The sequence below is a fragment of the Sceloporus occidentalis genome, unplaced genomic scaffold, assembly GCF_023333645.1.
Source record: "Sceloporus occidentalis isolate IW3139 unplaced genomic scaffold, rSceOcc1.0.p SCAF_24, whole genome shotgun sequence".
NCBI classification, from domain to species: Eukaryota; Metazoa; Chordata; class Lepidosauria; order Squamata; family Phrynosomatidae; genus Sceloporus; species Sceloporus occidentalis.
In genome coordinates this window covers 11,490,458-11,562,546 of record NW_028317004.1, presented here as the reverse complement: position 1 = coordinate 11,562,546, position 72,089 = coordinate 11,490,458, and the positions used below count along the sequence as shown (strand labels likewise).

Below are 72,089 nucleotides of genomic sequence, written 5' to 3'. Positions count from 1 at the left end.
TAGTATTTAAACCTGCTCACAACAATGAATAAATTGAGAAGTGACTGAGAACGAACACCTTGTGTGTGTCTGAATTATTTACTTCTCCCAGATCTGCTCTTGCCACTCTGAAGGTTCTGCAGATTTACTCAAGAGCTCCCGGGAGGCTTTCGGCTCAAGAGAGGTGTCCCCGATAAGAGGAGGGGCGAAACGGATTGATCATGGATCCTGTAAATTCACGCAACGACTTAACACTAGCATCACGAATAATATGACATAATTGAAGCGTAGAGACATTTGGCGGTAAAAAGGGTGCAAGACAACCAGTAGAACTGCCTGGAGTGAAATCAGTGTAATGGGTTCACCAAGAGAGCTGTAGTAACTCCCAGAGATCACCCAGTACCCTCCTGTTGTCCCCGGAATAACTTCCAGCACCAGCCAGCATGCACACCTTGGAACCTTGCTATGTGTACCCAATAAGTAGACGCAACTACCTTGAATTGAGTACAGCAGGAATGAACTGGGGCGAAGTTTAAAGTGCCGCCCCCCCATTATCTACCCTTCCTCTGCCGTCCCCCCATTATCTACCCTTCCTCTGCCGCCCCCCTATTATCTACCCTTCCTCTCCCTCCCTCCCTATTATCTACCCTTCCTCTCCCTTCCTATTATCTACCCTATACCCCCCCCCTTTGTACTTACCTTGTGCAGCAGTCCTGCAGCGAGTCTCCCTGCTCGGTCTCGGTGCCGGCTTGTAATGATGAGCGCCGGAAATGATGTCATCTTCCGGCGCTCAGCATTACAAGCCGGCACCGAGATGGAGCTAGAGGGCTCGCAGAGGAGAGAGAGGGAAAACCACTCAGCGCCCTTCTCTCCTCCGCTTTAAAAAAAAAAAGGTCTTGGGGCGGCAGAGTGCCTTCAAAAGTGCCGCCTGGAGCAATTGCCCCACTCTGCTCCATGGTAGAGCCGGCCCTGCTCATATATCCACAGAACTTCATTAACAAAAATTAACATTGATAAACAGGTACATGTAGACAACCCAACCTTGTCCTCTTAATGGGATTAGTTTACACAATGGAGTTCCTGCCTGTGCAATCTTTGTTGGCAGCCAGGCTGGAGCCATCTTTGACTACCTTGGGGCCTTGTATGACAGGTTATTCTGTCACATATCTCCACTTTAAAAAGAAGACTGAACTGAGGCCAGACCCCAACCGGGTCTGCAACCAGTTCAGTCGGGGAGCACGGTTTGGGTCCCAGACGAGGACAAAAGTTCCACTCGCCAGGGCAGGGAGACAGGGTCTATAATCTGTGGGTAGCAGGCTTGCTTTCAGTCCTCTCCAGGGCCCCATTGATGGACAGTTCCGTCACACACTCCATCACATATCTCCTTTTTCTGGGGGAGACTGACGTCTGATAAGACCCCAGACAGTTTGACTCCGAAGTCAGTTTGTAGATCTGGACCACCACTGCCAGCCACAAATTGGTACTCCCCAAAACAATTTTTTAACAAAAGAGCATTACTCACCCAGTGGCACTCTGCTTCTCCCAAATAACGTAACTGCCGCTGGGAAGAAAGGCCAAATGTGCCTTCTCCCTGGACTCCTTTCAGCCGCTGGGGAGAAGACAGAGAGGCTGGGGTCCCTTCCATATGGGGTTCTGGGCTGACTGTCCGGCTCTTCTGGGGACTGCAGGTGGCGACCGTAGTCTAATCCGCCTGCATGGTACAAATGTTTGTATGATCCACTGCGAGGGGAGGGAAGCCACATGCATCCCCTCCTGTATACTCCATCTGCTGGGGAGAGATGTTGACCTGCCTCTCTCCAATTGCCAACACGTCTGCTGGGCTTACAGGATCCATAGAAATCACCACCTCTGGGTAACATTGCAGGGGTAAAGCCAATGGAGCTGGGGTAAAGCCAATGGAGCTGGGGTAAAGCCAATGGAGAGGGGAGCGGGCAGAGGCCAGCGGCACTCTGTCCCAAGGGCAGTGCTTCAGCTGCATTTGTAAAATCCAGGGGTACCACCAGCTCTAGGGCTGCCTGACTGGACACTCCTTGGTTTCTGTGGTCAAGCTTGGGAACAAGCATTTCAGCTGGGGGATCTGGCTGGGAAATGCAGGGGCGGGTCTCGGTCAGTATCTGTGCCATAATGCAGGCAAAGATGAGGGAAGGGAGTAGGGCTGCAACTAACGATTATTTTCATAATCGATTAGTTGGCCGATTATTTTTTCGATTAATCGATTAATCGGATAAAAAAATGAATGTAAATTTTTCATTTATTTAAAATAATTTAATAAACAAATTGTTAAATACAAACATCAGAATAAAAAAAAACTTTGATAAAATACATTTCTTGTCTTTATTTCCCAACCAGCCCCCCCCAATTTATGCACGTTTGAGCCCAGGCTTGCCACGCTGCCTCCCACATATGCCACGCCACGCTGCCTCCCACATATGCCACTCCACGCTGCCTCCCACATATGCCACTCCACGCTGCCTCCCACATATTCCACTCCACGCTGCCCCCCACATATACCACTCCACGCTGCCTCCCACATATACCACTCCACGCTGCCTCCCACATATGCCACGCCACGCTGCCTCCCACATATGCCACTCCACGCTGCCTCCCACATATGCCATGCTGCCTCCCACATATGCCACGCTGCCTCCCACATGTGCCACTCCACGCTGCCTCCCACATATACCACTCCACTCTGCCTCCCACATATGCTACGCTGCCTCCCACATATACCATTCCACGCTGCCTCCCACATATACCATTCCACGCTGCCTCCCGCATATGCCACTCCACACTGCCTCCCACATATGCCATTCCACGCTGCATCCCACATATGCCACTGCACGCTGCCTCCCACATATGCCACTCCACCCCCACATATGCCACTGTGCCTGATACGCCTTATACCCCCTGATACACCACTCCATCCTCCCCAGACATGCCACACTACCTCCCAGACATGCCACGCTGCCCTCCCCACATATGCCACTCCAGTCTACCCCCAGATATGCCACTGTGGCCCCAGATATGCCTTATACACCCTGATACACCACTCCGTCCTCCCCAGACATGCCACACTGCCCTCCCCACATATGCCTTATATACCGTATATGCCTTATACCCCCGGATATGTCTCTCCGTCCTCCCCTGATATGCCTTATACCCCCCAGATATCTCATGGTGCCCTCATAGAGTCACAGACCCGTTCACATCACACTGACATCATACTTTTTTAAATAAGTACTGGGTTAATCTTCACTGCCCCAGGATTTAGATTCCCCTTAGTTTGGCCCCCCTTTATCTCTAACTGCACCTTAAGTTAACTTTATTAAATTAATCAAATTAACCCTCAGTCCTCATCATTAAATTAACCCTAAACACCCCATTAACCATAACTACCCCTAAATTAACTCTAAATACCCCATCAAAACAACTACCCTAAATTAACCCTAAACACCCCATTAACCATAACTGCCCCTAAATTAACCCTAAACACCCCATTAACCATAACTGCCCCTAAATTAACCCTAAACACCCCATTAACCACAGCATCCCCTAAATTAACCCTAAAGACCCTGTCAACCACAACAGCCCCTAAATTAACCTTAAACATACCATTAACCACAACTGCCTCAAATTAACCCCAAACACCCCATTAACCACAGCTGCTCCTAAATTAACCCTAAACACCCCATTAACCATAGCTGCCCCTAAACACCCCATTAACCATAACTTCCCCTAAATTAACCCTAAACACCCCATTAACCATAACTGCCCCTAAATTAACTCCCACTTACCCTAACTTTCAGCAGCCCAAATATTAATTTTATACTTACAGTTAGATGAGTGTCACAGCCATGTGGTTCTGGCCTTCTGGGAGAAGGAAGGGGGCGGGGCAAGTTGTCACAGTGATTACAGGGAGGGGCTGGTAAGTAGGAGCTGCTGCTGTGAGTCAGACTAAACGGATTATATAATGAGGGGTATTTTTCAGAGCGTTTGCTCTGAAAAAACCCTCATTTTATAATCGATAATAATCGATTCAACTAATCGATAATGAAATTCGTCGGCAACGAATTTCATTATCGATTATTATCGATTTTATCGATTAGTTGTTGCAGCCCTAGAAGGGAGTAGGCAGAGGCCTACTGTGCTCTGCCCTGCTGTTTGTGCTTCTGATGGGGGCATAATACTCACAGGATCCACCTCCTCTGGGGCACACTGCTGAGCACACTCCTCCAGATACTCCGCACCGATACTTCCATGGGCTCCCAAATTCTCGGTACTCCTGTAGGCTTTCCATTATCAATCCTGGGCCACCAAAGTCATCGCCCTCTGGCAGGAAGTCGTCCCTCCACTGAGTTTGGACCGTGTCAAATACTTCACCGAGCGGGGGCGTGGCCAACTGCCGACCAAGATTGACACATGATCCTAGAGCTCTCTCGACCCTCTACCGATTTCACTCACAGTACGGGTGAACACGCATCATGGGCAAGTCAAACAAGGCAGCTGCAACACCATGAACACAGGAGGCGAGGGAAAAGACATCTCTTACGTCGGTCCGAGCATTCTTCCGGGGCACAGCGGACCAGGACTCTCTTTCTTAGTCCAAGCAGCGCTCTTTCAGAAGACACGTGCTCAGGGCTTCACTTGGATCTCTCATACTGCTCGCACGCTGAATGGCAGGATATCCTGAAACAATTGCCTACAAAACAGGACATATCCGAAATTATTGAGGCGGCGACACGGAATATTCAATCTGACCTCTCGGAAATCAAATCGGACGTTCGCTCGAGAACGCCAACTCAGAGATCTGCAAGATGGTAGATTTACTGAACTCCCACCTAGTTGACCAGAAGAACACGATAGTACAATTATCCAGACGCCTGAAGGACCTGGATAATTGAGGTCGAAGAAATAACCTTAGGGTCCGTGGTGTTCCTGAAACGGTGGGCCATGCAGACATCCCTGCTACTCTACGGGAAATTTTCAACGCTATCCTACAACTCCCATTGGGAACTGTAATTCAATTTGATAGATCTCATCGGGCCCTTAGATCTCGACGTACCAATGATCAACCTCCGAGGGATATAATCTGCAGAATACATGATTATCCGACAAAGGAGGCCATTTTACGAGGCTGTAGATCCAGGGACGCTATTATCTGGCAATCGCACACTGTGCATATATTTCCAGATTTGTCTCCCTCCACCCTGAACACGCGATGACTATTAAAGTTGCTCTGAGGGCGGCGAACATCCCATACCAATGGACCTTCCCTTTCGCGTTGATTACCCATAAGGATGCCGACACTTATGTGGTACGTCAAGCCTCGGACATACCTAAGTTCTTAGAAAATATCGGGCTCCCACTGATCGACATCCCGGATTGGGAGCTAACCTATGCTGCTCCAGACCGTCTGTATGATCAGACCTCATCATTTTCACCTAAGCAACAGAGATGTAAGCGCCAGAAAATACCTGGACCTTCTTCCTCCTAAATGTTTTGGAATCGATGCTTGACACCTATTTCTATCCTGTTGTTTGTTTTTTTTGTGTTTTTTTTTTTGTTTTTTTTTGTGGTCGTTCATCATTTTACGGACCTCTATCGGATTACCGGTTTCCTCTGGAATTCTCTCTGATGCCACAGTATCCCGAAACGCAACATCACTTCGAATTTAATACCAACATCAGCTCTTCATGCCGAAAGTGCCTGCTTCTCATGGTCACTCAACATCTTAATCTGAAGTTAGCCCTTCACGCCAAGATTAAGGGGACTCACACCCACGAAGAGACCTCAATCGACTTTGAACATCACGCTTGTTCCTTGTCTCCTCTGACTTCCAACCTCATATATCCTCTGCATGGCGGTGTGCGGTTATTTTATTGGCATCAGAGACAGACCTTTTCCTATTATTAGGTCCTTATTATATACAGTGGGGCAAAAAAGTATTTAGTCAGCCACCAATTGTGTAAGTTCTCCCACTTACAAAGATGAGAGTGGCCTGTAATTTTCACCATAGGTACTCTTCAACTATGAGAGACAGAATGAGACAACAAAGTCCATAAATCACATTGTCTGATTTTTAAAGAATTTATTTGCAAATTATGGTGGAAAATAAGTATTTGGTCAATAACAAAATTTCATATCAATACTTTGTTATGTACCCTTTGTTGGCAATGACAGAGGTCAAACATTTTCTGTAAGTCTTCACAAGGTTTTCACACACTGTTGCTGGTATTTTGGACCATTCCTCCATGCAGATCTCCTCTAAAGCAGTGATGTTTTGGGGCTGTCGCTGGGCAACACAGACTTTCAACTCCCTTCAAAGGTTTTCTATGGGGTTGAGATCTGGAGACTGGCTAGGCCACTCCAGGACCTTGAAATGCTTCTTACGAAGCCACTCCTTCGTTGCCCGGGTGGTGTGTTTGGGATCATTGTCATGCTGAAAGACCCACCCACGTTTCATCTTCAATGCCCTTGCTGATGGAAGGAGGTTTTCACTCAAAATCTCACGATACATGGCCCCATTCATTCTTTCTTTTACACGGATCGGTCGTCCTGGTCCCTTTGCAGAAAAACAGCCCCAAAGCATGATGTTTCCACCCCCATGCTTCACCGTAGGTATGGTGTTCTTTGGATGCAACTCAGCATTCTTTCTCCTAAAAAACACGACGAGTTGAGTTTCTACCAAAAAGTTCTACCTTGGTTTCATCTGACCATATGACATTCGCCCAATCCTCTTCTGGATCATGCAAATGCTCTCTAGCAAACTTCAGACGGGCCCTGACATGTACTGGCTTAAGCAGGGGGACACGTCTGGCACTGCATGATTTGAGTCCCTGGCAGCGTAGCGTGTTACTGATGGTAGCCTTTGTTACTTTGGTCCCATCTCTCTGCAGGTCATTCACTAGTTCCCCCCGTGTGGTTCTGGGATTTTTGCTCACTGTTCTTGTGATCATTTTGACACCACGGGGTGAGATCTTGCATGGAGCCCCAGATTAGGGAGATTATCAGTGGTCCTGTATGTCTTCCATTTTCGAATAATTGCTCCCACAGTTGATTTATTCACACCAAGCTGCTTGCCTATTGCAGATTCAGTCTTCCCAGCCTGGTGCAGGTCTACAATTTTGTTTCTGGTGTCCTTCGACAACTCTTTGGTCTTGGCCATAGTGGGGTTTGGAGTATGACTGTTTGAGGTTGTGGTCTTTTATACTGATAACAAGCTCAAACAGGTGCCATTAATACAGGTAACGAGTGGAAGACAGAGGAGACTCTTAAAGAAGATGTTACAGGTCTGTGGGAGCCAGATATCTTGCTTGTTTGTAGGTGACCAAATACTTATTTTACCGAGGAATTTACCAATGAATTCATTAGAAATCCTACAATGTGATTTCCTGTATTCTTTCCCCCCATTCTGTCTCTCATAGTTGAAGTGTACCTATGGTGAAAATTACAGGCCTCTCTCATCGTTTTAAGTGGGAGAACTTGCACAATTGGTGGCTGACTAAATACTTTTTTGCCCCACTGTAGCTATTTACTGGAGTATACCATAAGGCTAATATGGGATCCGATATGATGTCTGTTATTGATCAGCTGCAATAGGGGCATGCTCTATGGGTTTGTTTTTTTTTTTACACATGTACTGACTTTACTTTACGTTGAGGGGTTCTGGGAGATCGTTTGTCCATCTCTTTTTCCCTTAACTACTAAAGTGTACTATATAGTTGAGCCTACCTTCACAAGAGCCGGCTGATCCTGACTGTTTCCGGTGAGTAGTCTGGGCTAGGGACCTAATTTCTGGTCTATTGGCTCAATACCCGATGCATTCGCATCTTGACTACATTTTCTTTAGTTCTGTTTTACGTTTCTTGTTTCTAGACAATGTTTTATGTTGTGTTCATTTACACTTTGTTATGGTGCTATGGTGTGCTGATGATGTATTTAGGGCTCTCTTTGAATTTCATTTATCATGGCGTTAGAACTACTTAAATTCACATCTTTGAATGTTAGGGGACTAAATAAACCCCAACAACGTTCCAAACTGCTATATGTTCTTCAATCTCTGAAAACACATATCGCTTTCCTCCAGGAAACTCACTTTCTGTCACATGAGAATTCAGACTAACAAACATTTCCACACCGCATTCCTCGCAAGCTCTCGTGATTCTAAAACTAGGGGAGTGGCGATTCTGATACATAAGTCAGTTCCTTTCCAACTCCTAGACATCTGGAGGGATCAGGAGGGCAGGGGTCTGTTTATCAAGGGATATATCAGTCAACAGAAAGTCACTTTGGCCAATGAGTATGCTCCTAATAAGAATCAAGTCCCCTTGTTACAGAACCTACTATCTCGCTTAGCGTATTACCAGGAAGGCCTAACCGTCTCTGGGGGAGACCTTAATATGGTTTTAGACCCCAGTAGAGACTGCTCTACTGGGAGATCTCACATTCCCTTCACACAGATTAAAAAGGTGAAACGCCGCCTACATCTCAACCAATTAATTGACTCATGGAGAGCTCTCCATTCCTCAGACCTAGATTTTACATTTTATTCGGCGCCTCATAATCGATACACTAGGATTGACGCTTTATTTATCTCACATCACCACCTGCCCTTATTACATTCCTCTAACACTGGTATTCAAATACTGGGCAACCACACTCCTGTCCACATGGTTATCAAATTCCCTACACTTTCCAAGAAAGAATGGCACAGGCGTCTTAACGAAAACCTTTTAAATAACCCTACTGAGATGGTTGACCTGGCTTCTCACATGACTTCCTACTTTGACACAAACTGGACCCCTGATGTTTCATTTCCTATAGTGTGGGAGGCACACAAGGCAGCGATGAGGGGCCATCTTATTCAACTGGGGTCCAAATTTTCCAAATTGGAATTACAACATAAAGCAGTCCCTTCGCCCCCCGTGCAAGCACAGTTAGATGTGCTGCGGTCACAACTGACAAACCTCCTTGACTCCAAGTGTAAAAGAAACTTTCTATGCACCAAACAACTTTTCTACGAATTGGGAGATAGACCAGGGAAATTGTTGGCTAGGGCTTTGAGAACTAAAAGAGCTACTTGTTATATCCCGAAGATTCGCGATTCTCAGGGTAAATTGCACTATACCACACAAGAGATTTCTTGTTGTTTCCGGGACTACTACCGCAAACTATATAACTTACCTATGGCAGACCATCATGGTCGCCCTCAGAGCTCCCTGATTGACTCCTACTGAAAGCTGAAGATGGTTTATCTTTGGAGGCCCCGATTACCCTCGAAGAGGTTGAATCTGTAGTAAAATCTATTCCCCGGGGCAAGAGCCCGGGCCCAGGTGGGTTCACCTCCACTAACGATAAAAAATTCTTGCCAATACTAGGTCCACAATTGGTTACATTCTTCAACGAACTTGCCACTGGACGCCCCTTGGACCCCCAATCGAACGTTGCATACATAACCGTTATTCCTAAACCCGGAAAAGGTAGCAAGCTCTGTGGCAGCTATCGCCCAATATCCCTACTTAATGTAGACCTTAAGATCTTTGCAAAAATCCTGGCCACCAGGTTGCAGCCCTATCTCCCGACCTTGATCCACCCGGATTAGGTGAGCTTTGTACCTGGTAGGGAGGGTAGGGACAACACTATGAGGGTTATTAACCTTTTGAACTTGGCTAAGCATTCTGATGCCCCTTTCGCTCTAGTGTCAATGGACGCGGAAAAAGCTTTTGACAGGGTGGCTTGGCCTTATCTGTTTAAAGTGTTACGTGGCGTTGGCCTGTGTCCTACCTTCTTACAACTTGTCAGCGCTTTGTATACTACCCTGTCCGCCTGGATCAGAGTAAATGGCTCCTTATCCGAATAATTCAGTTTATCAAATGGCACCTGCCAGGGCTGCCCGTTATCCCTTTTACTTTTCATTTTAGCGCTGGAGCCTTTAACAAACGTTCTACATGGAAACCGTGAGATTCTGGGTATGACGGTGCATAAGCAAGTTATTCATGATTCAAGAGCCAATTAATTCCCTTTCCCGCATAGTTTCGGAATTAAACCATTTTCGTATCCTTTCTAACTACAAGATTAACATTCAGAAGTCAGAAATTTTGGGTTTCAACATACCTACCTCCTTGGAACAAAAAATCAAAGCTACGTTCCCCTTTAGATGGTGCATGACCTCCTTACGATACCTGGGGTTACAACTCCCTTCGGACATCTCCTAATTAGCTTCTTTGAACTACTGGCCCCTTCTCTCCTCAATCACAACCGACCTACACAGATGGGCCTTTCCACATATATCGTGGTTCGGCAGAATGGGTGTAGTTAAAATGAATATTGTTACTAAACTCCTATATTTAATACAATCTTTACCCATCTATCTGACGAAATCCTTCTTCAAAGCGTGCCACAAAGCTTTCCGTCATTATATATAGGGAGGCAAGCAGTCCGGACTGGCTTTTATCCACCTGACTCGACCGCGACAGTGGGGAGGTATGGGACTCCCTGATATTGAACTATACTGGGTCGCATCTCATTTAAGGAGGGCAGTGGAGTGGTCTCGTTTCGCACCCAAACCATGGTTACATATTGAAAATCATTTTTTTTACACACCCTATCTAAAATGTTCCCTGGCTACATGCACAACACCGACGTCCCTCATTGCCCAGCCATCCCCTTAACGCCCCCACTCTGAAAGTGCTGCTGAGATCTATAAGAGGCCACCAAATTGTAACTTTCCCTAGCCCGCTTTTACCCCTGACTGATAATCCCGACTTTGCGCCGGGTATGGAGAGCAACTGCCTACGCCCTCTGACCCCAGCTAATCAACAGACTAAACGGATCTACCATATTGCTCACCTTGGTGCGCTTAGGCCTCTTGAGGACTTGCTACACTCTGCCCCTGTCACGTTTCGTTTCCAATTTCTTTTCCATCAATTTAAACATTTTGTTACCCCCTTACTCTTAGACCCCAATGTGAACAGGCCACTTTCTCCCCTGGAGAGGTTATGTATTGCCGAAGATGATCCCACCCATCTTCTATCGAAACTCTATGCCACCTTAATACTTTCTTCTTTAGATACAAAACCGTATTATATGAGCTTGTGGGAAAGGGATTTGGGAGTTAGCCTAGAGTCAGAGGAGTGGGACAAGATTATCTTGATAACACACAAAGGCTTAATCTCAAGTAAAATACAGGAATCAGCCTTTGAACCGCTTTTTAGGTGGTACAGAGTACCGGCGGAATTGCATCACTTTCTCCCGCAGGTATCACCACTCTGTTGGCGCTGCGGGTCCGCTTCAGGGACTTACTTGCACCTTTGGTGGTCCTGCCCCCTTATCCAAGTGTTTTGGGGTAAGATTTTGCAGGTTATTCACATTGTGGAAGATCCAGATTTCCTGCTCTCCCCAGCAGCTTTCCTTCTGCATCATAACAATATACCTTATGGGAGATATAAGGGATCTCTTACCTTCCACATAATTAGCACTGCTAATTCTGTAATCCCCCGGTTTTGGAGACAACCCGGGTCCCCCCCTATCAGGGCCTGGCTCAACAAAATGTTATTTGTATGTCAGATGGAAAGTCTGACCATGTGCTGGAGAGGTTTGGGCTATAAAAGATTTAAAGTGGCTCCCGTGGCAGGATTTTATCGCCTCTCCTGCCTTCCTTGCTATTCTGGGTGTTATTATCTAGAAATATGTCGAACTGTGCTTGGGGAATCAATTGTCTCCTTTTATTTTACCTTGGAGGCCTATGAATCACTTACCACATGAAATGTCAACTGGTAAATACACCTATTTTGCCCAAACAGCACACCACGCACCAACTCTTGGTTTTGATGTTCGCTTCGTTTATTGTCATATACATCCTTTATTGATCTTTATCCCCAGTCGGGATTGTGACATTATTGGTTTCCTAGCTCGGTCAGATGTTATTACAGATACTTACAACCTCTGTTATTGCTTCCACTTCAATGGCCAATACATATACTTCATTTGTAAGACATCTCTCTCATAATGTATCGCTACATTGTCTCCTGTCATACCTTGGATGTGTCTGTATGATTATTTATTTGACTCACTTCCCATTGTATCAAACTTTTATGTCATATATCAATAAACGGAGAATTGATAAAAAAAAATACTTCACTGTGTATTCATGCAAACAGCACACTACATCTCACGGCGGGGCCGATGAAGAGCCTCTGTGAGCTCTGTCAAAGTGTATAGGCTGGTCTTCCGCTACAGCAAGTAGTTTGTTAAACATTGTCTGTAATGTTGAACGTAGAGAAGTCTCGGAAACCGACTCGGGAAGTCCTCGAACGCGGAGATTGTTCCGCCTACCTCTATTGTTGAGGTCCTCAAGTTGTCAGTGCAGATGTTGGAATGTAGTAGAATGGTCATGAAGGGTAGATGAGAGAAAGTCCAACCTCTTACAGGCTGTAGTGTGTTGTTCTTCCAGGGATGCCACTCCGTCGCCTATGTGTTGTTTGTCCCTTTTAATGTCCACGAGGTTGGACCTCACACCACGAAGGGCCTGATCAAGGGCCGTATCAATCCACTTTTGTGGGCAGCTGTTTGAGGGCTGCTTGCCAGGACACTCCGGGGGCTGGTGTAGTAGATGAACCAGCCTCTTGATCCACAGAGAGATCATCTGAGAATTCGCTAGCGTGACTCGAGGGAGATGGCGCCATTTTTAACTCTGAGTCGCGGGAGTCTTGATCGTGTGTTCTTTGAAAAAAGGAGCGCAACGACGGGTCGGAGTGTTTCTCTCGGGTCCCCGATGGTTTGGGGGTACCCTCAGCACGATTGGTCTTACCCATCCTGGGAAATCCTGGAAAAAAAAGCTTTTAGAGCGTAAAGCTTGAGCAGAGCTAACAAGCTATGTGGCCATCTTATTTGTGTGCTAGCCCCGCCCCCCGATATTCTTTTTAACCCCCCATATGCCTCCCCGACTTACCAGTGCTTCCCTAGACTTCTCCCCATGCTTTAGATTCCTTGGTGTCTAGGCCTGGCAGCTGGTGAAGGTCTGCGCGATGCGCAAAGACAACCTCCGCTGCTGCCAGCACTTCTGCCGGGGCTTCTATGAATGAGCACTGGAAGGTCATGTGACGGCGGGGCTCCGTCACAGAAGCCCCGGCAGAAGTGCCAGCAGCGGAGGTTGCCTCCACCAGCTGCCAGCGAGGTGGATCCAGGTTCCCTGCAGCGCTGCAAGGTATATGGATCTTAGTCTTGTAGTGAGACCTCTATTTGAGGTCTGATTAGAAGACAACCTTGAATATAAGACGATTGTTAAAACCTTATCTTATAATCGAGCAAATACAGTATTTAATTTTTACTTATCGAGAGATAAAACATGCTCTTTAATTTGTTGTCACTTCAGAGGATAATACTTTCTAGTCCCAGAAATCAGTGAGAGGAAAAGTAAAGGTATTGTGTAGGGCTGAAACAACTAATCGATAAAATCGATAATAATTGATAATTAAAATCGTTGACAACGATTTTCATTATCGATTAGTCGAATCGATTTTTATCGATTATAAAAAGAGGTTTTTTCAGAGCAAATGCTCTGAAAAACTCCTCTCCTTATATAATCCGACCTCAAACAGAGATCGGATTATAACACTAGAATACAGATCCCCCGCAACGCTGCAGGGGTCCTGGATTCCCCTCACTGTCGGGCGGTGGGTGTCCATGCGATGTGCACAGACAACTTCCGTCTCTCTCCTCCACTTCCATTCACCCCTCCGACTCCTCCCCCCTCCCATACACCACTCTGCCTCTCTCCCGACTCCCTGGTATTTTGTGAACCTCCGTTGCTGACAGGCACTTTCACTGCAGCTTCATAGAAGCCTCAGCATAAGTGAAGGACAGTAACATGCAGACCCCCACCGGCTGACAGAGAATCGAGGTCTCCTGCAGAGGATCATCCTCTCTGTCAGCCGGTGGGGGTCTGCATCGCACAGACAGCCTCCGTTACTGCCCTTCACTTACGCTGAGGCTTCTATGAAGCTGCAGTGTAAGTATCTGTCAGCAACGGAGGTTCACAAGACATCAGGGAGTCGGGATAGAGGCAGAGCGGTGTATGGGAGGGGGAGGAGTCAGAGGGGTGTATGGAAGCCACCCTCCCATACACCACTCTGGCTCCTCCCCCTCCCATACGCAACTCTGCCTCTCTACCCGGCTCCCTGGTGTCTTGTGAACCTCGGCTGCTGACAGGAGGCAGAGTGGAGTATGGGAGGGGGGAGGAGGCAGAGTGGAGTATGGGAGGGGGAGGAGGCAGAGTGGTCTATGGGAGGGGGGAGGAGGCAAAGTGGAGTATGGGAGGGGGAGGAGCCAGATTGGTGTGTGTGGGGGGAGGGGGAGGAGCCAGAGTGGTGTGTGTGAGGGGGAGGAGCCAGGGTGGAGTATGGGAGGGGAGGAGCCAGAGTGGTGTATGGGAGTGGAGGAGCCAGAGTGGTGTATGGGAGGGGAGGAGCCACAGTGGAGTATGGGAGGGGGAGGAGGCAGAGTGGTGTATGGGAGGGGGAGGAGCCAGAGTGGAGTATGGGAGGGGCAGAAGGCAGAGTGGTGTATGGGATGGGGGAGGAGGCAGAGTGGAGTATGGGAGGGGCAGAAGGCAGAGTGGTGTATGGGATAGGGGAGGAGGCAGAGTGGTGTATGGGATGGGGGAGGAGGCAGAGTGGTGTATGGGATGGGGAGGAGGCAGAGTGGTGTATGGGAGGGGGAGGAGGCAGAGTGGTGTATGGGAGGGGGAGGAGGCAGAGTGGTGTATGGGATGGGGGAGGAGGCAGAGTGGTGTATGGGATGGGGGAGGAGGCAGAGTGGTATATGGGTGAGTTATAGTGGTGTATGGGGCGTATAATGAATTTCAGGGTAGCAGAGTAGTGTATGTGGGTGTAATGAATTTCAGGGAGGCAGAATGGCATATCTGGGGGAGTTAGAGTGGTGTATAGGGGGAGGTAGAGTGGTGTATGGGGGGTATAATGAATTTCAGAGTGGCATATCTGGGGCAGGCAGAGTGGTGAATCAGGGAATATAATGAATTTCAGGGTTGTGCAGGGCATTTATGGGGGGCGGAGTGGCATATCAGTGTTCACAGTGGCATATAGGGAGGTATAAGGCATAAATGGGGGCTAGTGGCATATTGGAAGTTATAAGGCATATAGGGGGTATAAGGCATATCGATATTAGGCATATCAGGGGGGCATAAGACCATTAAAACCTAGTTTGAGAAACACTGGGTTCTTGTAGCTTTTATTATTATGTCAGTAAAATAAGAAGGTGAATAGAGAGGGAGAGGCCATTACAATAAAGAGATGAAAGTGTAAATTGTATGTTTTTTATTACATTATTTTAAATTTTAAAAAATTGCATTTTTTTTATCCGATTAATCGAAAAAATAATCGGCCAACTAATCGATTATTAAAATAATCGTTAGTTGCAGCCCTAGTCAAAAATCACAAAGGAAGGTCTGGTACACAGGTAGAAACAAACAGGAACGCTTAGGTATAGAGGCAATAAATCAGCTTATACTTGAGCAGTGATTTCAAAGTGGAAGGGGCTTTTATGGTTTGAAATTGGCGCCAAAATGACGTCATACTGAGAGACACGTTGCCATGGCAACGCGTACACAACTCCTACGTAGCCGGCGTCTATCTGCAGCAGCAGGGAGTAGACGCGTCTCTATAGTAACCTGAGAAGGCGTCCTCCTCCCTGCTGGTCTCTGCTGGCAGTGAAGGGGGCGTGCCTGCATGCAGCCTCTGCTCGTGTCTGTGTCGGCGAGCAGAGGCAGAGAGGAAACCCGACGCCGAGTTCTGCCGACGCTGGAGCCGGGGAGAGGGTGAGTAGATTTATGACAAGACTGCAGACTGAGACAAACATAACGGGTGGGGCAGACCTTATAAAGGGAACAGAGCTGAAGCAAAGAGCAGAACTGGAACCAAGGAATCAGAAGTACAGAACAGAGCATATGGAAATCCAGGAATGGATTACAGCAAAGCATGGAAACTGAGGCAAGGCTGGGAAACTGAAGCAAGGCAAAGAAACCAAAGATGAGCAGCTCCGCAGCCTGAATGGGACCTGACTTAGAGCGGCCCTTACACCACGCCATGGTCGACCAAAGAAGTTGAGTGCATGTGCTCAGCGTCATATCCAGAGGTTGTCTTTGGGAAATACACGTATGAGTGATGCCAGCATTGCTGCAGAGGTTGAAGGGGTGGTTGGGTCAGCCTGTCGGTGCTCAGATCATATGCCGCACACTGCATCAAATTGTTCTGCATGACTGCATGTCGTCCCAGAAGGAAGCCTTTTCTAAAGATGATGCACAATAAAGCCCGCAAACAGTTTGCCGAAGACAGGCAGACTAAGGACATGGATTACTGGAACCATGTCCTGTGGTCCGACGACACCAAGATAAACTTTTTTGGTGTCAAGCGTGTGTGGCGCCAAGCATGTGAGGAGTAGAAAGACAAGTGTGTCTTGCCTACAGTCAAGCACGGTGGTGGGAATATCATGGTCTGGGCCTGCATGAGTGATGCCGGCACTGGGGAGCTACAGTTCATTGAGAGAACCATGAATGTCAACATGTACTGTGACATACTGAAGCAGAGCATGATCCCCTCCCTTTGGAGACTGGGCTGCAGGGCAGTATTCCAACAGGATAATGACCATAAACACACCTCTCCAGACCTAAACCCTATTGAGCATCTGTTGGGTATCCTCAAATGGAAGATGGGGGAGTGCAAGGTCTCTTACATCCACCATCTCCGTGATGTCGTCATGGAGGAGTGGAAGAGGACTTCAGTGGCAACCTGTGGAGCTCTGGTGAACTCCATGCCCAAGAGGGTTAAGGCATTGCTGGAAAATAATGGTGGCCATACAAAATATTGGCACTTTGGGCCCCTTTCGGACATTTCCACTTAGGGGTGTACTCACTTTTGTTGCCAAGGTTTAGACATTAATGACTGTGTGTTAAGTTATTGTGAGGGGACAGCAAATTTTCACTGTTATACAGCCTGTACACTCACTACTTGAAGCAGAGTATCATTTCTTCAGTGTTGTCACATTAAAAGCAGTGGCGGTCCAGCTTTCATATTTAGGGGGGCACATGGGGGGACAGGGACCAAAGAAGGGGGGGCAATTATAAAACATATTTATACTTTAGACATCAATTTTTAATACTTATCTCTTTGAAGGAAAGACCTTGATTGAAATATGATTTCAAAATAACAGCTGAACTGGCAGTTTATACCCTGCTGTCGATATATATTAATATTATACCCTGCTGCCAATATATATAAATATTAGATAAGTATTTGCCCCTGCTGCCAATATATTTTATAGTGAAAAAATTGGATCCTACCCAAGTATTTCCTTGGGCCCGCCCCATGCTCCCTAGCATGCAATCACTCCCTCCGCTACCACACCAAAAAAAATATTTGCCACACTGACTGCAGATCAGGGGAAGACTGTGAGAGTCAGTGCAGTCTTCCCTCCTTCTGACCCTACCGTGACATTGAGAGGTCCTCTCCCCCCATAATCATCCTCAGAGTCCCTTTGTCCCCTAAACCACTAAACCATACCTCTCTTTTACTTACTCCCTGTAGTTCAGGTATAGATCAAATTAAGAACACATGGAAACAGCACGTGCAACTGAATAAGACATAAAAACCCTGTATTTACAGGTATACATAAATAATGTATGGAAACATAGCATTGCAGTTATAGATCAACAGAACACACAAACCCAGCATTGCAGGTATATATAACCTGGAAATCACATGTAAACTCAGCACTGAAGGTATAGCTAAAAACCCCTAAATTACAGGCATAGATCACATGTTCCACACCCCCCAAAGCCAGCCCTGGCGTCCACATTGCCCACACAGAACCTGACCAGCACCCAAATTACACACACATAGGACGTGCCATCTTTGTCCCCAAACAGCCCAGAATGAGTCAACATTGTCCCCAAACAGCTAAACGTACGCCATCTTTGTCCCATAAACATGCTACCTGTGCCATCTTTGTCCCATAAACACCCTGCCTGTACCATCTTGGTCCCCAATGCTTAAACACCCTGCTTATACCACCTTTGCCTTTTTGACAAATCAATTATACACCTATGATTCACACAAACATGTTTACAGTCACTCACCTTCATTCACACAATCATTTATTCTTTCAGTCTTTCACACAAATTATTTACACATATTCATTAATGCATTATCACAAATTCATTACTTCTCTCACTCATTCACACAATTCATCCACACAAATAATTTATTCTCTCACTCATTCACACAATGCATCCACACATTAATCCATTCACTCTCTCATTCTGACTCTTTATTTCAATATTCTTGCTACCCCCTTCTCCTTCCCTTCTCCCTATCTACCCGTTCTCCCTCCCTTCTGCCTTATCTACCCCTTCTCACTCCCTTTTGCCCTACCTACCCCTTCTCACTCCCTTTTGCCCTACCTACCCCTTCTCAGTCCCTTCTGCCCTATGTACCCCTTCTCACTCCCTTCACCCTATCTACTCCCTTCTCACTATTTACTCTCCCCCTTTGAAGTTCACCTACCTTGTAGAAGTCGGTGGCAGGGCCGGCCCAAGGCAAAATGCCGCCTGGGGCGAATTTTAAAATGCTGCCCCCCCCCTTATCTACCCTTCCTCTCCCTCCGTCCCTGCTGCCCCCCCCATATTATCTACCCTTCCTCTCCCCCCTTGTACTTACCTTTCAGCAGTCCTGCGGCGAGTCTCCCTGTTCAGTCTCGGTGCCGGCTTGTAATGCTGAGCGCTGGAAATCTTCCGGCACTCAGCATTACAAGCCGGCACCGAGACCGAACAGGGAGACTCGCCGAAGAGGAGAGAGGGGCGCCGAGCGGGTACTGACAGCTTGGTAAGCGAAAACCACTCGGCGCCCCTTTCTCTCTCTTTCGCTTTAGAAAAGAAAAGAAAAAAAAAAGAGGGCTTGGGGCGGCGAAGTGCCGCCCCTTCAAAAGTGCCGCCTGGAGCGGCTGCCCCACTCGGCTCCATTGTCGGGCCGGCCCTGGTCGGTGGGATCGTGAGGCCTCTGTCCAGGGCCGGCCCAAGACATAATGCCGCCTGGGGCAAAGTTTAAAATGCCACCCCCCCATTATCTACCCTTCCTCTGCCGCCCCCCCATTATCTACCCTTACTCTCCCTCCCTCTTATCTACCCTTAGTCTCCCTCCCTCTTATCTACCCTTAGTCTCCCTCCCTCTTATCTACCCTATCGCCCCCCCCCTTTGTACTTACCTTTCAGCAGTCCTGCAGTGAGTCTCCCTGCTCAGTCTCGGTGCCGGCTTGTAATGCTGAGCACCGGAAATGACGTCATCTTCCGGTGCTCAGCATTACAAGCCGGCACTGAGACCGAGCTAGAGGGCTCGCAGAGGAGAAAGAGGGGCGCCGAGCGGGTACTGACAACTTGGTAAGCGAAAAACCACTTGACACCTCTTCCGCTTAAAAAAAAAAAGTGCCCTTCAAAAGTGCCACCTGGAGCAATTGCCCCACTCTGCTCCATGGTAGGGCCGGCCCTGCCTCTGCCTCCCTGCTCTGCCACAGACAGACAGAGGCCTCGCAGAGGAGAGTGAGAGGCGCCGAGTGGTTGCTGAAAACGTATTCCTGAGCGACCGCTCAGCGCCTCTCTCTCGCTCTCCTCCGGCTGCGCAAAAAACAAACACAAAAAATGGTGTTTCAACTGGGGGGCACACAGGAGGCACAGTATGATGTAGAGGGGGCCATGCCCCCCTCTGGCCACCCCCTGCCGACACCGATATTTACAAAAATGTGAGGGGTGTACTCACTTTTGTAAGATACTGAATATTTAGTTAGGGCTGTATAGAGATATACTTAGTTTTTAATTGTTTTGGCATATTATGTTAGACTAAAAGAGTATAGTGAAAAGGTATATGATGTTTGCATCCACAAAGCATTTAGAAATGTATAGTGCAGATAGTACATCACTTTACAAGTGCAAAGCAATGGGACATGTGCTGTTTAATTTAAAAAGAAAAAAGTGAGAAAAAATACCAATCCAACAAGAAGTATTGTTTGGAGGACACGTAGAATAGCTGGATTTCCAAATCAAATGGACAACTGCAAACGGTTATTAGAGGGACACTCCAGTCAGCATGTGATAGCTGTGTCCCTGTGCACTGCTGCTCCTCCATACGGAGAATTTACTTACCGTAATTTACCGTAGGTGTTACTAGGCTTGGTATTGAGCACTGGTCATTGTTCCTGCCATTGGCACTGGCCATAGCATTAGGTGTATACCAAGTTTTGAAGTGATCTCCACAAAGCTTGTTGCTAGAAGTGAAATATTCTCCACAAACCGCATTGCTCCAACTTTTCTATTAATGTTAATATTTAATTTTGTGTCACTCCGTATCTTTCCTTCCATAAATCACTGCTTATACTAAATGAAGTGAGGACAGGCTGTCACATGCTGCAGTGACACATGTGACCTGATTTCATTCATTTTGATTAGCCTTAAGCTTTTGATATTTAAAATAAAAACAAAAAACTTGGTTGGCATTTTGACAGCCCTAGTATAGATATAAATCCTGGGGCACTTTTTCTGGCCCTTGCATCATACAACCTCAGCAGATCTTTGTAGCTGTCCTCCTGCCAGCCATAAGGGAACAGAGGTCTGCAAGGTATAATTTCTAATACTGCATCCTGTACTGTTAGGACAGAATGTTACAGGGACATTTTTTACTTATATCTGCATTACAGAAATTACGCGTGCCCCTAGGGTAATTGTTTACAGCCACGTGAAACACATGTTGTTAAATACCAGAGAAGAGGGATGCCAAGATTTTTTCACTTACCGTATTGGCTCGAATATAGGCCGCACTTTTTTCCCCCACTTTAAGTCTTTAAAGTGGGGGTGCGGCCTATATCCGGGGTCTAGCGCCCGACACCCGGGACATGCAGTCCCGGGTGCCGGGCAGGCAGCGGGGTTAGGATACGGATCCCCCCGCAGGGGTGCAGGAGACCTGCATCCTACTCCCCGATACGCTCAGACAGCCTCCCCTGCCAGCACTTCCCACGGGGGGGGTGCCGGCACGGGAGGTTGTCTAAGTGCATCGTGCGGACCGTCCGCACAATGCGTTTTACCTCTGCCCCCCCCCGACTTACCGGAGCAGACTCCCGGGTGTCTTGCGGGACCGGCGGGGGACATCTATGCAATACCTGTATACAACTTCCGACACCGGAAGTTGTATACGCGTATTGCGTAGATGTCCCCCGCCGGCCCCGCAAGACACCCGGGAGTCTTCTCCGGTAAGTGAGGAGGACAGTGGTAGCATATCTCGGGGAGGGAGGACAGTGGCAGCATGTCTCGGGGGGGGGACAGTGGCAGCATATCTCGGGGGGGGGGACAGTGGCAGCATATCTCGGGGGTGGGGACAGTGGCAGCATATCTCGGGGGGGGAGGACAGTGGTAGCATATCTCGGGGGGGGAGGACGACAGTGGCAGAATATCTCGGGGGGGAGGAGGACAGTGGCAGCATATCTCGGGGGGGGGAGGAGGACAGTGGCAGCATATCTCGGGGGGGAGGAGGACAGTGGCAGCATATCTCGGGGGGGCAGAGTGGCAGCATGTTTTTTTGGTGCTTTTTTAAAGGAAAAAACGTTTTCTTTAAAAAAGCACCAAACTTTTAGGGTGCGGCCTATATACGGGGGCGGCCTATATACGGGGGTGGCCTATATCCGAGCCAATACGGTATATCTGCAACAAATGTCTTTCTTTTGTATCGGTCAACATCATTTTTCATTAGAAGCATCTCTACCGGAAACGTTTTAACCATAGCATGCCCTATATCAATCACTGCAACACATGGTAGAGACAGGGGCAATTCATGTCTTTGCACTGACGTGACGGTTTGTCTATTACCATCAGTTAGCGGCAGCAGACAGGAGTCATTTGGCTTTATTAATAATATTGTGGTTACATTTTAAAGTTCTCTCTCCCTAGGATTGTCAAAGCTTTGTTTGCGTCACATCAAGACTTATTATGCAATATTTCAACGCTATTTAGGTTCTGAATCATTCCAAATATTTTCTCTTCTGGAATGTTTTGTTCTGCTTTGTAGCTTCTCCACTGGGACTTTGCCATTTGAAAGGAGTACTTCCATTTTGTGCTAAAGCAGGTGGAAACCAGCAGATCTGCACAAGGCCTTGTTATGTAGCATGAGCCTGGTAAGTGGAAACTAAAAATAGTACTGAAAGCACTTGTTAATAAAAAGGAAAACATGCAAGTCTACTCAACATGTCACCACAACATGTTCAGTAGGTCTAATCTATGCTATTCTGGTAACTTGACCCCACTGGCAGCAAGCGGCATTAGGCTGATAATTTTTCTGCCACTGAACAACTCGTTGCTGTCTTGTAGGCACCTGCAAAGTTATAAAGACGAACAATAAAGACGTATAATCCTCGTCATTTTCAAATATTCTTTTGTGGTCATAAATCCTTTTGCGCATTCAAAACATAGAACATAACCAATTAAGCTTTGATGTCTGCATTACGTTATGAGTCTTCAGTCAAAGTTGATACCATTTATTAGAAAAATATTGGTAAGAAGTAGAGTTACAGACACTTTATGCAAGATCTTTACATATTTGTTCTGGTGGCTGCAGGTGCATACACATATACTCTTATATATTCATACATAGGCTCGCTAACTCACATGCATATACACATAGTCCCAGAAAAGGACTTCCTGGTACTGACGGCTGGACGTATGCAAATTCTTAGTTTAGTTTTTGGTCCGATCGTTTTTGGCCAAAATTTTGTTTTAGGCTTTTTTTTTAGTTTGTACAAAATTCAGAAGACTTTTACCAGTGGAGACCAAATTTGTTGTCACTCACCCTCACTAACACTCTCCCACATTCTCATTCACTCTCTCTCACACACGGTCGATCGGGGGTTTCCCCAGTTTGGGAATATCAAACTCTTCGGACAGCTCCATAGGCATTGAATCAGCTTACATTATATGTGAAAAATAGAACTTTAAGGTCTAAGACAGGGGCGTCAAACATGCGGCCACCCTGTACAACATTACAGCCACCCTGTACCAGCATGTACTGGCTGACTTGGCATGATAGGAGTGTGATTGCTCACAGCAATCACAGTCCCATCATGCCTAGGTTCCAGCATTTACTGGTTGGATGTGTAAGTGCTGGAACCTAGGCATGATGGGACTGTGATTACTGTTGGCAATCACACTCCTATCATACCCAGGAAGCCAGTACATGCTGGTACAGGGTGGCTGTAAGTGATGTGCAGACCCCATACTGCTGGCACCATCAATACTCAAGGGGGCAGCTAGCTAGATTTCAGCATGTACTGGCTGACTTGGCATGATAGGAGTGTGATTGCTCACAGCAAGCACAGTCCCATCATGCCTAGGTACCAGCATTTACTGGTTGTCTAGGTATGATAGGAGTGTGATTGCTGTTAGCAATCACACTCCTATCATGCCAAGTCATATTGCTATTTTTTTTGTCCAATTGTGGTGTGTTACCTACTTTTATTAAAAATGTGAGTTTTTAGTATTACCGTATTTGCTCGATTATAAAACAAGGTTTTTTTCAGAGCAAATGCTCTGAAAAATACCCCTCGTCTTCTAATCGGGGTCAAATAGAGGTCTGATTATGAGACTAAGATCCAGATCCCCCGCACCGCTGCAGGGGACCTGGATCCTCCTGCCCCCCCCCACACACACACACTTACCGGCGCTTCCTGCTGTATTGCCGGGGCAGCGGGTTGACGTCTACGCGATCCGCGTAGACAACGTCCGCTGCAGCCGGAAGGAGGTGTGGCTAGCAGAGGGGGTTGTCTGCGTCCGTCGCGGATACCTTCCCCGACTGTCAGAGATCAGAGTTCCCCGCACCGGTGCGGGGAACTCTGATCTCTGACAGCCGGGGAAGATATGCGCGACGGATGCAGACAAATCCACGCTGCCAACTCCACCTCCTTCCGGCTGCAGCGGAAGGAGACGTCAACCCGCTGCCCCGGCAATACAGCAGGAAATTGGAAGCACCGGTAAGTGTGTGTGTGTGCGTGTTAAATGGGGGCATAGGGCATTTCTGGAATGCCTTATACCCCTATATGCCACTCTGGCACTTAGGGGGTTAAAAGGCATATTATGGGGCAGAGTGGCATATAGGGAGGTATAAGGCATTTCAGCAGGCAGAGGGGGCATTTAATAGAGCACTCTGCCTCCTGAAATGCCTTATACCTCCCTATATGCCACTCTGCCCCATAATATGCCTTTTAACCCCCTAAATGCCAGAGTGGCATATAGGGGTATAAGGCATTTCTGGAGGCAGAGTGCTCTATACAATGCCTTTTAACTCCCTTAATGCCACTCTGCCTCCTGGAATGCCTTTTACCTCCCTATATGCCACTCTGCCCCATAATATGCATTTTAACCCCCTAAATGCCAGAATGGGATATAGGAGTATAAGGCATTTCTGTAGGCAGAGTGGCACATAGGGGGTCAAAAGGCATACCATGGGGCACAGTGGCATAAAGAGGGTTAAAAGGCATATCATGGGCCACAGTGCCATATTGGTGTGGCAAGCCTGGGGGCAGATGTGCGTAACTGGGGGACAGGTATTTTTCTCAATCATAGCTTTTATTTAAAAAAAATAGTTTACATGAATTAACATTTACTGGTAAAACTTTTTTCCTTTAGGGTCGTCTTATATTCAGGCTTTTTCTTTTTTTCCAAAGTTAATATTCAGATTTTGGGGGGTCGTCTTCTATGACAGGCTTTTTAAAATTCGCCCCCTTATTTCTCACTTCCAAACTAAATTTGCTGCCGTTTATACCCCCAAGCGAGAAATTAGTATTGATGAGTCCCTAATGAAATTTAAAGGCCGGTTAGGGTTCAAGCAATACATTCCCTCTAAACGCTCCCGGTATGGGGTAAAATTTTATAAATTATGTGAGGGCAGTAGTGGCTACACATATTCCTTCCGGGTTTATGAGGGGAAAGATGCCAAGCTTGACCCACCAGGCTGCCCAGACCATCTGGGCATAAGTGAAAAAATTGTCTGGGACCTTGTTTGCCCCTTACTGAACAAAGGGTACCACTTGTACATGGACAACTATTATACAAGTGTCCCTTTGTTCAAGTTGTTGTTTTGTATGGACACCTTGGCCTGTGGCACAATAAGGCAGAGCAGAATAGGGGTCCCAAAACAGATTAGAGAAACCAAACTAAAATATGGGGCATCCTTAGCTTTACGCCAACAAGAACTTTTGGCTGTAAAATATAGGGACAAGAAGGATGTGTGCATGTTAACCACGATTCATGATGATGCCACTGTTCCTTTTCTTGTCCGGGGCAAAACTCAGTTCCAAAGAAAGCCTACCTGCATCAAGGCCTACAATAGGCATATGGGGGGAGTGGATTTGGCCGATCAATTATTGCAGCCATACCTCATAATGAGAAAAACCAATACGTGGTATAAAAAGGTAGCCATTTATATAATGCAGATTGCAACTCACAATGCATTCTTACTTTTTAAAAAAATACACCCTGCCAAAACAAACACATTTTTATCTTTTCAGTTTTTGTTACTCAAGGAAATCTTGGCTCCAGCAGAACAAGGCCCTTCAGCGTCTCTTGTAATTCAAGAAGAACATTTCCCCTTCAAATTCCCTCCTACCTCCAAAAAAACCAAAACACAAAAACGGTGCAGGGTGTGTTATGCCAAAGGGCACAGGAAGGACACAGTATTTTACTGTTCTGGTTGCCCTGATAAGCCCGGTCTGTGCATTGGCAACTGTTTTAAAGAATTTCATACAGTTGCCAGGTACAAAAAATAATTTTATTGTTTCTTAATCTTAATCTTTCTTACAGTTGCCAGTTACAAAAAATTATTTCATTTTTTCTTAATCTTAATCTACTGTTCTTAATCTACTGTTCATAAATATATACTATTTTGGGGTACTTTACAGTGGGGGGCTTCCAAAATGTCCCAAATGGGATATGGGCCCAGTAAACCAATTCCTGAAAACTTGCGCATGTTCCAGTTATGGCCTCATGGCTTCCTCAAAAAATGCATGAACCATGCATGTGAGGCCTTGTTGGAATCGGGGGATGTTGGTGAACAAAATGTGGTGTTTTCTTCCACTGTTGCACTTATGGTGTGCAAGAAATTCAGTGCAACATTGAAATGTATGCGTTAAAAACGCAATAAAATAATTTCCCTGTGAAGTTTGGCAGACATCAGTGAAGAAATGGCTAGCTGAAAACTGTCAAAACTGCCCTAGTTGAACACCTTGACTTGTCTACTGTTCATAAATATATACTTTTATGGGGTAATTTACAGTGGGGGGCTTCCAAAATGTCCCAAATGGGATATGGGCCCAGGAAACCAATTTCTGAAAATTCCAAATGTGAAAACGAAAATGCGCATGTTCCAGTTATGGCCTCATGGCTTCCTCAGCAAATGCATGAACCATGCATGTGAGGCCTTGTTGGAATCGGGGGATGTTGGTGAACAAAATGTGGTGTTTTCTTCCACTGTTGCACTTATGGTGTGCAAGAAATTCAGTGCAACATTGAAATGTATGCGTTAAAAACGCAATAAAATAATTTCCCTGTGAAGTTTGGCAGACATCAGTGAAGAAATGGCTAGCTGAAAACTGTCAAAACTGCCCTAGTTGAACACCTTGACTTGTCTACTGTTCATAAATATATACTTTTATGGGGTAATTTACAGTGGGGGGCTTCCAAAATGTCCCAAATGGGATATGGGCCCAGGAAACCAATTTCTGAAAATTCCAAATGTGAAAACGAAAATGCGCATGTTCCAGTTTTGCCCTCATAGCTTCCTCAAAAAATGCATGAACCATGCATGTGAGGCCTTGTTGGAACCGGGGGATGTTGGTGAACAAAATGTGGTGCTTTCTTCCACTGTTGCACATATGCTGTGCAAGAAATAAATTTTAACATTGAAATGTATGCGTTAAAAACGCAATAAAATAAATTTTCCGTGAACTTTGGCAGACATCAGTGAAGAAATGGCTAGCTGAAAACTGTCAAAACTACCCTAGTTGAACACCTTGACTTGTCTACTGTTCATAAATATATACTTTTAGGGGGTAATTTACAGTGGGGGGCTTCCAAAATGTCCCAAATGGGATATGGGCCCAGGAAACCAATTTCTGAAAATTCCAAATGTGAAAACGAAAATGCGCATGTTCTAGTTTTGCCCTCATAGCTTCCTCAAAAAATGCATGAACCATGCATGTGAGGCCTTGTTGGAACCGGGGGATGTTGGTGAACACAATTTGGTGTTTTTTTCTGCAGTTGCACATATTCTATACAAAATATAATATAAAATCTAAAGCAACATTGCAACATATGCAAAAAAAACAAAAAAATATAAAAATACCTCAAAATTTGGCAGCAATTGGCGATAAAATCCCTGTTTGAAAAGTGTCAAAATTACCCTAGTTGTACACCTTGACTTATCTACTGTTCATAAACATATCATTTTGGGGGGATAATCAGTATCTGTGACGACTATTGCAGTTATTAGACTACCATGCCAAATTTGGAAAAAATTACATTTCAAAAACGTGATGCATGCCTTGCAATATTTGCCCTATACTGGTCAAAATAGATAAAAATCCTGGCCATGTTGGGTGGTTTCCAAATCAGGACAAGTTAATGAATATATTTGGGATAATTTTTTCCCATTGGTTCAATGTGTGTACAATTTGTATGTATACAAATCTGTAAAAAAATTCGTTTTTTTCATTTTTTCCCCACTTTTTTTCAAATAAAACAATGTACTACCCAGCTTAATATGGTTTCAAATGAAAGCCCTACTTGTGCTGAAAAAAACAATATATGATTTGTGTGGGTGCACCAATTGATGAGAGAAATTACAGTTGAAGACAGACATGGCAAAAACACAAAAACGGCTCCGGTCCTTTAGCGACACCCTAGCTTAAAAATCCCGGTCCTGAAGGGGTTAAGGTCATGTATGGAGTGACCTGTTTGGGTGAAGTGGTGCCCAACTGGAGTGCAAAGGTTTTCTTCATCATGATGATTGATGGAGTATCTGTGCAGATTCATCCTTTTATTGAGTTGCTGGCAGGTTTCACCGATGTAACACCCTATAGTACATTTGGTGCATTGAATCATGTATACAACATTGTTGTATCATGTTGTATACATGATTCAATGCACCAAATGTACTATAGGGTGTTACATCGGTGAAACCTGCCAGCAACTCAATAAAAGGATGAATCTGCACAGATACTCCATCAATCATCATGATGAAGAAAACCTTTGCACTCCAGTTGGGCACCACTGTGTGATGCCATAATGTCCATATGGACCAAAATCTCTAAGAAATGTTTTCAGCACCTTGTCCAAACCGGTCCAACCCGGTACTAGCAAGGTGCCTAATAAAGTGGCCAATGAGTAATATTATATATATATATATAATTACAAATCTAATCTGGAATTTGTGTTTGTTGAATTTCTAGTGATTTTGTAAGTAAAAACTATAATAGGATAGTTACTTCCAGAAAATAAGGTTAGTATTAATCACCATCTATCACACATTAAGGGTAAAAAAAAAAAAAGCTAAATAAAAACCATGAACTGCAAAATGTAAAGATAACAGTTTATTGAGAAAATATGGCAAGAGTCTAAGGCACTTCAAACACTTAAAAACATACAACTCGAAAAGCGACAGATTATTATTATTATATAAATATGCATAGACGTCAACATCTGGTTAGGATTAAAGGCCAGGAACGTATACTGTAACTGGTGGCCAAAGCAACCTGGTTTTTTAAAAATACAGAGAACTACACAAATTTAAAAAATATAGGCATAGTACATGTACCTTCTTATCTTCCAGATTATAAAATATATGAAGGAAACACTGAATTACTTAACATTTGTAGATATTATACTCTTCAATAGTTATAGATAATACACCCAAATTCTTAAGATGCCGCTTATCTCTTAGTCCGTTCAGATCTACTGAGGCTCTTTTTTCACGTTACATCTAAAATAAATCAGTCGGCAAGCACAACTGCCAAACATATTTCTTTGAGGATGGAACAGCACCTAGTTGCCACCCAATACTTTTAAGCCAGCAACCTCCACCGAATTCTGTAGTCCAATGGCAGTTGAAGGACACACTTCTGGATACTAGACCATCTTAGAGGGGTAAGAGGAAGAACAGAAGTGATACTGACACAAACAGTGAACCTTTAGCTTGGCCAATGCAGCAGGCACTATGGCACATATCTCCGCTTACAAACACACTCAGCTTTAAGTCATGTTTGATAAAAAGTCTTGGGAGGCTTGTGTCCATAAGAAAGCTTGTCCATCATACGGCCCAGATGAAGAAGCACAGTTGAGACGATATAGCTTAGTTCCAGTTTGAGAAGTTTTTTTTTTTTTTTTTTTTTCAATATACATATATGTATTTATATATTGCTTTAACCTGCTGGTGCATTCAAGCACAAGATATGTACATTCAGTATCTGTCGCCAAAAATAACAGTTAGCAGCAGCTGGTTGGTAGCAAAAAAATTCAATAAATACATTTTCTTTCACGTCTCTTCAGTATCAATTATCATATGGGCTCCTCTGTGTTGGACTGGGTGGAAGCTTCCTGCTCAATCGGGGTGTACCCTGCAAAAACAAAAAAATAGAGATCTATAAATATACATGTCACATAAATTAAACAGATATAGTGGCCTGTTATGGTGAACAAAGTACAGTGATTGATCATTTAGTGAAACAACCTACAAAAAACAACTTGCTGGGGACACACATGTTAATTATGATAAATAGCTACCCAATGCGTAACTCTACAGTTGGTAAACTACATCTCCTATGACCCTCAATCTGCATTTGACAGGACATGGAGATATCAGAATTGCAGAAAACCGATTGTCTTCTTATGTTGCAGCAGAAGGGAATTGAAAATGATGTACATGTCTACATCCTTGTATTGTTCCCCTCTGCCTAGCGTCTACTTCTCTAGAATAAACACCCGAGTGCAAAAATTCTCACCCGTTATTTATTGATTTATATAGCACAGTAATACTCTGCAGAGCTGTAAAGAAATAAAGCTACCGGTAAAAAAACAAATCCATAAAAATTCTGCAGGCGTGTCCAATGTTCTGAGTGTTAGATATGATGATGCGCATCATGAGTTGGGTACACCTGAAGAAAAGACACCAAAGTATGCTTCTAGCTTCAGGTGATAAAAATGACCATATTTAGAAAAAAAATGTTTTATATAGCACCATCAAATTCCGTAGCACTGTACAATGGGTAGACAGGACATTAAACGTAGTATATAACATAACACAGGGCTTGACAAATTTGTTGTAAATCTAGGCGCCAGCTAAAAAAGTTAGGAGCCAGGAATTTTTTTTACACTAATTGTTGGTTAGGAGTGATCGGATCATCAGCCCACTTACTAAACTCACAGCATTTGACCTGGAAGCACCCTGGACTTTTAGGTCAGTGCTGTTTTTTTTATTTATTATATATATATATATATATATATATATATATATATATATATTTATTTATTTATTTTTACGCTTTCAATGCTGATGTTCCATTGGAGCACAGCATTGACTGATATTTAGTCCCCACAAGCTTGTGGGGACAAATGTTAACCCCTGCAATGCCACAAATGTGTTAGACAATTGTGGAATTGAAGGGGTTAACGCTGCACTGTCGCTCTCATGGAGCGATCAGGCAGCAGGGGGGTGTTGGGGCTGGTCTCCACACTCATGTGGAGACCAAAGAACCTTCTCCCCTGTCCCTGAAGCTGCCTCTGGCAGCTGGAACGCGATTGCTGGTCTATAGACCAGCCATTGCAGGGGGGAGTCTCTGATGACTGCTGTAGGCTTCCATGCCTACAGGAGTCAAAGGGCTTGTGGGGGCTCGTTTTTGCTGTTGCTGGTCTGCCTGGCAGACCACCAGCAGCAGAGCCCCTTACAAATCGGGAATTAACCCCTAAATGCCGCGATCGCGGCATTGAAGGGGTTAACGCTGCCCTGTCGCTCTCATGGAGCGATCAGGCAGCAGGGGGATGTTGTGTCAGGTCCCCACACTTGTGTGAGGACCCAATCAACACTGTACCCCCTTTCCTGAAGCTGCCTGTGACTGCTGAAAACGCTATTGCAGGTTTTCCTGCAATCGCGGTTTCAGCCTACAGGATCACTCCGTGGGAGTGATCTCAGGCTCGGGGGCGGGCTCTGAGTGGCTGTGCTGTCTGCCCAGACTCCTGGGCAGACAGCAGCAGCAGCGCCCCCCCCCGTGGTGACGCGGGGGCATTTTTTTTGGATGTAAGAGGCTGACAAACTCCTAGGCGCCAGGACAAAATTCTGAGTCGCCATGGCGACCTGGCGCCTGGGATTTGTCGAGCCCTGACATAACAATTTGACTGAAATGGGCGAGGAGGGCCAGCTCAATTTGCACACAGTAAAATTAATTGGAATCCCTGTAAAAAGTATCACAGCCGGATGTTCCCTATTAAGTAACTCTTAATACCATACTTACTGGTGACTGGGCTTTGGAGAAATTGACATGTGCATAGAGCAAAACAGCAATATCTTTATGACCTGCATCCAGGGCAATGGACAAGGCTGAACTGCCATCCTAAAAAGCAGAAAACATACACAGTGATGTTAGAGAAGCAGGACCAGGAAATGTTAAACCTTTTTCTTTATTGGTCTACATCAGGAATAGTCAGCCAAAGGCTAAAGCAGGGGCTAAATTTCAATGAGAGCTGGAGATCTGCATGTCGGGCACCCTAATATATACTGCTTGCTACTCTGGTGTGCAGTTTTTTTTTGTTTTTTTTTAAACTATGTGTCCTACACATTTCTCACACATTTCTTTTCATTGGGGAGTACCGTTTACAGCAGTGGTATTTTGGCAAACACTTTATTAAGTAACTTGAGAAATCCTTTCTGCCTTCTTTGGACCATATAGGCTGCATCCAGGTATAGCAATACCATGGTACAGTCTTATATGACTGCACTTATTGTATATCCCCTTTATTATACTGTAAAGATGTAAAATGTACACACACATAACATACTCTTCCAGTACTGATTTCATGGTATTTTTATTTTCTGCACAGTATATGTCTTACAACTCACATTGTCCTCCAAGGCTGCATTGCAGCCAGGTTGAGCCAGTAGCAGTTTGACTATCTCCACGTGCCCATGTTCACTCGCACACATTAAAGCTGTGGAGCCTTCATCATCCTGTATATTAACATCTGCTCCACATACCAGGAGAGCTTTCACCATATCTATCCGTCCGTGGCTTACAGCAAGCATCAGAGCCGTTTGGCCTGCCTGGAAACAGAAAACCCAAGAACTAATGTGAAATATGGCTCTACTATGCTTTATGCTGCTAGGACACTCAAAGTCTTCTTGGTGAATGCGTGTGTGGACAACCATGACAATATAGCTAATAAGGGATATGAGGATAACATGATCATCATATGATATTTCAGGAGAGAACATACAAGGTTATTCTGCATCACTTTAGCAATAGTTTTCTCTTTCTTTATTCCATTAAAGATCTTACTGTGACCAATTCATTCTGCACAACAGCCTTTATATAATGTGTAATCCAAGAATCCTTCCACAGAGGTTCAAAGCAAATAGAAGGAAAATCATGTCTTTGAAGCAGGCGAACTTTGTGTGAACCTCAGCGCCTTTCCGCAATATCTATGGTTAATACTTTACAGGGGAAACCTATGCTAACCAAATGTTATTTTATTTACTTTTAACTACTGGCCATTTATCTTAATGTCAACACCAAACGGATCCTGTGTACTTTCAAGAAGTCTGAGTTAACAAACATCTTGTTGTATTACTATTAACATAGCTCATGGCCACTAACCTAACTTTTATTCTTTATGGGATCTACAGAGGATTGAGTGTATAGGTTGGTGGTTGTATAGGGGTGGAAAGGTTGATCAATTTGACGGAATGGGTGGTTTTAGAATACTCTATACTGGAATTACAGCTGCAGCACATTAAATATCACAAACACCACATTTCTTTAATGTTCAAAAATATCACATTAAGACACCTACTGTCTTGGGTGTGTATCTTTTAATCTTGCACATAGCTTCAGTTCCCTGGTATTAACTCATGGGTGTAATTGCCACCGTATCGCAAGGTGGAGCGGAGACATGCTCTATTTGTAATCACTGCATGCATTGAATATTCATTTTAACCCCTTAAGGACCGGGCTCATTTTTCGTTTTGTACCCTGTGGGACCGAGGCTGTTTTGACACTTTTGTGGTGCTTGTGTTCAGCTGTAATTTTCTCCTCACCCATTTAGTGTACCCACATAAGTTATATATTGTTTTTTTCAGGACAAGATGGGCTTTCAGATACCATTATTTTGATCGTATCATCTTATTTACTATAAAAAAAATAATAAAAACATGGTGAAAAATTGAAAAAAAAAAACACATTTTATGACTTTTATTTGAAAAATCTTTTACTCACCTAAAAAAGCAAGTAAAAAAACTAGCTAAATAGATTCTACTACTTGTCCTGAGTTTAGAAATACCCAATGTTTTTATGTTTTTTTGCTGTTTTTTGTAAGTTATAGGGCAATAAGTACAAGCAGCGTTTTATGATTTCCAAATCTTTTTTAACAAATCTGGTCAGTCTGCCTCCATCTCCTCTTTGGAACATCTTTGAAGCCGGTTAACTCAATTTAACCCATTCAAACCATATATTTTTGAAAACTAGACACCCCAGGGTATTCCAAATGCTGTTATTTTAACCCTTTCCATGCACCAATTATACAACTACACTTTGTCAAACTTTGTAATAGTAATTTTTTTTATTTTTTTTCCCACACAAATTGTACTTTAGTTATAGATATACAGGTCCTGGTATATGTCACTGTCAAACAACACCCCAATATGTGTTCAGCAACATCTCCTGAGTACAGCGATACCCCACATGCATGGGTTTGTCAGATTGTTTGGCTGGTAAAAGGCTACTTTTGGGGCATGCGTAATTCAGGTGGTCATTTGGTCATTGTGCCTCCCTCTCCTCTTTGGAATATCTTTGAAGCCGGTTAACTCAATTTAACCCATTCAAACCATATATTTTTGAAAACTAGACACCCCAGGGTATTCCAAATGCTGTTATTTTAACCCTTTCCATGCACCAATTATACAACTACACTTTGTCAAAGTTTGTAATAGTAATTTTTTTTATTTTTTTTTCAAACAAATTGTATTTTAGTTATAGATATACAGGTCCTGGTATATGCCACTGTCAAACAACACCCCAATGTGTGTTCAGGAACATCTCCTGAGTGCAGTGATACCCGACATGCATGGGTTTGTCGGGTTGTTTCAGATTTAAAATGCCACATTTGGGAAGTGCGCTTTTTTTCTCCATTTTGGTCAGTCTGTACCTATGCCCTATCTTTGAGCTAGGCCACTCCAATTTACCCCATCAGCCATTTTTTTTATATATTAGACACCCCTTGGGTATTTGAAGTGCTTTTATTTTAACTCTTTGTTGAGATTTTTGAGAAATTTTAGCACTTGCTCAAAATAATAAACTTTATTTTTTAATTTAATTTTATTTTTTTTAATACTTTTTTTATATTTTTTTTTTACACATTTTGCTGGTACTGGATGGTTCATCTAGTGACATCACTGCATAATTATTTTTAAATGTTAGCACATTTTTTTTAAATTTTTTTTTCCATTTTTTATTTATTTTTTTTGAATATTTTACTAATCACATAGTGATTAGAAAGCTGGGCTCCATTGACTTGCATGGTTGAATGCAGTACCTGTATTCAACCAGCAAGTGGAGCCAGTTCTCTAGAGGGTCTGGAGACCCTCTAGCGAACTTTTTCGTCTTTATTGTTTTATTTCCCGGGCCGCCGCCATCTTGCTTGATGGCGAAGATCACCGGCAGCGGCGGCTGTGACCGCTCTCCGGAGCGGTCACAGCCCACCCAGAGGTAAGTGTTTGGTGTCGCTGGATGCCTCCTGATCGAGGCATTCCAGCGACACCATTTAAGTTTAGGAGGCGATCGTTGATCGCCTCCTAAACGCTTTTAAAACGGGCGTCCGCCGCCATACAATGTATGGCGGCTGTTGACGCCCCGGGGAGGGGCCAGACATGGCCCCTGATGCCGATCTCGGCCTTGCTGAATGCCTCGACATCGAGGCATTGCAGCAAGGCCGTTTAAGCGAAGAAGGTGATCCTTGATCACTTTCTAAGCTTATTTAATTTTTTGACGGTTCAGGACCGTCAAAGGTCATTTAGTGACCTTCTTGTTATGACGGTCCTGAACCGGCAAAGGTCGCGAAGGGGTTAAAGTAGTATTTACCTCCTAACCGTGTCCAGACACCTTATTGTAAACCAATATACTAATTAAATATTTTACACACAGAATTGTGGTGTACTGCAGGGCTTGACAAATTTGTTGTGAATCTAGGCGCCAGCTAAAAAAGTTAGGAGCCAGGATTTTTTTTAAAACTAACAGTTGGTTAGGAGTGATCTGATCATCATCAGCCCACTTACTAAACTCACAGCATTTGACCTGGAGGCACCCTGGACTTTCAGGTCAGTGCTGGTTTTTTTATTTTTATTTTTTGTAATTATTATTATAATTTTTTTTAAATTCTTTAACGCTTTCAATGCTGATGTTCCATTGGAGCACAGCATTGACTGATATTTAGTCCCCACAAGCTTGTGGGGACAAATGTTAACCCCTGCAATGCCACGAATGTGTTATACACAATTGTGGAATTGAAGGGGTTAACGCTGCACTGTCGCTCTCATGGAGCGATCAGGCAGCAGGGGGGTTTTGGGGCTGGTTTTTCATGAAAACAGCCAAGTGACGCCAAACTATTGATGTATACATATATTCTTTTTCCCCCGACTTTCAGTTGAAACTGACAAGAACTGGATAAGTAACTGGCAATATCCACATCATGGAACAGCCAATAAGATAGAACTGTGGATCTGGCACCAATAACTGAAAAACGACACTTCAAAGCCCCATTTATAATGTTTTTGAGTACGCAACCGTTAAATATTACATAATATTACATTTTATTCTGTGAATTATACAAGAATACATTATTCCGAAACCTAAAGCGGCGTGGAGGCTGAAGTACAGACCTGACTAGCTTTGGCATTTACATCTCCGGAACCGAACAGCTCTTCCACTACCCTCATGTCCTTGGCTGCTTCCACGGCAGCTAGGGCAGCGAGCATGATGGGGGTGTACCCAGCCTTGTTCTGGTGGTTAACATTGCACGCATCTGCAAAGAAATAAGTAGAGGGTGACACTAATTCATTAAAGAGAACAAACTAAAAGGCAGCAATTGTTCATATACACTAAATCTTGATTGTCAAGACCATCATCTGCCATATATATGATCTCACAGTCCCTCTGTTGCTCCAGTCAGCCATTACATTGTTACTTGCTTCAGGATAACAAAAGACATTTCAGCCTTTGTTAGGCACATGTACATAGTACGCAATTAAGTTTCAACTAAGATTCTATGCTTGGTCTACAGCCAAAAGAACACTATAGCCAGCCACTAATTACTAAACCCATGCCCATGAATTCATAAATTGTACAGCACCATGGTAGGTAATGAATACCAAGAATAAGTAACGTTTATTTATTTATAAGTAAAATAAATACATTCCTATCAATAAAATGAGTTAAGTAAAAGTGTCTTGTTTATACCGCTTAGATCACATAACTTCAAATTCTTTAGCTTTGCATAAAACAGACAGTGTAAAAAAGCTATGTAGGTCCTGGGCTACCATTATCAAGGGGTTCCTGTGCATGCCTTTGTCTATGTGCGTCCACCCCCCCCCCCCGGACAATTCCAGTAGCCATCCTTGCAAACATTTTTTTATACATTTTAAGTCTCCCACTTACACAGATGACTTTCTTCAATTAAACAGCGTGTTATTTGGGAAATCAAGCATTTCACCCCAACCGTAACCTTTGTTTGCATGCACGACTCCACTTTATGGTGTGTTTGGTGTCCTCTTAATCGAGAGAGCATCTTACCTGCATCCAGCAGTAGCTTCACGATGTCAAAGTTAGAGTGAGACACGCTATAATGAAGGGCAGTGTTTCCGTTGCCATCGGCCATATTGATGATGTAACTCAGGGCAGCAGGGGAAAGCTCTGCAAATGCAGTGATGTAATCTTCAACCATTGATGGTAAGGCCGACTTCTGACTCGACACGCGGAACCACTCGTTTTGTATGGTATTCAAACACAGTCTCTGCCAACATACATCTTACATGTTACAGGCGGTAAACTACTAGGCAGAAACTGAAGATGATGCTAAACATATACTTAAATAGGGCTGCAACAACTAATCGATAAAATCGATAATCGATAATGAAAATCGTTGCCAACGAATTTCATTATCGATTAGTTGAATCGATTTTTATCGATTATAAAATGAGGGTTTTTTCAGAGCAAACGCTCTGAAAAATACCCCTCATTATATAAACCGTTTCAGTGACTCACAGCAGCAGCTCCTACTTACCAGCCCCTCCCTGTAATCACTGTGACAACTGGCCCCGCCCCCTTCCTTCTCCCAGAAGGCCAGAACCACATGGCTGTGACAATCATCTAACTGTAAGTATAAAATTAATATTTGGGCTGCTGAAAGTTAGGGGAGGTGGGGTTTAATTTAGGGGAAGTTATGGTTAATGGGGTGTTTAGGGGAAGTTATGGTTAATGGGGTGTTTAGGGGAAGTTATGGTTAATGGGGTGTTTAGGGGCAGCTATGGTTAATGGGGTGTTTAGGGTTAATTTAGGGGCAGCTATGGTTAATGGGGTGTTTAGGGTTAATTTAATGAGGACTGAGGGTTAATTTAATAAAGTTAACTTAAGGCGCAGTTAGAGGTAAAGGGGGGCAGAATAAGGGGAATCTAAATCCTGGGGGCAGTGAAGATTAACCCAGTACTTATTTATAAAAGTATGGTGTCAGTGTGATGCGAACAGGTCTGTGACTCTGAGGGGACTATGAGATATCTGGGGGTATAAGGCATATCTGGGGAGGATGGAGTGACATATCTGGGGGTATAAGGCATATACGATATATAAGGCATATGTGGGGAGGGCAGCGTGGCATGTCTGGGGAGGATGGAGTGGTGTATCAGGGGGTATAAGGCGTATCAGGCACAGTGGCATATGTGGGAGGCAGCGTGGAGTGGAATATGTGGGAGGCAGCGTGGAGTGGAATATGTGGGAGGCAGCGTGGAGTGGCATATGTGGGAGGCAGCGTGGAGTGGAATATGTGGGAGGCAGCGTGGAGTGGAATATGTGGGAGGCAGCGTGGAGTGGAATATGTGGGAGGCAGCGTGGAGTGGAATATGTGGGAGGCAGCGTGGAGTGGAATATGTGGGAGGCAGCGTGGAGTGGCATATGTGGGAGGCAGCGTGGAGTGGCATGTCTGGGAGGCAGCGTGGCAAGCCTGGGCTCAAATGTGCATAAATTGGGGGGGCTGGTTGGGAAATAAAGACAAGAAATGCATTTTATCAGGTTTTTTTTTATTCTGCGTTTGTATTTAACATCATTTGTTTATTAAATTATTTTAAATAAATGAAAAATGTACATTCATTTTTTTATCCGATTAATCGATAAAATAATCGGCCAACTAATCGATTATGAAAATAATCGTTAGTTGCAGCCCTATACTTAAATATGCATGTTTAGTGAAAAAAAAAAAAAACAAAAAAAAGACCCAAATCTTTCTGCCCAGAAACCAAAATTTAAAGTACTGTATATAGTGTAAGGGGCAAATTTGGGGAAAGTGGAGTATTATTGCATTCAGGGTTGTTTTTGTGCCCCATTTTTTATGTTTTAGTCCTAATAAATAGTGTTACACATATACATATGGTTTCAAACTAAAGAAGAAAAAAATTATATTGTTTGTGTAAGTACGCTAATCTCAATAAAGGGGAGTCGTGGTTGAATTTTCTCTTGTAACCAGCGTGTTGGGTTGAGGCAGTTGAAGATGACCTTTTTCCCCAAGTTGACCATGCCGACAATTGCAGTGTGATCTGGGCTGAGGTCTGCACTATACAAATACTTTGTTTTCAACAATGCTTTTCATGTCATTCCAAAATCAGCTCAGTTTAGACTAAAATAAAACAATTGTAGGGAACTCACCACATCCTTGTTTGCCAACGCCTTTGGGTCATCCACAGCATCCTTTAAGATATTGCATGCTGACAGCATCTTTTCACTTAACTCATATCTAAGTGTTATTTAACAAAGAATCAGTCATTCATAATTTATTGTGGAGAACCCCCAGGGCCAGAGCATGAGGTTGTTCATTAGTGATACCCTTAGAAGTATGGGGATGTACATCTTTTTTGCAAAAACACTTCCATTTTTCCATATTTGACTCATTCGATTGACTGTTTCACAGTCTTACAGCTATGAAAACAAACCTGTATTAACAATGTATCACCCAAATGATAAAATCACTTTTCTAGGTACTGATTCACCAAAAGATCAACTAAACACATTTTTTATATTTTGATAAGATTTAGGGTGGGCTGTCTGATAGGCCAACAATCATTTTTCTAGTAGGTTATACAGAAAAATGAACAAAAGATTTATCTGAAGCTGACCAAGCAGTTTTATTTTGCCGGACTTCATAAGGGAAGACTAAGAATAAGTAAGAATGATGGATAATTTAAAATACACCATACCATGACAAATGTTGTCAGCATGGATTATTTATTCTTCATTTTAAAACATGATTAGTAGATCAGAAAAACATGCCAACTCCCACCACACTCCAGAAATAATATGGTACAAAGACACACCTTTCTCTAATTTCAACCTTCTCAGGCTCTTTCTCCTCAAAATTCTTATCATTCTTCTCTTTGTTGCTTGGAGAACCCACAACTCCTTTACGTCCACTTGCCACACCATAGTAGATCTCCTGAGACTCCTCATTGAAGATTTCTTCTTCATCATCTGACTCTGTAGAAGAGCTTTCTTCTGAACTTGACTCATCACTTGATGTAGTTTCATACCTACAATATAAGACGTAAAAAATCTGAATCACATGACACTAAACACTTAGTAGTATCTAAGACTCACAAACAATGTTCCATCTAATTTTTCCAGAAAATTTACCTTGTGAAAAAAGTTTCACAGAGCCAAAATATTGTGCGCACAATATCCGCGCCGCATAAAGTTTAAAAAAAATTATATTTTTTTATTTTTTTGGGAAAAACATGCGCACAATTTTTGGACATGTGCGCTCTCTAAAAAAGCTATGTGCGCGCGCACAAGCGCACAGCTTGGAGGGAACACTGCTCACAAAGTATTAGTTTGCCAGTTTGTTGCTATAGGGTAGACACTACATAGACATCCTCTAATTCTTTGAAGACAAGGTTGGAACTTTTCACTAGTCCACTCACTAGAAGAAAAGAAAATCCAACTATAAAACACACAGCAATCAGGCGTAACTAGCATGAATACTTAAAGAAACGGGCCTGGCTCGAACTATTCTAGATAAGAGGTTCCCAACACTGACACAAAAAAATCATTCATGGGAACTTTGCACAGTGTCACTCTGCCTGGAGGAAAAAGAAACGGACCAGGAGAGCCAGGAAAGCAAGGCTTCACCCGAAGGCTCTGGACCAAACCCAGAAGACTTCCAGGTATGTCTATAACAAGCTGGATCTTATCTCATGGTCACACACGATACAGTGGTTCTAATGCATGTGTAGCAGTCGAAGATTTTTGTGAAAGTGCCAACCAATACTGCTAGAGAACGTATGCCGACATGCACATTGATTTTCCAGTTCCCGACCCCTTTCCTATTTTAATGCATTTGATGGATTTTGCAATTATGCAGTAGTACCGATTATGATTGAGAATCACATAAAGTTTGAAAACCCCACTTACCCGCCATTTATACCAACAAACTGAAGATTTTTCTTAGTGTTGGAAGTTTCATTTCTTTCATCCTTTCTTTTCATGATAGACTTTAGCTTATTCTGGCTGCTAGTGTTTTCTGGGGAGAAAAGGGGAATTAATACAATGAAAAAATTTTTTTTTCAAAGAAATACAATAGAAAATGTGTACATTTGCAACATTGAAAATGTATTACCAAGGGTATCAGATAACGTGTTTCCTTTCGTTAATCTTGAGGCAGTCACGGGGCCAGCTGTTAGAGCCATTGACGGCTTGTCTGTACCTTGTGCCATACTTAGCATGATGTCAGATTTTATGTCATCAACTGTTCGAGAGAAAGAAGTTGTGTATTCATTCACAAACTGAGTTTGGGATGTGCAATCCAAATTTGCTCCTGGAAGAATAAGGGGCATTATTATTACCGTATTTGCTCGATTATAAGACTAGGTTTTTTCAGAGCAAATGCTCTGAAAAATACCGCTCGTCTTATAATCGGGTCGTCTTATAGGACCTGGATCCTCCTGTCTCCCCAAAACACACCCCGCCCCACTTACTGGTGCTTCCGAGTCCCCGGTGTGCAGCCGGGGCAGTGTGTAGATGTCTACGCGATTCGCGCACACAACTTATGCTGCAGCCGGAAGGAGGTGCGGTTAGCAGCGGGGGTTGTCTGCGTCCCCGCTGCTAACCACACCTCCTTCCGGCTGCAGCGTAAGTTGTGTACGCGAATCGCGTAGACATCTATACACTGCCCCGGCTGCATGACAGGGGAGTCAGAAGCACCGGTAAGTTGGGGGGGGGGCAGGGGAGTGTTAAATGGGGGGCATAAGGCATTTCTGGAGGCAAAGTGTTCTATGAAATGCCACTCTGCCTCCAGAAATGCCTTAAACCTCCCTATATGCCCCTCTGCCTCCTGAAATGCCTTGAACCTCCCTATATGCCACTCTGCCCCATAATATGCCTTTTAACCCCCTTAATGCCAGAGTGGCATATAGGGGTATAAGGCATTTCTGGAGGCAGAGTGGCACATAGAGGGTCAAAAGGCATATCATGGGGCACAGTGGCATATAGGGTTAAAAGGCATATCATGGGGCACAGTGGCATATAGGGGGTATAAGGCATTTCTGGGGCAGATGTGCATAACCGGAGGGGCAGGTTGGAAAATAGAAGGAAATAAAACCAAAATATTTTTCTCAATCATAGCTTTTATTAAAAAAAATAGTTTACATGAATTAACATTTACTGGTATAAAATTCCTATAGGGTCGTCTTATATTAAGGCTTTTTCTTTTTTTCCTATATTAATATTCAGATTTGGGGGGTCGTCTTATAATCGAGCAAATGCAGTATTTAGAAATTCACCAATCATTCAGCAATGCTTGGCAGCCAGAAAATATCACACATAATTAAGAACACGCTTAAAATGTACAATTAGACTTACAATAAGAGCTTAGAGTAATTCAGGACAAAACCAAAAGAAAGTAAGCTTAAATCAAGAATGAAAATGAAATGGCAATGGAGATCATTAAGACCTTAATGCTCCTCAGCAGCGGTAAAAGGAAATACTTTGAAGAAGTTCAATGTTAAAGTCCAAGATGATGGTGATCCAACCACAGACATCATAATTTTATTATTTTCTCTTCCAACAGAGAGAGGAAATGAAAGAGCAGTGACCCGAGGGTGTTGGTGTTTGCCAAAAGCAGGATTGTAAAACGTTGCTGTAAATTTCTGATAAAACGGATATTGGTTATAAAGGCAGGAAATTTGTTGGGAGGGTTCAGTGACACCCGGGCAGTACACGCTGCTGCAGAGTGCCACTTAACATCAAATGAGTAACTGTCAGCCGCGTAGGCCGAGGGTGTGAGCGGCACGAAAAAAAAAGGAAAATCAGATTTTCCTTCTATTTCCCATAGTACCAGGCTGACACGCAAAACTATTATACTGTTTGTTTGTGTAAGGGAGAACTCTTTATACCTCATCCGATCAGTTGTTAACATGTTATGCACACATGTTAAACAGATTAACTTGCCGGGACGCCTGCAACTCTAGATGAATGTAGTTCCACAGGAAAAAGACCAAAACCTACAGATGAGTGAATGGCATTTAAGCTGAATACACGGACACCTTAGATGACCAAACAAATAATATTTAATTGAACAGAATCCCATCTAGTGTGAAACATTTAAAGAGACAGTTGTGCTCACTTCTATAGATTAGAAGCCAACTGTGATGGCAGCCTTGTCTCTGTGTAACCACAGTTGAATTTGCACATGTTCACACATCCACAAAGTGCCTTTTCTCCATTGAACCTAGGAGATCTGTAGACAGCGTCTCACTAAAGGTCGAGTTCCCAGTAGAGTTGCGGTCCAGCTCCTTGACTTTACTTACATTATGAATAGCCAGCCTCTGTACCCCTGTGAGCTCCTGCTGCAGAAAGCTTGCCCAGCCTTGTATAATGTATAGTTAAGTCAGTAAGAGTTTGTCACCAATTGAATTTTTTTTAGGGCCACCTCAGCTCTTCTCATTGGAGAAACCTACCAGTGTTGGCCCCTCATAATTAATAGTGAGGTGTGCTCAAACCACAACCCTCCCGCAAACTTTCCCTTTACGGAATAGATCAGGACACTGTAGTCAGTAAATGATCTCATAAAGAAGTACTTATCTTAAAAACACCAAGATAGTGTACTCATACCAGCCTACAAAAGTGTTCCCAGAGCCTGGAGAAGATGTGAGGACAGAGTCGGGGCCTGTTGGACACAAAGTACCCTTTACTGGCTATTTGTTTGTTTTGAGGGTGGCTTGGAGCTTTTGTTTTCATCATTAGAAACATTCTCTACCCCCCTCTGGTCAAGGGCTTAATTTGGAGCTTGTTTGGTACACCAACAAGGTTCAATTCTTATCCTCTGATGGAAATGGGATGAGGTAATGACTGGTACCATTCCAAACAACGAATGCATTTTTTCAGGGTCACAGAAAAAATCCGCAGGCCTGTCAAATCTCATCAATCGACACACAACAGAAATATAAAAATATTTCAACTTGTTTAACCAAACTGTAGTCGCAATTTCAGAGAAATAATTCTTAAGCGTTAAGCGGTCTCCCCGTGCAAACAAAAACATTGGGGCTATATAAAACGATTCAAAAACATAATTTCTCCTTAATTTATCAATGAAAAAATAGTTTTCCATAGAGAAACGGTTTGTTATGGCAATGCATTAAAATGCAAGAGATAAATGAATGACTGAATAAAAATTGCACATTTTTTAAAACCAAAATGAATGCTTATACAATTGCCTCCATGAAAAGCATGCATACAAGTGAAACAATACCAGGGTAAGTGCGATCATGGGAGGTTGCCTGCTTTTATATATGTTCTTGTTTATATTGTATATGTTTATTGTATATGGCTTTAGAAAACACCTTCCAAGGCTCTGGGGCATTGAGGTAAGAGTTACTTTGCTTGGCAAATACTGCCTCTGAGGCAACGCAAATTAACGCTTTCACTGCCATACACCACTGCAAGCGAAGCTTCGGCATTCAGAAAAACTGCTCTTTAGTCCCTGGCTGTTGTCGGGTTTCCCTCTGTTAGCCAACTGCAGGGGGGGGGGGGGGATAGCCGCTATGGTCCAAATCAAGGGGACTCAAAGCATCTACGTAGCAGGACATGCTAGACAGGAACACACCTTTACTAGGCACATCTAGGTCTTACACACACACACACACACACACACACACAACCCCCCCCCCAGAAAAATAGGGAGATGATTAAATAAAGGATGACTATTTCAATTAGGTCGCAGGTTGACCAATAAAACACAAGGACTTGCAAAAACAACGAATAAGATTATGGCACAACCTTGGTGGGGGGGGGCGGTGACCAGTAGGAGAAGCGTTCACGTTCACCATGTCATGGTCAGATCCGAGGGCAAGCTCTGATCTCCCTATATAGTTCATTGAATAGTTCAGCGCATGATCACCCAGCAAGGAGAGCCGTCACCTTAGGCCTAGTCAACATAGGCCAGTCTGCACTAATGTATATGAAGCATCTACATAGCATAGCACAGATCCTTCCAAGAGAGGTAGTCAAACATGAAGAGGCCTTAAAAAAAACTAAAAGCAGTGTGAAAGGCATAACTAGTTTCTTTATTATTTACCAATTTAATAAGCACTTTGTCTAGATTAGTATTAGTTCCCAAAAATTCCACCCTTAACTTCCTTCCCTTAACACCACACCTGATTCTCCGCGCCAGATCCACACGTTTCTACACTCTCCCAAACCAGAGATCTCACACCGAAGTCCCCGTCAGTATGACACGGCAACAGTACCAGGCACACAAAAATTTGGGGGGTTTGAAAAATCTCTACTTCTAGAGGGAGGGATAACACCACAACTGGCTTAAGATGTCTTGAAACGTGCGACATAATAAATCTTTTTCTCAAGTTATGGGCTTGAGTGACAATACAAAGAGCTGCCATTAATAGCACAAGCTCCTCCGTCAGAGGCTGTCTGTACTAAGCTTTACTTCCCATGTGGCTTGTATATATACGGCTCTGATCTGTGTGCATGACTCACCTGAACCATTAGGGCTTAACGTTTAAACCAGCTTTGCTGTCAAAAATATCTGAAAGCATTGTTTCTGGGTATGATCAAAGGGTTAAACCACCAGCCAGCTAGAACCTTGTCACTTAGAATGGTTAAAAGGAGTTCAAACAAGAAGCGCTGGGTGCAAACAGGATGTTCTGTGTAACAGTGAAACTTCCATCCCACAAAACAATGCATGCTTAACGAAGGGGCTTTCATCACTTGCCCTGGTGATCAAGCTCTCCACAGCTCATATCATTGGAAATCTACCTCCTATGTTATTATTTATCGATTTATATTGTGTCATCATATTTTGCAGAGCAGTACAATGGGTAAACAAAAGTAATTGTAAATCACAAGATTTTGGCTAACAGAAAAAAAAAAAAAAGGTAAAGAGGGTCCTGCTAAACACAAGCTTGGAGACTAGATGATGTTAGATGAAAGCCGCTAAAGTTGAACTGTTTCGGCATCGGATGTAGTGTTAGGTTGAGAAAACTACATACTTTTACTCTGAAAACGTTTTATGTTATGTTTAATTTGAACATGCAATGAAAATAACCCATAACTTTGGCAGGACCTGATTCATTAAAGATCACAGTGGAGCATCCCAAAAAGCACCAACTACATAGTAACATGTCATGTCATGTGTAATAGTTAGCTAACGATCGGTTTACAATACCATAATAACCATAGGAGGTAAAGCCTGTATTTAACCCTTTGGTATTTTAGTAATGAGTTAAGTAACGTCTACTGAACGATAACATGACTATTCTAAAGTAGTTATGTTTCTCTGTAAAGAGAGTTTAAAGTTGGCCCCAGCAGTAGAATATGAAGCATACAAAGATGTGAATTAATAACAAAGTGCACTATAACTGTCAACATCAGGCCCACGTGGAGACATGTATTAGAAGACAGAAGCCAAAGGTGAAAAGGGTTGTAAGTTATAGTAATGAACAGACATCAGTATTTAACATAGCATGCCAATATATTGCTGCACAAGCCAAAGCATCTTACCAGGAATAGAATCCAGTTCCATAGAACTCCTCTTGATATCAGAGCTCCGCAGTTCTTCGCTGCTACCATACTTCATTACAGAGTTAAGAGAAGTCAGTGTGCTGATAAGTTGAGAGTTGAGAGAGCCAATCTGTGAATAAGGTTCTCCAAAGGTCTCTGCCAGTTCACTGTAATTCTCAGCAAGAAGCATCTGTTGCTCCTGTAACAGCTTCTGTACACGTTCAATATAATGGTCTAAAGCAGCAGGAGACTCTGATTTGGGCTCCGTGGACTGTATTGAAGTAGTGGCTTGTTGCTGCTCTAAGGGATCTTCTCCAACAGCTATGCTCCTTGTGTCAGACTGGAGGGTAACAGATTCACTGGGACCGACCGCTATGCTTCGCAACTTCACGCCGATCAGAAAACTATCTGCAATGTTTATCTGACCTACTCCAAAATCTTTGGTCTTGGGTACAGAAGGTGTATTTTCAAAGTTTGAATCTGAGGTACAAATGCCAATGGAACGTGTTTTTGGTAAAGCATTAATGTCCTTCACTTTCCCATCACCTATAGCAACCGATCGCATCTCCACAGCTTCCGTGTTTGTTTGCTTGCTATACATACTCATGGCAGTGTTGGTGCTTGTATCTACAAGCCGTGGCACTTCAGTGTTGGTGGACTGGCTTGCCAACTCCATTTCAGTGTTGGTTTGCTGGGTAGCTGTCCAAGGGGACACTGTAACAGCAGAATCCACTTTGTTCACAAACTCTGTATTCACCCCACGTGACAACAGTTCTATCAAAGGCTTAATACTAACATCTACAGAACAATCACCACAGCCTACGGATCTCACCTCTTTGATTTCCAGGTTTTTCTTCTTCAGGTCCAAGTGGTTTAATCTCTCCTCTATGATAAGCCCAGTTTCATAGAATTCCTTGTCCACACCAACACTTTTGTCACATAACTCGAGGTCCCTCCCAGTGCCAACATCACATGTGTTTACAGTCTCTTTTACAATCCAGTGATTCATTGGTAAGTTGGAGCCTACAGCCACATGCTGAAGGGTAGGTCTGCATGACACACCAATGCTACTTGTCTGAAGACAGCTACCCACGCAAGTATCTACTACATCTATATAATTTCCAGTGCTTTGGTCTCTAAGTTCTACGATAGCTTCCACAGACCTGTTGAATGTTGAGGGCTGGACCATAACTGCTTTGTCTGCTTTTTTCCTTGAACCTGCTGCTTGTATCTCAAGCTTTAATTTGGTCATCTCCATGGCATAAGTCGCTTCTTTTAAGTCTGTTTCTAGACGATAGATTTTATCTTTAAGTGCTTCGATTGTTTGCTGCTGAAGCTCGATTTCTTTTTCAGCCTCTGTAGTCACCCCAAGAAGCTCCTCAGTCACCAAAACCCCAATATTTTTCAAAACAATGTCAGTCCCTACACAGGCATCATTGTTTGATTTCACTGGCATGTGATGCATAACTGTATCATTCAGGTTTTCATCTGTACCAACAGCCACTGACTTGCAACATTTTTCTTTTGTTTTGTTTTTTTGGACCTGGGTTGGCTCACAGCAAGTCTCAAAATTACCGTCTTGTATTTTCTTTTCCAAAGCCTGCATTTCAGCAGTCAGTTGTCTAAACTCTTTAAGAGTATGAGAATTCTGCTCTGGTGTCTCCATTTCTTCATCAGAGTCTATATGCAACTCCACTCTGGATTTGACATGGGAGCGTGGTTCAAACCCAGCAGCATTGCCTGCGCTGTATGATCGTTTGCGGAACCCTGTTGTGTCATTTTGATGGCTTACATTTTTGCTTTTTATGTCAGATATCAGTTGTCTTTTCTCTTCCTGTAATACAGAAATCTTTACCTGAAGTATGGGAATAGTTTTGACCTGTTCTTCAAGTTCTTTTAGACGTTTAAGTGCAACTGCCATCTGCTCTCTGATGTGATGGAGATGCATGGGACTGACATTGGTTACAGGGGTAGTTACTCCCGAACTTAAAGGGCTGTGACGGATTGAGCTTCCTAAAGATGAAGCAAAAAAGGCAGCATTTTCCCCATTGGCCTGGTAACCATTCTGCAGCTGCTGCGCAGCATTCCCTGTGGACCCAGTAAAAGATGACAGGGAACCAGTAGATCCCATACCACTAAAACTAGCCAACCTTGGCCTTCGCACATCATTGAAGGATGAAGCAACTTGCATGATCACTTTTTCTTGTTCCAGTCTCCTTCGAGTTTCCATTAGTGTTTTTGTAACATGAAAGTTGTGTTTGGGAAGTTGGGGAGAAGACGGTGGTAAAAGATTATTCTCTGGGATAGATAGGAAACTCGGAGAAGCTTCTTGGGAGTTGGACCGTTTTCCAGAGTTTGAAGTTGTGAGTCTCCTGGCTATTAAGGCAGGGGACTGTTTATTTTCATCACTGTTGGAGGATGAAAGAGAATCTGTTGAGGGCCATCCACATTCCTGTTTGGAAGGATTGCTGCCTCCTGAAAACTGAGGGATCAACTTGCGTTTCTTCACAATTGTCACTTTCTTGATGGTGTTTCCCTTTTGTATGTCCTCCACATATTTAAGAAAGTCCAGATCTAGTTGATAACCATAAGGGGTTTCCACAAAATAAGGAGCTTGGGGATCTTTTTCATTTTCACCATTCTGGACACTCTCCTGTTCATCTAAAAAGAAGAAAAAAAATACATATAAATTAGCCAACTTGAAATATGAATTCTATTACATGGATAGAATCCCAAAATCCTTATTTTAATCCATGCAATGTGTATCCATTGTGTAATGATACAACCAGGCAGGTTTGCTAAGAGGTGTGGAGATAATCAAGTCAACTCCTATAGTATTACCATTATTAATAGACACCTTGGTAGGCAATCCTAGACTACATTTGCCTGCAACACTCTCATATCACTTCTCAACCCAACAAATAAAATCATGAAAAACAAATCCGTAAAAAGTATGGCTAGGTCAGTCAAGGGAATAGACACATGTACATTGCATAACACAAAGCGGTCAAAGATCAGAGAAACTTTATTTTCACAAGCCAAAAAGACTTGGCAAAAAACAAAAATGTACCCAGGATCTGTTTGTCAAACAGCAAACATTTGATCACACAATGACAAAAACTTCACAACAAAGTCTCACTAAACAGTTAAATCTTAACACCCTAACTTAAGAAAATGCTTTGTGTGTAATAAGTTTTTTATGTTTTTTTTAACCATGTCTTTCAATTCCATCTGCTGACAAGCAGGAGGTCAGGTGTTGGAATGTGTTGCATTGAGCCAACTTAAGATGGAGTCTTTTGAGAATGTTTCTCTTCTAGTTTTGCAGAAATCTCATTAAACTTTGGACACCCACAAATAATCTGTGTCTAGATTTGCTTCCTGCGAGAAACATTTTTTAGATGCGGTTATTTTCAACCCACCATGAAACACACACACACTAAATATATGCCAACAGACCTGTTCCCAACGCTGTCTAAAATTCCAAAGCTGAAAGAGAAACTACGTAAGCTCAAATAACAGGGGAGTCAAACCTAGATCCTGAAGGGTAATGCCTGCCAGACTGCCTATAGCTGCTGCCAAGCAAAAACTACTAATGTGAGAGCTATATGTTTGCGTATAAACAGAGATTAGGACACAGAGGGAAGTATCATAAATAAGGACTGCATAAAAATACAAAAGTAAACTAAGAACACAAGAAAACAAACTGGCTTTGTTACAGAAGGACTTACTTGAAAGCAGAGGCTGTGTTGCTTGCAGCAGGCAGAGGGAGTCTCTGTGCACATACTGACACTGCCTGTCACAGCTCAGAAGTCTACTACCTCCAGACCTGCCCTTTCAAACATTTTTTTTTTCTTCTTTCTTAGCCGCATAAGGAAAAAAATCCCACATTAGAGTAAACTTAGCAAGACAGAGCTGACATTTTCCGCCAATGAATCCTGCTGGGCAAACTCCATACACCACCCTCTGAAAGCCTCAGCTGTTGGGTGCAGAGTCACACTTTAAACCAGAGAACGGCCACATCCACCCTCTTAAAGGTACAGCAGTCTCCAGGGAAGCTCATTAGAACTAATAAGGGCTTACTAGATGCCATAAGGGAACGTTAAAAAGAACAAATGGCGATCCATTATTAACTTAATTAACAAAATATGAAAATCATACATGCACCTGTCATTTTAGCAGTATCACTATGCCACGGGAATGTTTAATGCCCACTTTAAAATTAACCAAATCTTCTTCCGGGGGATAACCTTACGTTTTTTGTTTTAAGGGGTGTGGTTAGGGGTGGGACTAGTGGACAGCACTTTATCAGGTTATTGTGTAAGCAAATAATACCTATGTAACACGTTTAGAAGAGGAACAGCGCCATAAAGAAATACAATTTATAATAATTTTCTCTTCATCGTTCAATGTTGGGACTTTTAAGGCTTAAAACCACTTAAACCCAGCAAACATTCTAAGCTCCTAAAAAAATTCGGGGAAAGAGGCAGGACGACGCACATTTCTTCAAAGCCACTGATATTATATATATCAGCTGATTATGAGGTTTCTCCTCTCTAGCAAGGCAACACTGTATGTGTATAATTATATATATATATATATAAATAAATAAAATCATACATACATGAACACATACACCCCCCAAAAAAACTCAATATCAGATATGATGTTTACATATTTTTTTCAAAATATAACTTGAGTAAACAGAAGCAAGCAAAGCAAAATCAGGTTCACATGGCTTAAGGAAAATACATGTTAGCTTAAGGAAAATACTGGCTGGAAGTGCGTCCACAGACTTACAAGCCAAGACTTCAAGCATCTACAGGAATCATACAGAGACGCCTAATGTTGAAAAATTCTGCGTGTGTGAAAATACACCCAGATATATGTAAATACCTGTATATATATATATATATATATATATATATATATATATATATATATATATATATATATATATATATATATATATATATATATATATATATATATATATATATATATATCGCTCCACACACAGCTAGCAAACATTAAAATACTAATGCAAATGCAGGCCACAAAAGCCATTAAGCCTTAGGCCATTTGTTTTTCCTGCATATACACAATCGTTTGTGTGCTCCCTTGTTTTCACTTTAAAAATGGCACACGGTGTACACTCTGGCTAGTAACACAGGAGGCTCTGTGCTGCGACACAGTGCTCCATTCATATCCAGAAAAGGCTGCAGTATCTTGCTTCTCACTTACACTAACTGCAAAATAAAGACGGCAAGTTCTTTTCTATGAATGCTTTCCATTTTTCATGTTTCCTTATTTACCATAGTGTAAGCCTAAAAAAGTATTTTGAATGATCACGATGAGGCAGAATACAAAAATATTACAACAGAAAACACACACGCACACATATATATATACACATACATACATACACACACACACACACACACACACACACCCCCCCCTAATTGAAACACAATCATGTTAAGGGTAATACTAAATCTCTAGTTTGCTGACTACGCAGAGAAGTTATAAATTTATGGTCTGAAAATATTTGCAGCCACTGAAAGAATCTGGATTAAAATGAAATTAAATATGGTGCCAGCGGATCTTTTAGGCAAGGAATTGCAAAGTCTCCAATTTTTTACAATCTGAAAACGTAAAGTGTTTGAACAATGCAATCATGGCATCTCACAAATGGGACTTCACTGGCAGACCATTGCAAAAGCGGACACAGTAAAGAAGAAGAGGGTATACGCTCCATGTTTGAACAAGTTTCAAGTGGAGACAGCAACTCAGGCATACATCAGCTTAGGCTGGAATGAAAATAAACAGGCTAATAATAGTGAGGAGGCAGGATGTGCCCTTGCAGATGTTATAACCGCAGCATTCCACATGTGGAGATTACCCACTCCACTGAACGCAAATTCTGTCCATAGTGAGCATCTCGTAAGTAAGGCAGGCGCTCTCAATGTTCATTCACATCTACACCCCCTATTCTGGCAGGTGAGTTGACCCTTTCAGCTGCATTCTTGCAAGAAGAGCCGAGTCGGAACGCTACCTGACAATAAGGGGAGGTTACTTGAAAAAGTCATCTCACTGGTTTAACTATGCAGGACCAGCTCAGCCCTTCTGGCAAAAGCTTGCCGCTATTAGCCATTTGTATCACACATTGGAGTCGGAGAAATTGAAAGCACAGGTAGGGAAGACATAAGCCACTCCAGGAGTGGGACTGACCCATAGTCCGGCTTGCCATGTATGAACACAGACTAATTTAACATAACATAGAACTACAGACTCTGGAAGGAGATTTGCATTTACATCACTAGGATTCAGTATTTGACAGCCACTAACAAGAGTCTGGCAGGATGTCACAAAGAAGCTGTTCTGTGTTTTTCAGTGCATTACAGAATTCTTGCCGGAGTCCGTTACATGGCATCCCATGTTGCTCTACACAGAACCCACAGCATGCAGAAGTCAGCGAGTCAAGTTCAAAGTATTTGCTAAAGGTCTGCTCCTGTAAAGGAGATGGGGTGTGTGTGTGGGGGGGTGGTGTGTGAGCCATCCAAGGACAGATAGTCATAAGGAAGAGATTGGGGAATATGGATACCCCCGATGACCATTCTTTTTCTAGATGAGGGGTAGTATATATTGCATGATACAGTATAGTTTCCCTAAGGGGAGTCATATTCTAGCTTGATCCAGCATTTCCTTTGTATAAAATGTATGTCCCATAGTATCTGCAACTTCATACACAGCTTCATTGTGCAAGTGAAAAAGCAGCATTGTGTTAAGATGGTTGAAAAGGTAATGATTCTTTCATGTTTACTTGCAATCTAGCGTCGGACAGGTGATTCATGAAGAAATTCAAATAAACAATTTTCTCCTATCCAGTTTTCCCAGTTAATTGCATAAGCATAATTGCTGTTAATTGCATAAGCACTCACCACTCATAATGGGTTTCAGCAGGCATGTTCATATAAACAGAATGATTAATACCTTCTGGATGGCATTGGTTTAATTAACACAACAGGAAAAAACTGATGTGGGACACACTAAAAAAGCAAATGCGCCTAAAGCAAAATGAGTCATGTTTGTTTATTATTGTACTGTATGGAGCCTTTAGCTTGCTATCAATGGCATGTGTAATTAGGTATCTATATCTATCTATATATACACACACACACACACCTAATACAAGGCATGCAAAAGTGTGGTCTTTGACATGCCTACCTCAGCTTCTAGCGCATATGAATACAGGATCATGGAAGTACAGTAAGGCAACATTGGGATGTATTCACTAAGCCAAGATCTTTTCAACACCTACATTTCCTAGACATTTTGCATGGCCAACGCAAGACCTTCATGCAGGAGAAACTCACACGTGTTCGTCCTTGATAATGCATAGTTATATCACGCAGTTAAAACGTTTGATGCCCCTGCAAACTCCCTCTTTAGTGCATGGACTCCTGCGTTTTTCTTTATTAGTCACTTAACAAAGAACATTCTTTGGGTAAGACACACAACTCAAAATATTACTATAGAGATAAAAATGTATAGTTACATGATATAATATCAACATTTCACAAATGATAACCAAGAAGATAAGAGGGTGAAGAGAACAGACTTTTAGCAGAAGTGGTAGGAGTGACGCTTTTGGGAATTTAACTATGAGGCTACCCTGAATGAAAGACAAACCCAAGGACTAGACGTGGCTTAAGTTGTTTATATGCATCACTCCCAATCTCTTACACCCAGTCCTCACCCTACTGCACTTGCAAAACTGCAAGCCTCCCCACGCTAATTATGGAGAAAAAAAGGACTCTGTCAGATGTCTGGATCAAACCTTTCCTTTTTTATTTTATAGAAAGAGCTTTCAGGTGTCTCAATGACTTACATTTTATGTGACCTTTTAATTTGGTTTTGTAAAACTTCTACAACTAGAAAAACATGCAGCCTAACCCAAGAACGAGCTGGATAGCATTACATCACAGTGACATTTGAACAAGTTGGAACATTTCAAGAATAAATCTAGAGAAAGAAAAAAAAAAAACAAAAAAAAAACCCCCAAAAACACCTGTCTTCAGGTTCAACTTCTATCGTTTCCATATTTCTATCCCTTACAGTGTCATAGAGATGCACAGAGTTGTGTTATCCAGTCAAACTTTGCAAGTTTAAACACAGAAACTCCAGTATTTGGAAGTGGCTACCAGGTCTAAGAGCACAGGGCAGTTTAGACCTGTACCTAGATCAGACTTCTCCCCCCTCTTCTGATCTGCCCAACTCCTATGCTGAACTGGCCAGTACAGCTCTCTGTTCCAACAAGACAAATTATAGCCATCATCAAATAGTGTTTAGCTTTTTCATCCAGGCATAATTTAAAAAAATGCTTAGTTGGAAGTGGACAATGTCTCTGAAGCCATGCAATACAAACTGCTAGTACAGTGAAGTATGATTGCTGAACAGCAACGGCATTCTACGCAGTCTTTGTCTGACAAAATTGTTAAAACCGGCTAAATGACTCCGCTAATGTGCACGTTGGTGTGATTTTACTCTACCGGCAACAGTCACATGCAGTCTCCAGGAGTGGGACATTGAAAGAGTAAACTGTGCTCTTTGTTACAATAAGGTCCAAACACTCTGTACCAAGTGACTCCTTGGATGGTCTAGCAAGGAGCCTGGTACCTCCATAGCCACAGATTTGTCTTCTCCTGCTACCAAACGCCAATGTGTTAATAAAAACTATGTTGTCGCAACTTTGTGTCTATATTCATGATGAGAATGGCTCAATGTGGTAAAGAGTTCAAGGGAACTGCAGTTTTATGCACTACACTGCTGAGCATAAAAACTTGACGAGGTGTGGATATGGGCTCCACTGCATGGTTATGCCACCCAATCTCATGTAGACATATGCTGTAATTAAATACAGGAACATAGTTAACTACTGGTTAATCTCCCATTAAATCAGGGGCTGACTGGAATAGCAAAGAAGTTGCCCAAGACCGAAGAATAAAGGCTGGACTTGCTGTCCACTGTGTTTTTTTTGTTGATCTTTTGCCAAATATATGCACACCACATAAATATTCACAGCCTCAAATCATTCAAATACTTTAAAGTGGCCTAAACCCCATAAAAAAAAAAAAAAAAAAAAGGAAAAACCTTCCTAAAAATGCAGAAATATATATATTTGTTTCAACCTCTATGCCACATCTGTTTAGAATTACATTGTGGCATCCTGTACTCTGCACTTGAAGGCAATTTGTACAACATTTCATTTACTGAACGAGTCCCAACTGCAGAACCAGATCTCTAATGACAGGACAGCATGATTGCGGGCACCGAGCAGGAAAATGCTAGGTCCCTACCCTTGTAGTTTTGCATAGTGAACTGCCCCTGGGCCCCCTGTGGTGATGCCCCTCTCACAATGTTTCCTGTGTCTGTCTCCTCTCCTGCAGCCCCTTTTTCTCCACCCTTTCTCCCTCTGTCTAGCCTTTTTTTCTCCTTAGGGAACGAGCGGTCCAGAAGTAGGTGTGGCTTCGCTTCAGCACTGAGCGGCGGGATCCGACATCAAATCCCAGCGCACAGAATAAGAAGCCGGTGCGCCTCATGTTATACAGGGGGCGGGTGTAAAACCTCATACTGCCCGCTGAGCCCCGTTCCCTTGATTTTGGGCCGGTTAGATCTCTCTAACCGGCCCTGCTGCTGCAGCCCCTCCCCCAGAGCCTTGCCGTCCTTTTGTCCTTCGCGGCCCTCCTGACTCATGGTCCTTCCGACCCCACCAGGGCCCTCACAGTTCTCCGACCTGTTCGGTCCATGCCCGAGTGCCCGATGGGTCAGTCCACCCCTGCTCGGAACTCGTGTTGAGCTGTACTGTAAAGCATAGCAGGTATAAACATACAAGGAAGAACGCGAGTTTAACCCAGAACTGGTCAACAACAATAATTTTTTTTTTAAAATAGAATGACTATTATGAGTGCAACAAAATCCCAGGATTATATAGAATAATGTATTTAAAGTGATTCTGTATTTTAAAAATGATAGTTTATTTTTTTGCTTGACATTTGCAACAGGCACAGTGCTGTAAAGCAAAGAAACCAGGAATCTGAGAAAAGGCTTAATGAATAAACAAGCCCTAACATCACACAGAATTATCCACAGTGTCAATGTTTTACTAGAATCATATACAATATATATAAATTAAACCCAATGACCCCTTGTTTGAAACAACTTGTTGGGTTGATATTACTTTTTGTATAGATAATCCCTAAAGCCTTAATAATGATTGGGTGTGTTTTATGTTACTGATGATGCCAACAAAAATGTCAAGGGCTTATATGAACTAGGGACAATCATAACATCAGTCTTGCCTGACAAGTTTCTGAATCTAAGCCATCATTGCTTACTACAAGCAGCAATTAGTTGAGATTTTTAAGCCAAGCAGAATTCCTTGTGGCACAAAAAAACCCCCATGTACTAAAGGAAAATTTCTCAAGACAAAGATTTCATTGACACGATAAGATGGCTCCTTAACATAACATACTCCATAACATTTCCTGCATGATATTCACACTTAACAATAATGTATGGCCAGTTACACTCTAAAGTATCAATACACTTAATTTAATATCTCGGATTAAAAATAAAAACCAACAATCGTGAAAAAAGCAGTCAAAATGTACAATGAGGTCACAAGTCAAGCATAGTTTCTTAAGATTCACTCTTAAGAAAGTCCACTTGAAGTGAGATTCTGCAGCAGGAAGAACTTGGTAGCCATGGATAAAATTATAGTTAACTTTCTTCAAAGCCTCATCATCTACTGAGTTATAGATTATTCAGGACAAGCTCAGCCCTTCATAATGAGATGCCAGTGTCCCATTTGTGGTTTTTCTTTAGAAGACTGCGTTACTGGGCCATTTGGCTGGGGATGCCAACAGGAAAAGCTCTGGCAGCCTGTGCCATCGGTAAGTAGGAAGAGCATTTTTCACAGAGTAATGCATATCCTCAAAAAAGTTAAGCACCAAAACCGACACTTCTTAGAGGTGATGTTAGAGTAGGGGCCATGAATCTACCTTCCACTTGCAATTGATTTAAGCAGATTGCTGGGATTTGACTCCATCCTATTGCTTTAATAGGTGGATGCGGTGGCTGAGCGGAAGCTGTATTTAAGGTCAACCGATTCTACAGCTCAGTGGGCTGATCTGTGGAAGTCCTACGGTCTCCTGAACAAGCCCACAACTACCAGCAAAAGCGGGACAGTGGATCAGCTTGACAGGATGGTGCCCGTCGATCAGTTATGTCCCCTGCTAACGGCTTTATTTTTTTTTATTTTTTTTTGGGAGGGGGGGGGACAATACATCAAGGGTTGCAGTTTTTTTCCTACATCCCAGTTTGCTCCTCAGCATGAACACGGTCTTAGTTAATAGGGTATAATGGTGGTGAGAACTTCTGCAGAAGCCTACATATTTCTGATTAATAATCAAAATGACTTGATCACTTTTCTGTCAGAAAATCATCCCTGTGCATAGGAACACTTTATACAAAAAAAAAAAGCAACATAAAATCCTAACAGACCGCCAAAATACTTCAACTGCATTAAGAGCAGCGCAAATAGTTTGTTGCCGGCATCATTTGTTTATAAAGAACAAAAGCCTGACAAAGGAAGTAAATGTAAAGGAGAATTTGCTGCAAAAAAGTAAAGTTTCAGGTGGTCAATGTACTAAAATCATTCCCTGGGACTGGAATCTCCCAAACTGTGACCTCTAGCCCTGCACTCAATTCTCTCCCTGCTCTGTCAAAAAGCTTTGGGAATGCAGGCGACCTTTCAGATTAACAGGACACCATTCTATTAACAAATACAGTCCCAAAATGCTACATCTCACAGCATAAGCATACAGGGAGCAAATAAACATATACACACGGAATATATATATATATATATATATATATATATATATATACACACACATATATATACACATACACACACTGCAAAGGAAAAAAAATACAAGCCTTGTCTAAGATACCCAACCGTACTAAAATGGCAAAGAGCCTTTACCCCCCCCCCATTTAATTAAAGGAGGAAAAAATACACACAGTGTCTAACTGCTATTCTCAGGTATGGAACAACAACAGGCTATGACTTGGGGCAACAGTCACATGGGGGCCCTACAATTATTAAATAATATTTGCACAATTATGAAACACCTGACACCATGTAACCATTATTCTTATACACTGGGCCCCCTAGTGGCCCTGTCTGGACCACCTGCTACACATACACAAATATACTGTTTGTACATTTTTTAAATACATTGTTAAAATAACCTTACAAGCTGTACTTACATGATAAAAGCAGCCCTCTGGAATTAGATATTCTCTACCAATAGGATTACTTCTGATCTTTTCCAAAACATATAAAAGAAACGTTGTGATCCAGTTCTTACGCAGTACAGATTGCCGGTGTGGAGCGGAGAATATTAACAGACGGGCTCTACCGCGTATCCCCATTCACTCGTCTTCCTGCTGAGCCGAGCCAAAAACTCTCTCAAAGCATTCTAAGTATTTCTAAGCTTAGCCTTCCTCTGCAGACTGGAGCCATCCTATTTCCAAGCACGTTGCAGTAGACTAGCTTACACTTCTAAAATAAACCCATTTACAACCCGACACAAGACTTCCAAGCGTGTATTTTTTTTTGTCTGTTTTTGGAATCCCCTCCCGTTGAAATGGGTAAAATCACTCTGAAAGTGGCAGCGATAACTACACACCTTAACAGTCACATTAGTTCTAGAGTAATATCCTCCTTGAGGTTAACTGCAATAACAGTGTTGAAAGATGCTACATGTTTAAACACAGGCATTCAAAGCTTCTGACAAAGGCAAGTCCTGACACACTGGATATTGTCGAATCTGGGCGCCAACTACCGATATTAATTATTCCTTCTTCACAGAGGTATATATGTAAATTGTGAGCAAATAGTAATCGATATGAAGCAGAAATCCCAACCAGAATCAGATGAGTATATTTATTTAAATACAGGCTAATGCTCAGCTGGAAATAAAATGGGCTTTTCCATTGTGTTTCATCTCATGGTGTTATTACATGTTATTGGGGAAGAATTAATCAGGTATATGTTTGCATTGCATGTTTTTCCCCCATGTATAACAAACAAAAAGAGCTGCTATACGTCGGGTGTCCTGGAAACTGAGTTTCGGAGTCCCAAATACCTGTAAATATATGTAACAGGCGCTGGGTGGAAGTAAAAAGTATTTGGACAGACAAAAATAACTGGACCCTTAAAAAGGGTATACGAGAGACCAAGATTACATTGCGTGAATGCCAGGTTGTGGAGAAACATAGAAATGGCATCGACACGATTCTTTGATGATTACACTTATTATAGTTTAAAGTTTTGAAAAGGTATATCACCACCACCCTAAGCAACCAGACATTTTCACAGCTTAACTTTGCATGACATTTGTCCCCTGTGTGCCACGGCTAGTACTGGCCTGTTGGGTGAAACGCTACTCAATTCTTGGAAATTAATCCTGCCCATGACTGTGAAAATGCCAAACCACCTTGTTCTGACATGTTAAACCCTTCTCACACACACTGCTGGCACATAACGTCTTGTCTTGCGCAATGACAAACCCTTCTTATTACAGAAGGTTGTAAATTGTTACAATTTAAAATAGATCAAAGTTCTGCTAAATAAAATGAAAGACTTAAATGCATTTTTTCCTTATGGTAAAGGGGGTAAAAAATGATTTATGTTATGATCAAACATATGATCCACAAACCTTTATATCCCAATCACAGAAAGACCGCTCGTGGCAAAAAATTTTTTTTTGCCAAAAAAGCCAAATAAAATCATTATAGCATACTGCATGTAAAGTCAAAACCTACTACAAATCAAAATTGCTAGTTCAACCCACAGAAACACAGCGTGACATTATGACGCGTTACGTAGGATCGAATGGGTCACAAAGCTCACATGTTGATGGGATTCGGGAAGAACGTTGGAATGGGCTGCATCATCTTGACCAATATAAAATCATATTTTGAGTAGATTAGCTTTTTGGTGACATGTATGGCGGTAGACCTCAAAATTTACTGTGTGTGATAACCTATTATACAAGACACATCATTTAAAAATAAAAAAAGGAAAAGAGCGCTTTATAAATAAAGTCCGGGTCAGAGCGGTTCAGAACGTGCAATTATGTTCTTGGGTAAGTATAACAAAAAATAGTCATCTTGTTCCAATTATTATGCCACAGTTCATATCACCTCAATTAATATATACAAAAAGATAAACACACAGGTATGAACACAAATTTAATATGATTTCACAGAATGGTCTGTCAAGATGACAAATAAGTAGTCACCAGATATAATAGGATTCAGCTGGACATGACTTCTGAACAAACACGCATGCTGTGATTGCGGTGCTTCATCACATGCCAGCCCACAGCATCTGTACACAACCTTGTAACAAACATTGTGACATTTTTTTTATCACATGTCCATATATAAGAGAACACTTGATTCTCGGTGCATGATGACACCCAAAAACAAGGACAGCTGCCCCTGTGCTCCCAAAGGTTCCACTTATGACCACGAGGACAGGATAATGTAGAATTGGGCCACGTATGAGTTAGCATTTCAAAACTACTCGATCCCTTTCCGTTTGCTGCACTAAACAATCGTGAACATGTATTGAGTAACTAAATAACAGAGGGGCATGTATTGAGTGTGTTTTAAATGGGTACAGCAGGTCACAGTTACGTAGGCTGAAAAAAGATGTGTCCATCAAGTTCAGTCTTTCCCAATGGGCTACTAGGTCGACATTGTACTTTGGGTTTAAATTTGGCAGCCCTTGCGTTAAGCAGATGCATTCACTGATCAAAGTTTGAAGCGAGTTGAACATTTCTTCTCCATGAAGAGCAAACCCTTTAAGCTTCTTCCTAAAACAGGACCAGCCCTTCTTGTAGGAAAAGTAAACAAAAGAATTGGCCCTTCATAGTGTATAGTTAAGTCAGTGAGATGAAAATGTCCAACTGTCCTAAATTCCCAGGTTAGACAGTACATTATACAGTATAGTAACGTGCACTATTTACATAGTAAATAGAAGTATTATTAAACACCCATCTACACACACCAGACAAGCCAGAAGGCTTGTTTTTCCCTCAGAAATCTCATGGTGCTTTCACAACCACAAGGGATTCTGGGTAGGCACATGCAAACAAGGTTAACAGCTGTCCATGAGTGGTGATCTGGCTATTGTACCTCTTTCTGAGTTTTGTCTTAAGGCTGTCTTGTACAGCGGGCAATTACTTTCAAGGAATCCATGTATAAAGTGGATATAGAGGCAAAGGTGATAATTGTTAACCTTGTTTGCATGTGCCTACCCAGAATCCCTTGTGGTTGTGAAAGCACCATGAGATTTCTGAGGGAAAAACAAGCCTTCTGGCTTGTCTGGTGTGTGTAGATGGGTGTTTAATAATACTTCTATTTACCCCTTAAATTTAAGTGGAAGGGTTTCCATCACCTTTTACCCACCATAACTTATGTAATGGTATTTCTTAGTTACCCCAAGCCTCATACTATTAAGCCAGTATCACAACCTCATGCTGACGAGTCCCATGAAGGACGAAACAGCTGTCCATGAGTGGTGATCTGGCTATTGTACCTCTTTCTGAGTTTTGTCTTAAGGCTGTCTTGTACAGCGGGCAATTACTTTCAAGGAATCCATGTATAAAGTGGATATAGAGGCAAAGGTGATAATTGTTAACCTTGTTTGCATGTGCCTACCCAGAATCCCTTGTGGTTGTGAAAGCACCATGAGATTTCTGAGGGAAAAACAAGCCTTCTGGCTTGTCTGGTGTGTGTAGATGGGTGTTTAATAATACTTCTATTTACCCCTTAAATTTAAGTGGAAGGGTTTCCATCACCTTTTACCCACCATAACTTATGTAATGGTATTTCTTAGTTACCCCAAGCCTCATACTATTAAGCCAGTATCACAACCTCATGCTGACGAGTCCCATGAAGGACGAAACAGCTGTCCATGAGTGGTGATCTGGCTATTGTACCTCTTTCTGAGTTTTGTCTTAAGGCTGTCTTGTACAGCGGGCAATTACTTTCAAGGAATCCATGTATAAAGTGGATATAGAGGCAAAGGTGATAATTGTTAACCTTGTTTGCATGTGCCTACCCAGAATCCCTTGTGGTTGTGAAAGCACCATGAGATTTCTGAGGGAAAAACAAGCCTTCTGGCTTGTCTGGTGTGTGTAGATGGGTGTTTAATAATACTTCTATTTACCCCTTAAATTTAAGTGGAAGGGTTTCCATCACCTTTTACCCACCATAACTTATGTAATGGTATTTCTTAGTTACCCCAAGCCTCATACTATTAAGCCAGTATCACAACCTCATGCTGACGAGTCCCATGAAGGACGAAACAGCTGTCCATGAGTGGTGATCTGGCTATTGTACCTCTTTCTGAGTTTTGTCTTAAGGCTGTCTTGTACAGCGGGCAATTACTTTCAAGGAATCCATGTATAAAGTGGATATAGAGGCAAAGGTGATAATTGTTAACCTTGTTTGCATGTGCCTACCCAGAATCCCTTGTGGTTGTGAAAGCACCATGAGATTTTTGAGGGAAAAACAAGCCTTCTGGCTTGTCTGGTGTGTGTAGATGGGTGTTTAATAATACTTCTATTTACCCCTTAAATTTAAGTGGAAGGGTTTCCATCACCTTTTACCCACCATAACTTATGTAATGGCACTATTTACATATACACATAATTGTGTATAATGCTATACAACAATTATACACTCTGGAGGCAATCATACAATATGTTGGGCAGACTTGGCTGCGTCCTCGAAATACAAGGCAAATAAAAAAAACAGACACAGCTACTGTCAAAGGCAGCATCTCCCCCTGACATTCCTTACCTTCAGCTGCCGAGTGATTCACTGCGGCATGTTGAAAGTTGAAAGTTTGTGGAATTTCAAAAAAGGAACATATTTATATAGCAGCAGGGAAAGAACTTCAGCATTACAAGTTCTTATTTATTAAGTACTTTAAATTAAACTGTTCATCTCCAGAATTGGACCAACTTGTGTTTTTACACCTCGATGGGCAATAAAGCAGCATACAGAGATGTCACACGCGCGCAAATCAAAAGATTTGCCATTAATTTCCAAATAAATAACCTCTACTGTCTTATGGCCACACACGCCTGGGGAACAAACATTTAAACACAACCAACCACTAAGTTTTCCTTAGGCCAACATAACAGAACAAGAGATACCAGGAAGCATAGGGCTGGATTTGGAAATAAGTAAATAAACAAACTTGCCTCATCAGACATTAAGTAAAAACTGGCCACCTTGGCTTGCTAGGGCCAAATAAGGTTTATTCTTCATTTTGCTCAAACCTTCTCAAAAGAAATATGTTTCAAGAAAGAGGCGCTCTAAAAAAGGAGCTGTCACCATCACAGTTTTTAAAAAAAAAACACAGATATAATAAAGATACGATAGAGGTTTATACTTTTATAGCCTTAGGGAAGACACTGAATACCTAAGCAAGTCATCACAAATACACTCATGAGTTGCCCTAAATGTCAACTTCTTATTAATTACTGAATTGCTGCAAATCAAACCTACCCCTGGGTTATACATGGTAGTGGAGTCATTTTCACACGTATGAAACTATGCTGTTGGTTTGGTGAACAGGTGCTTTAGATTCCGGTGGGAATATCGATAATACGTGCAGCTAGAAGACAAGCTGGTAACCTTTTGGTACGACCTTATCAAAGGAGAACCAGAAGTACAGACGATATCACAATTTATACTCTGGGTATGTATTAAACTATAGAATGTCAAACACTTTCAATCACAGAAGTTGATAAAAAGGTGTGTTAGAGTTTTGGTATATTCATGGCTCCACACAAGGGTCTTAGTCCACATTAAGTGTGTGATCTATATCCTTAAAGATAAGTCATAAGAGAAGGGCAGGGGGGATCTGAGGTTATCAGATTCCCTCACTGTGCAATCACACAGCTGGCACACCTAATATGTTAGACAGCTCTGCAGTCAACCTTTCAATCAATTGGATTACCAATTGGCACAGATCACTGCAATGTCAATGCAGATGGCTGTACCATTCCAGGTGTTTTTAAACCTTACAAATCAGTGTAACAATGTTAAATTACATGTAAGCCTACAATGAATTTATCAGCACAAACATAACATCATAAAGTAACAGCGATTGTTGGATTCCTTGGGATATTTTGGGGGCCAAGCAGTGACCTCATCACTGATAAAGTAGAAACAATCTTACCATGAAAATTTCCATTAATATTTTCGGCACGTTCCATTTCAGAGATGGCTGTCTGGCTGGCAGATGGTAAAGCGGTTACTCATCAAGTCCAATGGTACAGGCAACCTGCAACACAGTGAAGAACAGACACAAACTGATGAATAAGGTACAAACACTGTAGTAGTGCTAACCATACGAGGTACAGGCCGTTGGAAGCGTGAGCAAAGAGGTACAGGTATACAGACCATGGACAATGATCTGGTCTGCTGCGGCTGACCACTTAGAAGTCAACTAAAAGCATTGCCAGTGAAATGGAAACTGTTTTTACTAGATTTTTTTTCACGTGTATCAGATTTTTTTTAAATTTTTTTTTTAAGTTCTAGTTTACGTATAATGTAATATTTTCAGGCAGCTGTATATTAACTGTTTTCTAGTTTTATTATCTTCGCAGTCTACTAAACAAACACCCTGACTCACACTACGTTGTGGTAAACAATAGAAGGGGGTCGGTCTTAATCACCCAGTCAGATACAGGCTAACGAAAGTCTATGGAGAACAGACGTCAGTAACGTTTCCATAAAGAATCAGCTCAGTAAGGCACCCAAGAAATAATAAGATGAAGTATTTGTCAGTGCTAAACTATATACCTGTATTTAGTGCTGTATTTTATGCTTCGGAAGAAAAAAGGGAAAAAAAGATCAAAACGGAACCCTGCCTCTAGAATGAACCAACAGCCATTAATATTTAATTAACACAGAAAGCTGCAGGGAAACTGTGCTTTTAGCTTTTTCCTCTATCCCTTAATTCACGCAACCAACATTGGTACTCTACTAGGGATCCATGTGATGTTTACTTCTAACAAAACAAGGGCTAATATTTAACATGTCAAACTAAAAGTCAAGGGCCATTATCTTCTCCAAACACAGGCACTGAGTAATTGCAGACCGCCGTCCCTCTGAATAGGCATGGTGCTTGTCACCGTCTGGAATCTTGCCCTGGAATGCCAGAGCCCGGAACAGTTTACATAGTATTTCCAGGGTCAAAACAATGTATAAAAGCACGCTTACCCAAGTAAGTGGCTGTCTCATACACCCCGTTCAATAGGAAGCAGCCCACTTCAGGGCATTAATGCCCTGGGAAACCCGTGTTCAGAACACCATTGTATTAGGGAAATAACGAAGGTCTTAAGGGGCCCCAAGTCTTCTTAACGCTCAAGTGCTAGGGAACTCGGCTTCTAATTGCTTATGTATGGGGCATTTTGTGTTAAGCTACTGTGGTAGGAACAAATGTTTATTTTCATAGAATTACGCCTGCAATATAATTATTTACTGCAGTAGTTCAGAGTAAACACACACAGAATGCCAACTTTAAAGATAAAAACATGCATTGCACACAACTTTCATTCAGCTACATTATCTACTTGCCGTGGTGCATTGTAAAAAAGCACACACTTTGTTGCTTCCATATTTCTCAGCTAACAGCTGCGCCTATATAAACAGTCTGACGGACCTGGAGTTAATCCTAGTCTGTTATTATGGATATGGATGCAATAGGAAACCCCTGCTCAAGGCTTAACCCAACGTCATCATCAAACAGAAGAGGCACAAAAGCTAAAAAATAAGGGCTTGTAAGTGGATCGCATTAGCGAGGGTTTATCAACCGTGAGGCTTTTTGTGTTGGTGTGAGAAAGGGAAACCGGAGCAAACGTTAATACCCATTTCAATGAAGATTCCAAAGGTTTTTAGCAACAGCAATGTCCTAAAGGCTGAATCCAAGTACCATGCCTTAGGCTTGGGATTTCCATGTAGTGCTTTATAATGGCCACAAGTGGATTTACCAGGGTGATCTAAGCCTGTGTACACAGAGGATAATACATCAAGGCTCATAACTATGCACTGTTGACAAACAACACACCAATAACAAATACATAAGTTTAATGGGCAATGCAGATACAAATGTTGGTAGAAACCGCCATAATTGCCCCCTTTGTTCATCCAAGCTTTCTTCCATGCAGGAGATGTGCTTGGCCAAACATCTCCTTGCATGTAAAATACTCCTGGCCGTCAGTGAGCTCTAATGCTGGTTCTGCGGATGATGTAGAATAGAGTTTTCTTGCCACTCAGCTGCTTTAAGAAGCCAACCAGTGACAAGAATCACCAGACCAAGGAGAAGGGCACCTGCAGCTCCTAGTTTTTGAAGAACGCATATTTAGATTATATATAAATATATATATATTTATATATAGTTTCAACTTTAGGTAAATACTAAAGAGTAGGCTGAACACAGCCTTTCAAGATCTGGGTTTGTTTTGAGCGTAGGTTTAGAACATCACTAGAAAGTAGAGCGTTATTACATATAATCACATAGAATACGGTAAGCCTGAGGATCTTGCAGGGCCCGAGCAGATTTATGTGCTCATGTTGAATATCCTATTCCATCTACAAAAGAAATGTATCCATTCATTAACCTTAAACTAAAAATAATAAGTTACCCTTTTAATTCAGCTCAATCACAGAGGGTGTGTTCACAAAAAAAAAAAAAAAAAGTTTAGGAGGAAACCGGCTTGCCTTGCATGTCATTGCCAAGATGACTTTTACTAGGAGAATTGTAATTGTTCTGTGTCATCTAAACTGTAGAGAGCTTTTAACACACTAACATGGACACATTACCGCTTTTCCCTTAAACATGCCTTATTTTTGTAACTGGGAACGATCAATAGTCTAAAAAGGAGCATATTTATAAAACCTTTATTTTGGAGCAATATGCACAATATTGTATTTCCTCAACCACCAAAAATGTAAGAAACCTACACACATTCCCACCTGTGTTCCATTCTATTTAACCCAAAAGACAAGTTCTTGCAAGATGAACAACACTTTATTACTGCCATCTGGTGCACAAAGAGAATGACTGAAATCCCATTCTGAACACAGTTTGCCAGTATTCTTCTGTACTTGGATGAAATCTCCAGTATAAGATCACAAGGATTTCTTGGCTGGAATAGGCCCAAATGTGGGCTCTATTGGTTAAACTCTTAGTTTTGGCTGTTGGATTTTCAGATCTACACCAGCTGTATGGGTACAGCACTGGTCGGAACGCAAAAATCCAGAAAAACAGGCCCCATGATATATTAAGGGTGTATTACTTGTAGCAAATCCATCCACCTAATCATTACTTGATTGTATGGACTGCTGGATTGTAACCACCTTCTTAGCTGTGAGCAGGGCTATCTCTGTTGATTTGAGTTTGCCATGTGCTTCATGAATAGTTGATACTATATAATAAGCCTTCAGCACAAAAGTTCAAGTAGAAGCATTAAAGCATCCTAATTATTTCTTCATCATCTATTCCTCTAGTGTAACCAAGTTAAAATACCCTTTCCATTCCACAACCTGAAATGGATCATGTGGTAATGTATGATAATTATTAATACAACCATAGCTCTGGACTTACAAAAAAATAAATAAATAAATAAATAATAAAAAAAAACCACTGAATAATGAGATATCCTTAATAGCTCTAGGAAAGCTAGTGCCCTACAAAACCAGCATCCCCTTCCTTCACATTCTTCGTTGCTGTCATTAGTGAAGACACTGCGGTGGCACCCCTTAGCATGCCAGGCACCCACCTAGCTTGCCTAGATAAAGTCATTAAAGTATTTCCAAATAGTTTTTTTTTTTTTTTGTTTTTTTTACACCAGCCACCTCCTGTGTGTTCGCAAGTTACCAAATATGATCCCCTGGGGTATGTTAAACATTTCAAACACACCAACATCATTACATAGGCCTTGTTATAATGTACAGTTAATGCTTTCAGCGTCTTACATTGGAAGCCAGGAGCCAGCCATGTATCTGATATCTCCTGCAAGCCAGGGGGTCAGGAAAGAGGTAATTACTTGGCTGAATTCCGCAGAATGCCCCTATACATTGGCAACCGAGAGAAAAATGTAATCTCCCCCCCCGTAAAAAAAATGCAATTTAGCAAACACAAAACAAATGAAAGACAGTATAACTACATCATAGCATTGTTCCCAGATGATGTAACCTAGCAATTTAGAGCTGGTTTCCTTAACATGCAAGCTGATTGTCAAACAGCTTTTCTAATACATCTACGCAAGCAGTACAAAAATCTCTTGATACTATGCATCGGTACTATACACAAGTAACGACTTGGGCTGCGTGCAGATGGAATGCTTCCATCCTTCCCTACGCTGGAATCTCACGAAGGGACCTAGACTCAAGCCGCCCTTTTTAGCTCTGTCATTACATGCAAGTGTCATACCTGCATGCTAATGCTTACATGTATCGCCTGCAGGGCAAATGCACAGCAAGCAGTGACAGGCTGGCAATTATTGTTTCCCAGTGCAAAATATTTGTGCTACTTTGTGTTTTTGTTTTCACGGGTAGCAGAACCAGAGATTTTAGACCACCTGGGACGAGGGATTAACTATGTTTTCTGCTATCATAATAACATGCAAATAGTAATGCTTTAATATACAAAGAAGAAAATATTGTAGCATTTATGGTCGTCCGACTATTACAGCGAAGTAGAATGTAAACCATAATATTACAATTAATAACACAAACGCACACAATACATACTATACAAAATGAGAAGAGGGTCTTGCTCCTGCGAGCTAACAGTCTATAACCACTTAAAATACGACTACTATTATCGGAAGGCAAACAATAAGAATCCTGTGACGTTACACCAGTTATCCCTTGCCCCTAAAAAGAGATGACTGCTAGGAGTACAGTTCCTTGCTTTGTAGGAAGTCTAAGGACAGAGAAGGAAAAAGACAGGGTACTAAATCCAGATATAGTCCGATTAGCCCAAGACAGGGGGGTTGACTAAATGGAGTTGACAGTTTAATCTGTCTTTCATCACTATTCATTATGAAGGGCCACCAGCATCTTGCCCTGTATAAGGTATAAGTCAGTGGGAAAGATGATTCTAAATTATGCATTATACTGGGCCTTCACTGGGTTTGGACCTTCATAATGTATATCAGCGTCAAGGAGCTAAAACAACTATTCCGGCAAACTCATTTGTCAACTTTCCCTTTAGTCAAACCCCAAATTGAATTTTAGCAAAAGTTGATACATCTTTTTTTCTGGCCCAATAAAAAGTAAGGCTACACAGGCTTTCGGGATCTCAGATGTATCTTCTTCTCCGTTGGTCCAATATAAAAAGTGTCAACTGAGAGTAAAGACTCTGCATGAAAGAAATTAATAGCACCCCCTCTTTTTTATAAATCTTTAAAGTAGCCATTGCTGCTGTAGGACACCAAAATGTAAAATCTGGGAAAATAAAACCTAGAGGTTTGCTCAGTGGCAACAAAAATCAAACAAAGGCTAGTTATGTTAGCCATATACTATTATTTATTCCTTGCAGAAAGAATTCCTGTACAAGATATCAGAGAATTCCATATAACAAGCAGTTGTGCAAAGTGGTTCAAGTGGCGCAGTCACCATAGCAACACATGGAAAGGTTGCCTGCTCATCGCTCTTTATTTAGCTCCTGGGACTTAAAATCGTAGTACATACAAAGACTCCATAGAATCAACATCTAGTGTTTCAAATAGGCTTTATTAAATAATAAGGGTAATATTAAGGGTGCATGGGGGAAAGATCACTGCACACATTTATTGTAAAATAATAAGTTAGATATGTCTTTGCATACCCCAATTTTTAATGCTGAAAGCCAAAAAGACTGCTTTATTATGATTTTGGAGACAGTTTCAGTTAATTTCCCACAGAAGCATTCATCTGTCCTTCTTACCCAGTCACCTGCATGTTCACTCTGAATTAAATATTTACTATTCTATAGTAACATTGTAGACGGGCATTCAAAATTAACTTATTTTTAAAATCATCACATGGCCAAGGCCGTTGCCAAGTACTGACGTGCTAATGCCAAGGTATACACGTGAAGGGAATGAACTTTGCATTCCAAGTCACATTCATGCGTGACTCACCTATCCAAAGGTTATAGAAGACTGCACGTTAGCGTGTACCTCTTGAACGCAAGCAACTATACAAGAGGTACACGCTAGTAGCCGTAAAGAGACGGGGGAAGAACTGATCTCTGCTTACGGACATTAACCACCGTCAGAAAAATGGGAATTGGGAAATGTATTTAGCCAGTAAAATAAAGCATTTAACCCCTTAAGGACAATGGGCGGTCCCTATACCAATCGAACACAATGCATTTTGTACGGGCTTTGTCATTAAGGGGTTAAAGTTGGTATATGGTACATAAGAACTTACATTGTATGGAATGGAACAAAGTCCTCAAATGTAACATGTTCTATAGTGATTCTAGCTTATTTCTAATACTGGGTGGAAATGTACAGGCAGTTTTGTTCCCTCTGTCCCAATATACATGGCTTATATAGAGCAAGCCAAACCCTGGTCCAGTTTTGAGGTGTCCGAGATGGAACCATAAGGGTAGGTGTACACCATACTTTACAGAAGCTACAAGAACATCTGATACAAGCATAAAAAAAGACAATGTTTTCCTTTTTTAAGAAATAGCCGACTTACATACAACACAATACAGGTAGGAAGAGAAAACACTATTAGTTTTATTACTTTTAAGCCACAAGAGGGCAGAACAAGCTCAGCGCTGGCAATACAGGACCTAATGCAATCTAAAATTCTTATTTTAATTTCTTGCATTTCAATAAGAATATCTGCTCCCCAGACAAGGCAGTGTACAATATACAAAGGTCTGGTCTCAGTAGCAGGTATAATCAGCTACACAAAATCTGGTTTCCCAGCCAGTGTCTTTTGCCAAAACTCAAGGATTAAACTTTAACAAAATGCTTGGGTGGAGAATAACATTTACTACTTAATGTCAAATAGCAACACGAATAAATACGGTATGTATACACACACAGAATTCCTTAACATGAAGCGTAGCATTGAGAAAAAAAAAAAGTGGATCATTGGAGGTAGAGATGGTTTGTAGGCAAGTTGAATGGACTAGATAATTCTAAACATATGTAAAAATCGACATGTATTATATTTTTAATATATTATAAGTGCATTCAATTGTGTGTGTGTCGCTGGCAGAAGGGATGCAGTGCTTAAGGGCTACCAGTATTCATTAAGTGGAACGAAGCACCAAATAACAATGGTCTTACAGATGTATT

General features: G+C 42.4%; 1 protein-coding gene across 1 annotated transcript; it reads right to left on the bottom strand.

The window, feature by feature from the left end:
* Positions 1-29,640: 29,640 nt before the first annotated feature.
* On the bottom strand, positions 29,641-48,865 carry LOC149300627 (KN motif and ankyrin repeat domain-containing protein 1-like). The gene is made up of 10 exons (XM_089485119.1): positions 46,621-48,865; positions 41,225-41,422; positions 41,020-41,128; positions 39,927-40,139; positions 39,262-39,349; positions 37,141-37,360; positions 36,231-36,373; positions 32,202-32,402; positions 31,597-31,695; positions 29,641-29,706 (listed from the first exon to the last, which is right to left on the bottom strand). The coding sequence occupies exons 1-10, from the start codon at positions 48,848-48,850 to the stop codon at positions 29,641-29,643; spliced, it is 3,567 nt and encodes a 1,188-aa protein (XP_089341245.1). The 5' UTR covers positions 48,851-48,865.
* Between the last annotated feature and the right edge of the window lie 23,224 nt (positions 48,866-72,089).

Excerpts from the sequence above, each read along its gene's own strand:
- LOC149300627 (XM_089485119.1), bottom strand. The coding sequence starts at position 48,850 with ATGGAAACTCGAAGGAGACTGGAACAAGAAAAAGTGATCATGCAAGTT. Across the intron at positions 39,350-39,926 it reads AAGGTTGAAATTAGAGAAAG|ATATGAGTTAAGTGAAAAGA; the intron begins GTGTGTCTTTGT and ends AATAACACTTAG. Across the intron at positions 37,361-39,261 it reads CGTTGGCAAACAAGGATGTG|AGACTGTGTTTGAATACCAT; the intron begins GTGAGTTCCCTA and ends GTATGTTGGCAG.